The sequence below is a fragment of the Echiichthys vipera genome, assembly GCF_963691815.1.
Source record: "Echiichthys vipera genome assembly, chromosome: 20".
NCBI classification, from domain to species: Eukaryota; Metazoa; Chordata; class Actinopteri; order Perciformes; family Trachinidae; genus Echiichthys; species Echiichthys vipera.
This window is the reverse complement of record NC_139845.1, coordinates 27,409,130-27,481,218: the sequence shown is the minus strand read 5'-3', so window position 1 is coordinate 27,481,218 and position 72,089 is coordinate 27,409,130.

The following is a 72,089-nucleotide window of genomic DNA, read 5'->3' as shown; positions in this document are numbered from 1 at the left end:
TAGAATCGGTCCAAGGACAGAATGGATCATTAACATGTAACAAACTGAGATCTATCTGATAAATATGACTTAAACCAGCTCAGTGCGGTTCCTTTAATGCCAATTAGATGCTCCAGTCTCTGTAGCAGGATGTGATGGTCAATAGTGTCGAAGGCAGCACTAAGATATAGTAAAACAAGCACAGAGACGAGTCCTTTGTCTGAAGCTATTAGAAGGTCGTTAGTAATTTTCACCAGTGCTGTCTCAGTGCTATGATTTGCTCTAAATCCTGACTGGAAATCCTCAAATAACTCATTATTATGTAAAAAGTCACACAACTGATTGGCAACTAATTTTTCGAGGATCTTAGAGAGAAAAGGAAGGTTAGATATAGGTCTTTAGTTGGGTAGTACCTCAGGATCAAGACTGGGCTTTTTAAGAAGAGGTTTAATTACAGCTACTTTAAAAGACTGTGGTACATAACCTGCTGATAATGTTAATCATATCTAATACAGGAGTGCTAATTAAAGGTAACCCTTCTTTAAGTAACCTAGTTGGAATAGAGTCTAGGAGACAAGTAGAAGGTTTTGATGCTGAAATAGTAGAGTTTAATTTGTTAAGGTCGACTGTAGAAAAGCAGTCCAAGAATATATCAGGTCGTACAGTTTGTAAGGTTCCTGGGTTTGATGAAAAATTGGTGCCAAGCGAGTCGATTTTGTCATTAAAGAAGGTCATGAAGTCGTTACTACTGAGGGTTATAGGAATACATGGCTCAATAGAGCTGTGGCTCTCTGTCAGCCTGGCTACAGTGCTGAAAAGAAATCTTGGATTATTCTTATTCTCCTCTATTAAAGATGAGTAATATGCTGCTCTGGCATTACGGAGGTTCTTCCTATAGGTTTTAAGACTTTCTTGCCAAACTAAGTGAGATTCCTCCAGTTTAGTGGAGCGCCATTTACTTTCCAACTTTCGCGATATTTTTTTTAATTCACGGGTTTGTGAGTTATACCACGGAGCTAACTTCCTCTGTTTTATTATCTTCTTTTTTAAAGGAGCAACAGAGTCGCGTGTTGTTCTTAGAGAGCCTGCAACACTGTCAACAAGGTGATCAATTTCAGAGAAACTAACGTTAGTGCAGGAGTCTTGAATATTAGGATAAGGCATTAAAGTAAATGCAGATGGAATCGCTTCCTTAAATTTAGTTATAGCACTATCAGATAAACATTTAGTGCAGACACTTTTACCCAGAGGTGAGTAGTCCTGTAATATGAATTCAAAAGTTATTAAATAATGGTCTGATAAAATAGGATTCTGTGGAAAGACTATTAAGTCATTCATTTCCACACCATAAACCAAAACAAGGTCGAGGGTGTGATTAAAACAGTGAGTAGGTTTATGTACACTCTGACTAAAACCAATCGAATCTAATAGAGAGATAAACGCGATACTGAGACTATTATTATCGCTGTCCATATGAATATCAAAATCACCTACAATGATTACTTTGTCAGATTTAAGGACTAAATTTGACAGAAACTCTGAGAATTCAGACAGAAATTCAGGGTACGGACCAGGAGCACGGTACACTATAACAAATATAATTGGCTGCACAGTTTTCCAGGTTGAATGTGAAAGACTAAGAACAAGACTTCCAAATGAATTATAATTTAGTTTAGATTTAGGGTTTATAAATAGGCCTGAGTCATAAATAGCTGCAACGCCTCCTCCTCGACCACTGCCTCAAGGAATATGAGTATTAATATGACTGGGAGGAGTGGATTCATTTAGGCTAACATATTCTTCGGGACGCAGCCATGTTTCGGTCACACAGAGTAAATCAATATGGTTATCTGATATCAGATCGTTTACTAATACAGCTTTAGATGACAGAGATCTGATGTTTAAAAGTCCACATTTTATTTTCTGATATTGTTGCATTGTCGCAGATTTTGCGTTGATTTGTATCAAGTTTTTCTTTATAGCTCCTCTTCTGTTCATTTTTGATCTGTTTAATTTAAATGATTGTGGGGCAGACAGTGTTTGTATACTAAACTGAGCTGGAAAATGCTCCAAAGGGAGCGTTGAGAGGTGTGTAAGAATGCCATTCTGCTTCCTGGGCACCTGCGATAAGGGCAGCGCAGAGAGGTGTATTAAACTGTGACTCTGCTTCCTGATCCCAACACTGGGTTGTCATGGTTTTAGACCGCTAACAACTGCGTCCAACATAGTTTTTGCATAAGCACACACTGACTCCACATTAATTTTAGTGACCTCCGATTGACGTAATCGGGTGTCATTACCGCCGACGTGAATAACAATCCTACCATATTTACGTTTATCCAGTTTCAAATAGGATTCAATGTCGCCCGCTCTGGCCCCTGGGATGCATTTTACTATGGTCCCTGGTGTCACTAAGTTCACGTTTCTCAAAATGGAGCTGCCAATAACCAGTGTTGTTTCCTCAGCAGGCGTGTCACTGAGTAGAGAAAACTTGTTTGAAACGTGAACGGGCGGATGGTTAACCGTGGGCTTCGATTTAGAACTATGCTTTCCTCTCACAGTCACCCAGGAGGACCCTGGCTGCTCAGGGATTGCCGGGGGAGGGCTAGCAGGAGCTAACGCTACACTATGTGGCTTCGCACCGGCTAAAGTTGTAGGTAGCTGGCTAGCTACTGTAGCATAAGACTGAGCTTCCATGGTGCGGAGCCGTGCCTCTAACTCACTGAGCCTCGCCTCAAGCGCTACAAATACACTACACCTATTACACTTACCATTATCACTAAAGGAGGCAGAGGAGTAGCTAAACATACGACACTCCGAGCAAGAGAGAGCAGGAGAGAGAGCGGGGGAAGCCATCACCAGCCGTGAAGCTAACTGCTAAGCTAAAGTGGCTAACAGCGTGTAATGATTAATTAGCAAGAAAGCGGCTGAAAGAAGGAGAGCTGTGAGTGCTTGGGTAGAACTAGTGGATGTTTAAATGTTAAGCGGTAGTTAGCCGCTGTGGTGAATATTATAGCAAAAACAGTTGAATTTAGTGAGAGCAGCTAACAGTGAAACAACGAGTGACCAACACACAAGCACCGGAAACAACGTAATACGTCACCGTAACACGTCAGCACGTACCAGAGCAGGAGGCGGGGTCCCTCATTATGGATCAAACAGGAGATCCAACAGGAGAAATGCCACTCTGTCTAAGTAGAAAGCAGCTTCAGGCTAACTATTGGGTCAGCTTGATGGGTCAAAGGGATGACCACCCAGTTAAAATAACAATACAGGAAAGCTGGGAGAGAGAAGTGGCAAGACTCCCAAGTTTTGGGTGGACCGGGAAGGCAGTGGCACAGGAAATGTCAATATATGACAAGAACTTTTGTACAGGAGTACTGTGGCCATCAGTACCTTTATGGGAACTGGAGGTACCAAAAATCGACTTAGAGGTAGTCAAGATTAAATCACATAATCCTGAATCAAATTTGGTGCATCACTACCAGTGTCATGTAATAGAACAATATCAAGATCACATATTCATTTTCACTGATGGTTCAAAGGACAAAGGATACAGAAACAGGTGTTACAGGAGCAGCTTTCGTTGTGCAGGGATGGAATGCTCAAGCTTTTAAGAGAACCTCAATTTTCCTAAGCGTGTTCACAGTGGAATTATACGCAATCCTGATGGCAGTGCAATGGACAGAGCAGATCCAGAACCATAAGGTTTTGATATGTAGTGACTCTGTGTCAGCGATCAATAGTGTTGGGAAAGGATCGTCAAAGAGTCGGCAAGACCTAGTATATGACATTCTTCTGGCCATAAGAGATGTGAAAAGGAGAGGGGTAGAAATATCATTTATGTTGGTCCCAGCTCATGTCGGTATTGCAACAAATAAGTTGGCCAAGGAAGCTGCTCTAAAGGAAAACTGTAGATATCAACATACATTTATCAAAGGCAGAGGGTAAAAGTATAGTTTGGCAGGAAACCATTTTAAAATGGCAGCAGCTCTGGGAGCAAGAAAACAAAGGAAGGCACCTATTGGCATTATCTAGTAGGGTAACTGATTCAGTTAACATCTATAAAAGAGCTGGGTTTAGGAAGAGGTTACTATTTCTAGAATGAGAATTGGTCACACGTATCTGAACAGCACTTTGTTTATTCTAGGGAAACACCAGAATGGCTTGTGTTCCTGTCTGGAACCTGAGACAGTACAGCATGTTTTGATGTCTTGCAGAAAACATGATCGCCAAAGACAAGACCTTCTAAGAGAATTGCAAGAAATTGGATTGAATTAAGTTTCTCTTAAAAGTATTTTGGAAGTGGGATCAAGCAGGAGAGGAAAAAGCTGTTTTTTCAGATTCTTAAAACTTAAGACACTGGGCTGTATAGTACAATATAGAGCACTAAGGTGCTAGTCCCATAGGTGGCAGCAATGCAACTTTTGGATGCCGGCTGCCGTAAAACCGCAGAGAAGAAGAAGAAGAAGAAGAAGAAGAAGAAGAAGAAGAAGCAGTACGCCACTGCAGAAGAATGAGGAGGCTTGGCTCGCTCCTGGATTGGTTGGTGAGCTGGTACGCCGGACTGGAATGGACGGGAGATGGCAGAAGGAAGTGACGGATCAGGAAATGAGTTAGGAATGGAGCAAGGTGGCGGGAGAAGTGAAAGTTGGAGTGAAGTGAAAATAGGGAAAGCCAGGCGAAAATGCAAGAAATTGGGGCAGAAAGGAAGGAGCTCAATGTCAGAAGAAACAGATAATGAGCAAGCGAGAGGGAATGAGGAAGAGCATAAGGTAATTATCAGACTGGAGCAAGAAGGTGCTTCGTTCGGTGAGTGGAACCCGGTTCTCCTTACCAAAGGGATAAACAGTCTTGCTTCAAGTGTCAAAAATATTGGCATGTAGCGGCAATATGCAAGGGAAAGCAAAGATGTGGGAGGTGTGCAGGGGATCATGAGTATGGAAAATGTGAAAGAGGAGCTAAACTCAAGTGCTGCAGCTGCGGAGGGGAGCATACCTCTGCATATAGAGGGTGTGAAGTAAGTAAGAGAGCAGAAGAGGTGCAGCGAGTGAAAACATCCCAAGGGATCACATATGCGGAAGCGGTCAGAAAGGTGGGGATGCAGCCAAACAGCAGTAGTGTTAAGATGGCAGACAGGCATGAAGTGAGAGCATGTGAGGGATGCAGCAGGGTTAAAGAGGACACACTGATTGTGGAGAAAAGGCAGTTTATACTGTTCATGTTTGATGTAATTAACTGTACTGCGCAAACAGACAAGAAAACAGAAAAAATCAAAATAATAGTAAAAGCAGCAGAGAAATATCTGGGAGTTGAGACCATTGGTTGGGAGGAAGTGGAGGAAGTGTTGAAAGGAGGCTCACCCAGTTCGCAGACATCGTCACAGACATCGTCACAGACATCGTCACAGACATCGTCACAGACATCATTATGGGGTGGTGGATCATCATGGTCATAAGTATATTGCAGTGGAATGCAAGAAGTCTTGTAGCCAATGGACAAGAGCTTAAGAAGTTTGTCTCAAATCAGCAGGATAAACCTAGTATAATTTGTGTGCAGGAAACATGGCTGAGAGTGCAATGGGATTTCATAATACAAGGATACACTGCTAAAAGGAATGACAGGAAGGTGGGGAAAGGTGGTGGGGTGGCCACCTTTGTCAAACATGGAATAAGTTTCAGTACTGTTCAAGTAGGAAGAGAATGTGAGTCAATAACAATAAAGATTTGGACAGGCAAATATGAGCTAGCAATAATAAATTACTACAATCCATGCAACAGATTAAGTGTAAATATATAATTGAATATGGTGAACGGGGGAGTGCAGGGGAAAGTAGTGTGGTGTGGTGATTTTAATGCACATAGCACTCTATGGGGTAGTGGGAGAACTGATGCAAATGGCTTAATAGTAGAAGAATTTATAGAAGATAAAGGATTAGTATGTGTGAATGACGGGAGGGGCACAAGGTATGACTGTGTACAAAATAAGGAGAGTGTGATTGATTTGACTATGACATCAAATGAAATGGCAAGTATCACTGCTTGGGAGGTGCTATATAAGACATTAATGGGTAGTGACCACTATCCAATCAATGTTAATTTTGGAGTAGAGGTACAACAGGAGGAAGACATGAGATTGCCAAGATGGAAAATTGATAAAGCTAACTGGGAACTCTTTCAAGAATTGAGTAGGAAAAGATTTGAACAAGCATGTAAAGAGGAATGGGCAGAGGTGGATGAGTTTAATACGGTAGTAGTCACAGCTATAATAAAATCGGCAAATGAGTCGATACCAAAAGCATCGGGATACAGAAACAAAAAGAATGTGCCGTGGTGGGATGAAAACTGCAGACAAGCAATTAAAGAACGAAATAGGGCATTTAGGTTGTTAAAGAAACATCATTCTATGGAGTCGCTAATTCAGTATAAAAGGTCACAAGCAGTGGCTAGAAGGACGGTCAGCACAGCTAAGCATGCTTGCTGGAGGCAATATTGTAGTGAGATAGGTCGGGAGGTACAGTTATCAGATGTTTGGGGAATGATCAGGAAAATTAGTGGAATAAGAAGGAATACAAAAATACCAATACTGACAAGTAACAGCAGAACAGCTGTTAGTGGATTAGAAAAGACAATGCTATTGGCTGAAACACTAATCAAAGTTCATAGTTCAGGGAATCTATCAGCAGAGGCTAAACAGCAAAGGAGCGCTATTCTGGCACATAATACATGGGTTAACAAGAAAAAAATAACAACAGAAGAGAATCTGGATCTTCCATTCAGTATGTATGAGCTAAGGAGGGCCATCCCCAGCACCCGGCAGTCAGCGCCAGGGAAAGATGACATCTGATACTGTATGTTGGATAACATGGATAACAGATCACTACAGTTAATACTGAAACTAATTAACAAAGTGTGGGAGTTAGGGGAGATTCCAGCTGCATGGAAACACTCAGTTATAGTGCCAATTTTAAAACCAGGTAAAGATGCATCAGACCCATCAAATTACAGACCAATAGCACTAACAGCTCAACTAGGGAAAACTATGGAAAAGATGGTAACAGAGAGGTTAATGTATTTCATGGAAAATAGAGATCTATTTTCTTCATACCAAAGTGGGTTTCTAAAACGGAGAAATACAATGGACTCAATACTGTGCTTAGGATCAGAAGTCAGGAAAGCACAGACAAATAAAGAGATTGTGGTTGCTGTGTTTTTTGACATAGAGAAAGCATATGACATGTTGTGGAAAGAAGGCCTGCTAATCAAACTGGATAAATTGGGAGTGGGAGGGAAGATGTATAATTGGGTGTTGGGTTTCCTGTTTGGGAGGACAATAGAGTTCAGAGTAGGGAAAGAGTACTCACCAGTATATATGGTTGAAAATGGAACGCCACAGGGGAGCGTATGCAGTCCAATACTCTTTAACTGTATGATTAATGACATTTTTGAGCAGGTGGGGGGAGGAATAAGTAAATCATTATTTGCTGATGATGGGGCATTATGGGTAAGGGGGAGAAATCAGAAATATCTGCAGAAGAAGCTGCAGGCAGCAGTTGATACAGTGGAGCAGTGGGCAAATAGTTGGGGGTTTAAACTATCAGTTGCAAAAACTCAAGTGATATGTTTTGTAAAGCGCCATAAAGAAATATCAATAAAGCTATATGGTGAAACACTGGAGCAAGTTAAAGTCATTCGTTTCTTGGGAGTGCTGTTTGATGAAAAGCTTACCTGGAGGCAGCATATTGAGAAGACAAAAGATAAGTGTAAAAGTGTTAATAATCTCTTGAGATGCTTATCAGGTCGTGATTGGGGAGCATCCATGAAATCGCTACTGAATATATATAAAACCATGATGAGAGCCAGAATAGATTACGGGAGTGTTGCATATATGTCAGCAGCAGAAAGTCACCTTGAGAAGCTGGATGTGGAGCAGGCTAAAGGTCTCAGGATATGTAGGGGAGCATTTAAGACTTCTCCAGTTGCAGCTCTGCAAGTTGAAATGGGGGAAGAACCTCTGAGAATGAGAAGAACCAAGCTCATGCTGGCATAGTGGGTCTATCTGCAGGGTCATAAAAGGTATCATCCAGCAAAGTCCATACTAGAGGACTGCTCAGAGCATGACAAATCAAACTTCAGGAGCTTAGGCTGGGTTGGAAATGCAAAAGCTGAAAGCATTGTTTATGTGACGTGCAGTATATCTTCAATGTTCCTCTACCAGAAATTCCGCCCTTGTTGTTCCAGATGCCTTCAGTAGATTTTAATATTCAGCAGAGGCTCAACAAGAAGACAAGGCAGGGAGATATTGGAGTAATAGTGCAAAAATACATTGAACAGAATTATCCAAATAGAGTGTCAATATTTACAGATGGATCAGAAGAGCCAGAAAATGGGCGCACTGGGGCTGCGGTGTACATTCCAGAGTTTAAAGTGGCAGTTAAGCAGAGAGCAACAGATCATGCATCAGTATACACAGTTGAACTCCTGGCTATCACACTGGCACTGAGATGCTTAGGGGGAGACAACAGGGCCAATGCACTCATTGCATCAGATGGCTGGACAGACCTCAGTAGTATTAGGGCCGTGAAGTCATGTAGGCAAGATCTAATCATGGAGATCCATCAAATGTTATATGACCTTCAAAACAGGGGGAGGACTGTCAGTTTTCTGTGGGTTCCTGCTCATGCAGGGGTTGAGGGCAATGAGGATGCAGATATACTGGCAAAACAAGCACTCAGATTACAAACAGTAAACAATATCCCACTAGGGAAAGCAGAAGGAAAGACAGTCATTAAAACACAAATGCAAAGGGTTTGGCAGGAATATTGGGACATAAATGAGACAGGAAGACACTTTTACGGTATACAAAAACTGGTGGGGAAAGGAGGAATGGTGGGCGGGAGCAGGATTAGGACACACAGGGTTTAACAGCACGCTACACAGAATTGGCAAACATACTACTGGTAAATGTAGACTGTGTGATCATCCTGAAACTGTGCAGCATGTTCTTATAGAATGCAAGGGATATGAGAGAAAGGGGGGGGGGGGGGGTCTAAAATCTACACTTTTTTCTCTGTCATCTAATGTTCCACACTCCAGTCCGGTAGGTGGCGGCAATGCACCTATAAGCTGGATGCCAACCGCCAATCAAATCCAGAAGAAGAAGAAGAAGAAGAAGAAGAAGAAGAAGAAGAATGAGGAGGATTTTATTTTGACATTCGTCCCCGGAAGTGACGTTTGATATTTGCCGATCTAAACACCGTAGCAGTGAGCGGAGAGAAGCCTTTAGTTGAATCCAAATAACGGCAGAAAAACACCGATGATTGTTTGTTCATCAGAGATGGAACGACACCGAGAACAGCTGGAGGTGGTTGTAAAACCGGAGACGAAGCTGCGAGGAGGTTTGTTTTCTTTCTACTGCTCTGCTAATGATACTAAGCTAATGTAAGCTACAGCATTCACACACATGCAGCCTGTTAGTCGCAGCTAGCTCTTGAAGTTTCTCAGAGCATTTGTTTTGATCCTCCTGGATTCATGAAGAGTCTGTACTGTTAATGATTTGATGTGTGTATGCGTTAAAGGACACGTGAAAGCAGCTGTGCATGTTTCCACTTCAAGTCTTTAGGACCTGTGAAAGATCCACTTAAAGTGGACTCGCACTCATGTTACACCACTCATTCACTAAAATGAGAACACGTCCTGCATTCAAATACTGCTAGGTAGATTGATCTATAATAATACATTTTAGAAGTTGCAGGGAAGTGGAGACGAAAGACTTATGTCATTGACTACACAACAGAGTGTGTGTATATGAAAACAGTTAATACAACTCAACATCCGTTGAAAAATAATCTTAAAACCGCTAATCTCCTACATTGCTAAGAGACACACTGACGTTATTATGTTTGTATAATTAAAGAGTATGGTGAATTATGAATTTAAAGCCCGCCACAACATCAATTTCTATTAGTTGATTATTGTGTGAGAAGAAAATAAAGTTTAAGATTGTTTAACAAAACAAACGTACAAAACCACAACAGAAGAGGGCCTACGGGTGCTATTAAAATGATAAAACAAATATAACTGAAAAATAACTCTAACAGAAGAGCTTCAACAAGAAACCAATGCAAACAAAAGATCCATCACTTAACTAAACCCCTTAAAACAAAGCACAATCTGAGCAGCCTCTATCCCTAATGTCTCTACACAAAGGCTGATACCGATACAACCAGGCCTAAAATGATTACATTTAGAAAAATATATAAATTAATTATTAACAGGCCCATGTTTTTTTGTGTGTGTACCCAATCACTCAGTTTGAGCAAATTAGATGTTTTATATATTTATGAAAATATAAAAATATTTCCCCCCCATCTTCCCTGAAATGGTACAGCCTTCAATGTTTGTGACTCTTGTCTTTTCGCACGGGAGTTTGCTCTGTGTAGCTTTTGCTTTTGCCTGAACTTAAAGTAACTATAATTATCCTGCTTTATTAATCTGTGAATGTTGAGACATAAATAAACAAGTAAGAGACAACATGAATCGGACGCTGAAAAAGGAAGACGAGAAAACAGAGAGATGACACCCGTGCATCCCTTGCTGGTAAGTCCCAGTTTAAGTGTTTTGCTAATGTAGCTCGTAGCTTGCTCGTAGCTAACGTCATCTAGCTACGCTAGGTTACCTAGAAGTTGGGTTTGCAATGCATGTGGCATGTTTGCAAAGTTGACAGTCAACTTTAGATGACATCTGTAATCTTTATGACTTAAATTAAGTCAACAAAATTCTAGTTAGCAGTCTGTGCACAGTGCACTGCTTCAATCCAAAGCTTTTCTTCATACGATGACACATGACTTCAAATCAATTTTATTCATAGTGCTAAATCATAACTTATAACATAAATTATCTGAAGCAACTTATAGAGTAGGTAAAGACCACATTCCATGACTTATTTATGAGGAGGGAAGGTCCAAAGGCAAACTTGCACTGCGCAAGCAGGTCAGACAAGGAGAAGTCAGAGCCAGGTTGAGCACCAGAGTGCTACTGATTTCACCATTGCGGACGGTCAAAGGGAGGTGGAGCAGCCGTACCAGCAGCAGGCCCAAAGTCAACAACAGGCGCACAGCCTAGAGCGTGAGTGTCATGAAGAGACACCCAGCAGCAGCAACCCCGCAAGACACGCAAGGGAGAGACCTACCAGACAAGCCAAAGTCAAATGGCCAAAATCCATCGAAAAAGCCATCCGGGAAAGCTTCGACCAGGAGCTGCACACCATCCTTGAGAATTCTCTACGAGGCAGCACAGTCACCAAGCTAAACCTCTTTGGCAGCATTGTCCACGGGGAGGGCAAGGAGTGCTGAAAGTGCTCTGGGACCAGATCAGAAGCAGACTTGCAACCCTGAGAAGGGCAGAGCGGATCCGGAAGCGAAGAGGCAAGAGAGAGAAGGAGCGAGTGAGTTTCTTAACTTAACCTCTTAAGAAGAAGAGTGGGAGGCTGGAAGCCACTGAACAGGAGCTTGAAGAACACATCAAGAACCAACTAACCGACCAAGAAAAGAACATCCCACTTGGGTCGCCAGGGCACGTACCTCGTCCTGCTGCGCCAGCTGTCGAATTTGACACAATGCCACCCAAGTGGTCTGAAGTCAAGCTAGTGGACAAGGTCTGGACAGGGCAAGGTCTGCCTCTGCACCAGGTCCCAATGGAGTGCCCTACAAGGTTTATAAGAACTGCCCCATGGTGCTGAAGCTACTCTGGAAGCTCCCAAAAGAACAAAATTCCTGCAACATCAATCAGTTAAGAGGCATTGCACTTCTAAACGTGGAAGGAAAATATTCTTTTCGGTGGTGGCCAAGCGTTTAACCAACTACCTCCTGAGCAACTGTTACATTGATACCAGTTGCCAGAAGGCAGGCGTTCCAGGGTTCCCAGGTTGTGTGGAACACTCAACCATGATCTGGGAGCAGATTCAGACAGCCCAGCGGGAAAAACAAGACCTCCACGTAGTGTGGCTAGATCTGGAGAATGCCTATGGCTCCGTTCCCCACCAGCTAATCACCTTTGCCCTGGAATTCTTCCACATACCACCCAGTATTGAGAATCTCATTACCAATTACTTCAGCAGCTTTACAGTCTGCTACACAACACAGGCAGCATCAACAGGCTGGCACCATCTAGAGAAAGGCATCGCAATGGGCTGTTCAGTCTCTCCCATCCTCTTCACAGCAGCCTTCGAAATCATCCTTATCGGTGGAAGACAGATGGTCAGAGGAGTAAGAGGACAGTCAGGCTATCGACTGCCAGCTCTGCGGAGCTACATGGATGATGTAACCACCCTTCTTCAAACAGCAGCCTGTACCAACCGGCTATTGAGGAGGTTTGAAGAATTCCTCAATTGGGCCAGGATGAGGATAAAACCCTCCAAGTCCCGGAGTCTGTCCATACGCAAAGGAGCCAGAAATGATCACATCTCTTTCACAGTGAACAGTGAGAAGATCCCAACTCTGGCAGGACAACCTGTCCGAAGCCTTGGGAAACTGTATACAGCTGACTTGTCAGATAAGCATATGTCTAGTAAAGTGATGTCACAACTCACCGAAGGTCTAATGCGGATCGACAAGAGCCATCTTCCGGGGAAATTCAAAATCTGGTGCTATCAATTCACCCTTTATAGGCGGCTAATGTGGCCTCTGAAGATGTGTGAGATCACCACCTCCACTGTCCAGAAGATGGACTCAAAAGCCAACAGCTACATCAGGAAATGGCTGGGCCTACCCCGGAGCCTCTCCAGCGTCGGCCTGTTTGGGAGAAATGCACTTCAACTGCCTTTGAAGTCAATCCTGTTGGGCTACAGACAGGAGAAGGCAAGCTCGTCCTAGAGCTGAGAGACTCGTCGGACCCCTCTGTGCAGAACACCAAAGCCCAAGTCCGAACAGGTCGCAAGTGGAGAGCAGAGCTAGCAGTAGACCAGGCTATCAGCAGGCTGAAACACCAAGAGATTGTCGGCAGGGCACAGTCAGGGAGAACTGGCCTGGGGTGGGGGACTGCCCCAAAGATGTGGTCCAAAGCTACAAGGAAGGAGAGGAAAGACCTAGTGATCTCCGAGGTGGTAAGGACAGAGGAGGAGAGCTATCAAATCAAAGCTCTTAGCCAAAGTCAACAAGGACGCTGGACGGCCTGGGAAGGAGTAATACGCAGGACCGTAGGTTGGGCCGACATGTGGAAGATCCCTCAAGCCAGACTGAGCTTCCTCATAAGGTCCACCTACGACACCCTCCCAAGCCCCAGCAACCTCTGTCTTTGGTATGGCTCAGAGGAGGACAAGGCATGGGGAAAACAAGGGTCCTATGGTCAGCTGCAGGGGGCGGCAGGGAGACGTCCCTGCCGTTGCTCCACCACCGTGAGATGTCCCGGGATTAATGGAGCGAAACATCAACGAAGGGTGGCTCCCGGCTGATGACCCTGCAGCTACCCGCAATGGCACCGTCGGAGGTGCGACAAGCAGAAATGCTTAGCAGGCAGTCACTTGCCTGTGCTACCATCTAGTGACCAAACATTAGACAGGCAGATGAATTTATCAAGATATAGGAATAGTAAGAAATATTATTATTATCATCTGAGGCTATGGAAAGGGCAACATCTGCTGGTAAATTTTTAAAATTTGTTGTGGTTGAGCCAAAATGTGGTATTTTCACTTTTGGTCATTTACAAAAAGCCATCATTGTTTTGTTTAATGTGTATGATTAGAGTACATCTGTATGTAAGGTATCTGTCTATGTTCCAGGAAATTAATATAATATTTTCCTCTAACTCTCCTATCATTGAAATACACAGGCTACTAGATAGCTATGACACAATAAAGTGCTTTACAGATAAACAGAAAACTTAAGCTGATGCATATAATAAGAATTTAAGTTAATCTCTGTATACTCAAAGCGAGAGCTGTGTCCGGATCCTCGGCAGTAAGTCCGATTCATTCCCAGTGGGGGTTGGCCTCCTCCAGGGGTGCGCTTTGTCACCCATCCTGTTTGTGATTTTCATGGACAGGATATCGAGGCGTAGTCATCGTGGGGAGGGGTTGCAGTTCGGTTTGCTGAGGATCTTGTCTCTGCTTTTTGCAGATGATGTGGTCCTGATGGCATTGTCGGTCAGTGACCTTCAGCACTCACTGGATCGCTTCGCAGCTGAGTGTGAAACGGCTGGGAAGAGGATCCGCACCTCTAAATCTGAGGCCATGGCTCTCAGCAGGAAACTGGTGGATTACTTACTCAGGGTAAGGAATAAGTCCTTACCCTAAGTGAAGGAGTTCAAGTACCTGGGGATCTTCTTCACAAGTCAAGGGATGATGGAGTGTGAGTTTGGCTGGAGAATCGGAGCAGTGGTGGTGGTATTGAAGTCACTTTACCGCACTGTTGCTGGATCATGACCGAAAGAACGCGGTCGTGGGTACAAGCGTCCTTCTATTTACATGTCCGAACCGGCGCACATAACGCTACCGCCGTAGGGCTCGTGCTCGTACACGTGCGCACGCTTGTGCTTGTACATGTGCAAACGGCTCCGCTAAAGCCCACCTCTTTCAAGCGGGCCTTGGGCGCTGTCGGCGGTTATGCGCGGAACGGGTGCACTCACACTGCTTAAAGGTACTAGGCTTTAGCTGAAAAACCGGTTATGGCCCGGTACAGAACGACAGTGTGAGTGTGCCCTTAATGGCCTTGGCTATACTCTCAGCAACCGCCTTCAGCACTTGGTCGTGGCGCCAGCGATAGCGCCCCTCTCCAAGGGCATTTGGGCAGCTACTGAGGAGGTGTTCCAGGGATCCCCTTCCTGGACACTGGGGGCAGGATGGTGTCTCTGATTTGCCCCAGACATGGAGGTTGGATGGACTGGGTAGGACATCATAAACAGCTTTGACTAGGAACCTGATGTTAAGGGAGTCTGATCTCCAGATGTTGGGCCAGGTGATCTTCCGTTGCAGAACATTCTCCCATTTAGTCCAAGCTCCCTGTTGTCCTGGATGAGGTGTTGCCGCTGTTTTCCCTGGGCTTTGTCCACCCTGGGTGACGGGAAGTAGCCAATACCTGCGCGTCCTGAGGCTATGGACCCAACCAGTACCTTCTGACTCAGTCGCGACTCTGCCACTTCCAGAGCCTCGTCTGCCCTCCATTTCCGGCCGAATCGCACCTGGATGCCAGCCGATGCCACCTTTTCATCCCTGGATTCCCTGTACTGCAGGGCTTCTCGAGTTCTAGTCACCATGAACTCTTCAGTGAGTCCACTGAATGGAAGCTTCAAGGTGTTGCTACTGCCGTACAGGGCAGCACTGCTCAGACTTCGGGGTAGGCCGAGCCATCTTCGCAAGTAGCTGCTGATCTTTCTCTCCATGGCCTCTACAGTTGTAATGGGTACTGCGTATACTAGCAGAGGCCGCAGGATGGAATGCTGGTAAATCCAGGCCTTGAATCTCCCTGGCAAGCCAGATCTGTCGACGCATCTCAACCAGCCCTCAAGCTCCTTGCTGGTTTTCTGGATGGATGACGAGTCTTTGAGGCTGCAGTCAAAGAGCTCTCCAAGACTCTTGACTGGCTGTTCAGTAATGGACGGGATGGTGGCTCCAGCCAGAGAGAAGCGGTACCTATCCGTCACCTTTCCCTTCTTGAGCAACAGCGATCTTGATTTTACTGGCTTAAAGCTCATCCTTGCCCATGTGATGAGCTTCTCTAGCCCTTGCAGAATCCAACTGCAGCCCAGGACAGATGTGGTTGTGACAGGTCGTCCATGAACGCTCCTATAGGGGGCTGGCGTACTCCAGATTTTGTCAGGGGTCCCCTGCACTCCACCTCTGCTGACTTGACGATCATGTTCATGGCGAGTGCGAACAGGATGACTGAGATTGTGCAGCCTGTTATTATGCCCTTCTCAAGTCGATGCCAGTCCGATGTGCCCGATCCGGCGGTGACTCTTAACCTGAAGTTGCTGTAATAATCCAGGATACAGTCTATGACTTTTTTGGGAACGTGATGTTGCAGCAGGGCAACTTCAACCAGCAATGTAATTTCCATTTTTGGACTTTGACTTTTGCCTCGGGGAAGACCCATGACTAGGTGGAGAGATCTCCACACTGGTCATGGAATGCCTTCGGATCCCCCAGCTAGAGCTGGTTAATGTGGCCCGGGAAAGGGAAGTTTGGGGTCCCCGGCTGGGTGGCTGCCACCGCGACCTGATCTCGGATAAGTGGTTGAAGATGAGTGTATGAGTGTGTTCAGTCACTTGTTATCCTATTATGAACAGTAGTGCAACATCATATTTTTGTCATCAGAAAATCCTAATGTTTTGGTATTTTTATTTAGGTTTTGCTAATCACATTTTTTTTGTTTCAAAAATATTCACAGGCTAAAATATGTTCAAGGGATACCACACCATCGGGAGGAAGATTCTGATGATGAGCAACAATCCATAAGCAGCCCACAACTCCAGCATCCTGAACAACTCCAGCATCCCAAACAACTCCAGCATCCCGAACAACTCCAGCATCCCGCGCAACTCTAGCATCCCGAGCAACCCCAGCATCCCGAGCAACTCCAGCATCCCGAGCAACCCCAGCATCCCGAGCAACCCCAGCATCCCGAGCAACCCCAGCATCCCGAGCAACCCCAGCATCCCGAGCAACCCCAGCATCCCGAACAACCCCAGCAACCATCCACGTGACTAAAGGCTCCAGTTCAGTACAATGCTGTGATAAACCATCCTCAAATTCAGCTACAGACATTTCCTCAAGGGGAAATTCAAGAAATGATTGTATGATGACAAACTGATTTATAAATTACTTCATTTATACATTTGTATAGTTGTATGTTTATGTAATGTCAATTAAAATATTTAATAAATAGCAAAGGCTTGAGTGGAAGTCTGAAGATTTTGTTTGGTGGGGAGCCCTTGTAGGTACTTTGGGTTTAATTGGATCAATAGTGTGATTATCAAATGAAATATTTATACACAATAAACTAACTAAAGCTAACAGCAAGTGTGTGTGTGTGTGTGTGTGTGTGTGTGTGTGTGTGTGTGTGTGTGTGTGTGTGTGTGTGTGTGTGTGTGTGTGTGTGTGTGTGTGTGTGTGTGTGTGTGTGTGTGTGTGTGTGTGTGTGTGTGTGTGTGTGTGTGTGTGTGTGTGTGTGTGTGTGTGTGTGGGGTGTGGGGGTGTGTGTGTGGGGGTGTGTGTGTGTGACAAAGAGAAGAGGTGGGGGCTCGGAGAAGGTGTGAACATTCTCTTTGTTACACAAAGGCCGGAAGCCTGATCTCTCAGTTCTTATGACAAAGTTACAATTGCTTCTAGCCGTTCATAAAGTCCTATAACATGTAGTAATGCCCAGTTGGTGATTAGTTACCAGTCCATGAGATGGGAGATGTTTTGCGTTGCTTGATGCCAGTGGCTGGTTGAAGAGGAAGCTTTGTGGTGAAGAGGTTCTTGTCTTATTTGTGGCTCTTAGGCAGAAGAGGATTTGGATTGCTCTGTGCTGGGCTCAGTTGAGGATAACCGGTTGGTTAACCTTTGTGGTGATCCCACACCATAGGCCAGGTCCAGGGCCTAGGGGACAGCTGGAAGCTGGTCTCCTGGAGTTGAGTGATCCGGGAGAGAGAGAGTGGGAGGAAGATCCGGGAGAAAGATCCAGTAGGAAGAGGGCGAGAGATGGGGGGCTTCACTTTATATAGGCCCGGATGATGTCATCACCTGGGGGTCAATTCAGCCAATGAACAGTTTGGGTGCCTTGGAGAATTCACACCTGGTTGTGACCTGTTGTGGGGGAGAAAGCATGGCAGCAAGGCTTTTCGGCCTAGTATTTGAGGTCTTTGTTTCAGCAGGCTGTGGGCCTACTTTTAATCAAACTGAAAGTTCAGGTTTATCCAGAAAATGAACAATCATCTTTGGATGCCGGTTGCACCTACACCCTCTCCCTGACCATTCTGACTATGCCTAGGGCCCCCAAAATCTTAGCATCGGCCCTGGTTACTACTGTTGAATGAATGAACCGTATACCTTGCCATGTGAGTGAAGGCAGCAGACTTGACATAAACATTTAGCCTTGTTAACAAAAGGTAACACATTAACACAGATATAAATGTACTCAATATTGTTAACAGATAAAGTGTACATTAGCAGCTAAAAGAAATGAATAACACTTCCATGTAAAGTGCACTGCAAACAGATATTTCGAAATGAAATACAAAACCCTAACCGATGTTGCAAACGTAGAATTGAAATGATCTAACTGTATTTCTGTGTATGATATTAATAAAAAAATAAATGACTGGATCAGAATGCTTGATCGGCCTCATTCATCGGATATTAGATCAAGCTAATTAGTCAGTATCGGAGCCGATATGCGATCTGGTTATCGGATCGGAGCATTTTTATTTTAGAGTTTGCAGTTCTACTTCCAACGTATCCAGAAGTTGTTCAAAATAATAACCTGTACACAACATTTGTGCCATCTGCAAATAGCACAAAATATAGCACCTTGGGCCCTTTACAAATATCATAAATTTTTAGAACTAACCTGTTATTCCTTTTTACACTATCCACACAGGCCTTCCGCCATACTCCGTTAGAACATACAAAAAACACACATATATACATTCGAAACTGCATAATCGATAACAGAATAGACATAAATTATACATTTCTGTTGTTACAAATTAAAGTAAATACCTCGTTGGCCGCTTGTCATGAAAGATAATTCATTCTTTAAATTATTCTGCCTTGTGAAACATCTGCTTGCTTTCATTGTTACTGTGAAAACGCACCGCAAGTAAACAAGGTAACAAACATTAGTTCCACCACATAAATTGTGAAATAAGGACCAATACATTTTTAACTTATTGTTCTTTGTCAACTTTACACTTTGTCAACATATTTATGTGTATTTTAACATGAATTAATTATTTATCTACTACATCAAATTATTGAGAAATAATTATGCTGTGAGAGGGAGAGCCTCAGATTTTGTCCGGTTTACTTTATAACCTGAAATGGACAATAATTTTAAATAGGGATGCAAGAGAATGTTCGGGATCCGTGACAAACAAAAGGACATCGTCTGCATACCTCATCAGTTTATTACATTTGTCTTCGATTTGTATGCCTGGGAATGCAGGTTCTCTATGTAGAGCAACCGCTAGCGGTTCAAGTGCGACTGCAAAAGGTAGAGGAGAGAGAGGGTCTCCCTGCCTCATGCGTCTTCCCAGTTCAAATGGGAGGGAGATGATGCCATTTGTAAGCACTGATGCTGTGGAGTGAGTGTATATGAGATTAATCCAAGCTATGACCTTTTTGCTGAAGCTGAAACATTCCAGGGTGGAGAGCAGATAATGCCACTCCACCCTGTCCAACGCCTTTTTGCATCCAGCGAGATAGCAGCCGTGGCAGAGGTGTTATCCTGAGTAGCCCAAATAATATCAATGAGTCTTCTGATATTTTCAGATGAGGAGCGTGAACGTATAAAGCCTACCTGGGCAGGATGGATCAAAGAGGTTATTACCTTGTCCAGACGGCTAGCCAACGTTTTAGATACTATTTTACTGTCACAGGTCAAACTAATAGGTCTAAAATTTTCAAGTCTTAAGGGTCTTTTCCTTCCTTCAATAAAGGGTGATAATAGCCTCAGATAAGCTTTATAAAATTCTTGTGCTTTACTTGAAGGAAGGTGTTTAATAGGTCATTCAAGATGTTCACGCTGGTCCTCCGACAAGACCGGTAGGTTAAGATGTACTGTCTTCTCTGTTCTCCTTCAACTCTGAAGTATACACATTTACATAAAAGTCTCTAAAAGCTGCATTATTCCCTTTATGATCAGTCAGGACACATTCATTGTCCCTCCTAATAGCAGGAATAGTACTCATCGCATCTTTTTGTTGAATGTACCTGGCAAGTAATCTACCAGCCCTGTCACCCTCCTCAAAATATTTCTGCCTTGCCCGAAAGAGAGAGTATGCTGCCCTCTGGGTCATAATTAAACTCATACTTAAGTTTTGTCAGCCTGGTGGGATTTTAAGAGGACTTTTTTTTTTTTGAATTGTGATTCTGCAGTTATCATCTGTTTTTCCAGCTACTGAAGCTTAGCATTGCTTTCCTTCTTCCTGAATGACAACTGTAAAATTATGTGGCCTCTCAAAAATACTTTCAAAGCCTCCCATGCTACCCCTGCTGACGGAGCCATTGGTAGATTGGTCTCTAAATAGAGTTTTATTTGTGATCTAAGAGATTCCTTAAAGGTCTCATCTAATATAGGCTAGAATTGAATCTCCACCTAGTAGACCTAGCTGGCTTGTTAAAGATCAGAATCTGGAGAAATATTTATTTCTCTATTTATTCTTGAAAACGAACTATGTTGTGAAGAGAAGAATGTAAAATTTCTTGATGATGTGTTTTGTAGCCACAAATGTCTACTAGATCAGATGCCTTGGACATGTCTTTGAGCACAGTGTGTGCCCTAGTAGTGTGGGCCGGTAGAGAGCTACGATCTAATATAGGGTCCATTACCTCATTAAAATGTCTTACTAAAAGATCTTACTCTTGACTCTCCCTCCCTTATCTTCCCTGCTTGCTTCTTTGTCTTTCTCTCTGCATTGCTCTCTGACTTAAATCCAATTTGAGCCATGTAATTGGTCAACTGGTCTCTCAATGCAATTGACAATCTTCTTGACGAGAAGCTCAGGTTCGGGGGAACCTGCCTGCCCTGATGGGACGTTTGCAGCTGGTTACACAATTGACTCATGGGAGCAGTGGAGGGTCGTGTGCCTGGCCATTCTTTCCATGGAGGAGATTGAGGATATCTACATATTGACATATGAACCCTGATAACAGGCTTTCTGCTGATTGGCGTAGACACTGCCCTGGTGTATCGAAAAATTCGGAAGTCGGTGACAGCAGTCAAAAGCCCCGGAGCTGCCTGGCATGATTGATGGATGGAATGGAGCTGTTAGCGCTCAGACTGTGGTTCTTTACGGCTGTTTGGATAACACCTTAGATAAAGCTGTGAACACGTTGAAGGTGAATTTACACCGTGCCTTCGGAACCATCTTGGAACGAGCTGATAATGCACAGACGGATGTTATTGAACACCGAATGGGAAAGATCTTGGAGAAGTTAACAGCTTTGCAAAGGCATATGGATCATATTGGTGACCAAGACAGACATTTAGATTTTGAGTCGTGTTCATTAAAATACAATTGCTCGCCCTAACCATAATAATCTAATCTGCATTCTGACCCTATTTCAGCAACTGCCTTGGCCAAGGTTGCTGCTGGAACAACTCCTCCAGGAGAACGCTGTTGGCGGCTCCGCACATCCTCCCCCCTTTGTTCCTTCATGGACACCTGTTGATTGTTGACACTGGCTTGGGCCTAATCAAGGACGTCTCCATGGCAACTTGTTTTTTTGTTGCGCTGGCACTCTGCGGACTGAGACACTGACTGGGTAGCTGGTCGAGGCGGCTCTACAGGCTGATATCACACACGCACCCATGGTTACTTAAATAAATAAATGCAACACAGCCCCCCTCATCAACCACCCGCCCCCCATCCCACCCCTTCACAGCTTTCACCCTCCTGGGCTCCAGGCGTGGTCCGCAAGGGCACTGGTTGCGGCTGCCGGCTGGCTGCCTGTCTGCTTGGGAAAACTCCTCCTACTTGTCCATATAGCCCGCAAAGGATCTGGGATATTGATTGTACGTCCAGATAAAATTGTCCGTTTATCAGGAAAACAGAGAAAAAAAAAAAAATAAATGAAATGAAAATAGGAAAGTGTATGCATGCAAGTGTCTGCGTGCAACTGTGTTCATGCGTGTCTGAGTGAGTGATAGTCCAAATCAAAGGCTCAGCCCTCTCTTGAGGAGAAACAAACAAAACCCCTTTGTTAATCAAGTCATTTAAGCCGCTAGCAGCAATGAACGGGCCCTCACCCGCCGTGTGTCGGGGGAGCCGGCAGGACCCCAGGAGGTGTGGCCTTGCCTTTACGCAACCATGGGATGCTGTGCGAAGGGTGCGGGCTATCTATCGCAACTCTTGCAGCGCTTCCCACGTCCGCTGTGTGGTGCTAGAGAGCGTGTACAAACCCTGCTTTGTGTTGCTCTGCATCAAGCATAGAACACTTTGAAATTTTAATGTAAATCGGATTCATTTTGTCATGTAAGGCTGATTTCCTGTTACTGGTATGTGGCACTCTGGCTGTTGGTCAATACAAAATACCTAAGAGCAGTTTGTTGAAGTATTACACGTGCAAATGTGCAAAAATGGGCATGAAATTCAAAATGTCTGACTTCCAGTTGACTTTATTATATTGCTCCAAGACATTTTTTTTTGTACATCTAGATGAGGTATAAAGGCTTCCGGTTTTCAGAATTGTATATCAATCTTAGGGTAGGGGCTGTGATTTAGGATTAACCAATAGGGCGCTATCACTGTGAGTCAATATTAAGATGTAGGTGTGTTCAGGCAGGACTCATGTATGACAAATTTTGTGAAAATTGGACAATGTATGGTCAGGTTAAAACAACTTTCTCTTGTTTGGCGATTGGGCCGACTTTGGTGCCACATCCATACAGTGCAGTTAGAACGCAAAAGCTGGGGATTGTTTAGTCACTCATGTCTTAAGATGGTACTAAACAATTTTGAAGTCCATGTTAAAACTCTAGGAGGAGTTTGTTAAAATATGCTGGCAAATCCCAAAAATGTAAAAAAAAATGGCCACTGAATTCAAAATGGTCGACTTCCTGTTGAGTTTACAATAGGGCTCCACAAGGCTTCTACAAGGAGTTCTACATGCCTACCGTTTTTCGTAAATGTACGTCATTCGTGGCGTCTGGGCTGATTCTATGGGGCGCTAGGGAGTGAATTTGCCACGCCCATTTAGAAAAAAACAATGAAATAAGTACTTTTTTACCATGCTTTAATTTTGTGTGAAGTTTGGTGACTTTTTGAATATGAAGGTCACAAAAAGAGAAATATTTGATATAAAAAAAAAAACAGCAATTTTAATAGGGCCTTCGCTGGCCCATCTTTCAGTCGGTGCTTAGGCCTTAATTAAAAGGCATTCATTGAACCTCCTGACATAAAAATTAAAAAAAAGATCAGACCACCCACCATTAGTCCATATAGCATGTAAACCTTTAATAATATTATCCACTTATGTTCAGACAAAAAAGAAGAAGAAGAACAAATGTTTGTTTGACTGTCAAAACCGGACCAATTTGTGCATTCCTCTTTACCCTCACACACTCACACACACAGGGCCAGACCAATAGAAAAATAATCAGAAAGGGGTTCAGTTCCTAAGAATTTAAGGCAGTGATACAGTGGCACTGAATAACTTCAATCCACAGCGCAGTAACCTCTAGTTATCCAAGGGAATGAAGCCAGGGCCTTTTTGTGGTCATCAAATCGGCGGGGGCCTTGCACTGATCTCACGATGAGAACTGCCGGGTAGTTGAGAGAGAATCTCATGCATTGTGCATGGAGCATCTTCTTACACTCATTGAACTTTGTGATTCTCATTAACCAACTTGGAATAGCTGGTAAAAACCATTATACGGTGCTCCTTCCAGATAAGTTTATCCATCTTGCATGCAGCCTCCGATATGCAGTTTTGGTCCTGGAATCTGAGAAATCTGGTGACGATGGCTCTTGCTGGCGACAGATGTTCCTGATCTAGACTGTTGCGCGATCCTCCAATTTCCAGTCCCCCAGAGAAGGTTATGTTCAGGATCACCGGTAAAACTTTGATTAGGAATGACATGGTGTCTCTGTCCTCGCTGCCCTCTGGAAACACGATGAACCGTAACTCATTCCTTCGCTCACGATTTTCAATGTCGTCGCATTTCTGACAGAGAGCATCCACCTCTGTAACTGTGGCTGGAGGGTTAGCCTGCTGACTTTCATTAGCTTAGCTTATTAGGAAGGCCAGACGTCTCTCGACTTGAGAAATGCGGCTTGTAATTTCAGCTAGTTTGCTATCTGTAGCACATGTTGTCACCCAAATAGCCCCAGTTTCTTGTCGTGGGCATCTGACTTTTCCAGGATTAGTGCAGTGAGTTTAGTAAACTCTTTGGCTACATTACACGGGATGGGGCTAGCGTCAGGTTCATCGGCGCCAGGCTCGTCATGAGGCTGCGTTTTTTTCATATTAGCTTGACTAGCATTAGCCACTTTGTTAGCCTTCGCTCCACTGCAGCCTGTTCTCGGTAGTGCTTCTGGTAGTGTTTGGCATTGTTTCAATATAACGTCAACTTTTCACACATTGAGTCAAATAAAGTTGGACCTGGAGTTTCAAAGTTACTATCATGAGGGGATAGGCGCAGCTCCTCTTCAAGCAGCCATTCTCATCAACCACGTCAAGTGACTCCCGTTCAGGGTCTCCTTTGTCTATGTGTGTATGTTTCACAATCTGCCAAACATTTTTATTGTGTGACACGTCGGAACTGCAGGCAGGCCAGTTACGCACCTTGATCCTTTCACTACGGAGTCATGTTGTCGTAAACTAAATTTCAAATTCACAATGGCCTCTACAAAGTCTTTGTAATTTTATCCATGGGTCATTCAAGGCTAAACAAAAAAAATTCAACAACACTCTCACTCTGTTTGCTATGGTTGATAAGCTTACAACCCCCCCAAAAGAGATAGTTTCACTCACCTCCACAGAAAAATGAAATGTATTTGCTTGCTTTTTCAATGAAAAAATCAAATCTACAAGGCTTAATGTCCACACAAATCAGCAAAATAATACAATGATGCAATCCCTAAAATCACCTAGGAATAAATCAACTGTAATGTCAGAGTTTAATACACTTGACCAAAAAAAAACAGTAGAAGAAACAGTTCATCTTAAATCATCGACATGTTGTCTTGACACATTGTCATCTGACTTTTTAAAAACTATTGTAAGCTCTGTCCAAACAGATCTGCTGCAAATAATAAATTGCACACTTCCATCAGGCTTGTTTCATGAACCCCTAAAAGTAGCTGCCATCAAGCCACTCTTAATACAGAGAATGTTGGATACTACCATTTTAACCAACTACAGACCCATCTCAAATCCTCCCTTTATAGCCAAGATTGTTGAGAAAGTGGTTTTCAATCAACTCAGTAACTTCTTTAATGCCAGTGGACTTTTTGGCAAATTTCAATCAGTCTTCCAACTTCACCACAGTACAGAAACAGCTCTTATTGTATGGTGAAATTACAACAACTTTGTGCTTTATGGCGAAAGACGTAACTACTCCACACCCACAGCGGTGCAGTGAAAACTCAGTTTTTTCAGTATTGTTTGATGAGCCATGTGTTTAGATGGGTTTTGACATTAGTGGATTGAATTTAATCTGTAGGAGATGTTTTTTAAAATATGCCACGTGCAAAAGTGGAAAAATGTCAGACTTCCTGTTGAGATTAGGATATTGCTCCAAGAGGCTTTTTTGTACGTCTGGAAGAGTTCTATTTGCCAGTTTTCATAAATTTTTTGACAATCTGGGAGTTGGGGCTGATTTCTACGAGGCGCTAGCGAGTCAATTTGCCACGCCCATTTCTGAAAACCATGTCACACGTTTTTCACAACCCCTAAATTATTTCCGAAGTTTGGGGAGTTTTTGAAAATGATAAAGCCTCCAAAAAGCCAATTAATTTGGGAGAAAATAAAAACGAAGAAGAAACGAAGCAATTTCAATAGGGCCTTCGCTGGCCTGGTGCTCTGGCCCTAAATATTAGCTGTGTTCGAAATCATTCCCTCATTCACTCACTCACTATTCCCTATATAGTGTTTATTAAATAGCGTACTATATAGGGAATGACCAAACGAGATTTCGGACACTACACTGGAATTTTGTAACAAATCGTTGCATCAGTAGATGCGCCAAATATAATTGTGATGGAAGTGGGTGCGTCCAGCATCATGTAAACAAACTCATTCAAAGTCTGTTTATGTTTATAAATAAATAGTTGAAAGTGTGGTTTTGTTAACAATGGTTGTGTGTCCTGATTCGCCCACAGTTCATTTATTTCACGAGCGAGTAACAGTAGTAAGCTCATGAGGAACAAGTCAGCTCGTGAGTAACGGTTGTTGGTAGCTGCAGTTAGCTCTCAGATACCTGGCTACCGTTAGCACCTCTTCTTCTTCTTCTCCTCCGGTAAAACACGTCTGCATTGCATTGTGGTATGCGGTAGTACGATGTAGTATACATCTTCTGTACCCTGAGATTAGGTGTGCATTGTGGGTATTTTATAGCGGATTATATAATGAATGAAATTTACCATGGATAATTCAAACACCACTACAAAATGGCATAATATACAGTGCACTACTTCTATGATATGGAACAGTTTCGAACACAGCTAGTGACTTGTTATACCACAGGACAGTTTTCCACATCACTTTGTCCATCTTAAATGAGCTGAAGCCCAGGCGACAGCGGTTCTCGATCTGGTTTACATACCGTTTTCTCTTTGAATGGTAGTGTCAACTGTTATCTGTGGATGCAGGGAAGAACTGTGTCCACAGACAATGGATTTTGAAAATGTTCCTGAGCCCATGCAGTGATGTTCACTACAAAATGGTGTTTTTGATGCAGTGCCATCTGAGAGACTGAAAATCACCAACATACAATATTGATTTTCTCCTTTGTCCCTTGTGTACAAATGTTCTCCTGTGAATCAATAAAGTGTTTCTATTTTTAATTAGCAAAGTATTGCATCGCATTTATGGCTGTTTGTTTGTGTTTTCAGCTTTACCTTCACATGTCCATAAAGTGATTGTTGGTGAAGAATATCAGCAGGAGTGGAGCTCTAGTCTGGACCTGGAGGACCCAGAGCCCCCATACATTAAAGAGGAACAGGATGAACTCAGGATCAGTCAGGAGGAAGAGCAGCTTCAGGGAGTGGAGGAGGCTTATATTATTGAGTTTCCATTCACTCCTGTCCATGTGAAGAGTGAGGATGATGAAGAGAAACATCAGTCCTCACAGCTTCATCAAAGACAAACAGAGCAGATAAAAAAAGAAGCTGATGGAGAGGACTGTGGAGAACAAGAACCAGCGAGGAACTCAGATCCGAATACACATTTACGACAAGCTATCAATGACAAGACTGGAGAATCTTCTGAACCTGATACTGATGACAGTGATGATTGGAAGGAGACCAGAGAACCTCAGTCAGGTTTAAACTCTCTGAATAAAGATGAAGTTCCTGTCAATGATTCGAGAAGTAGTGCTGGTGAGAAATCATTTATCTGCTCCAAGTGTGGGAAAAGATTTCGACAGAAGGGACATCTGAAAACACACATGATGATTCATACAGGAGAGAAACCTTTTAGTTGTTCAGAGTGTGGTAAAAGTTTCATTCAGAGTGGAGATCTGAAGAGACACTTAAGAACTCATACAGGAGGGAAACCCTTCAGTTGTTCACTGTGTGGTAAAAGTTTCATTCAAAGTGGAGATCTGAAGAGACACTCAAGAACTCATACAGGAGAGAAACCCTTTAGTTGCTCAGTGTGTTGTAAAAGTTTCATTGAAAGAAGAGATCTGAAGAGACATTCAAGAACTCATACAAGAGAGAAACCTTTCAGTTGCTCACTGTGTGGTAAAAGTTTCATTCAAAGTGGAGATCTGAAGAGACACTCAAGAACTCATACAGGAGATAAACCCTTTAGTTGCTCAGTGTGTGGTAAAAGTTTCATTCAAAGTGGAGATCTGAAGAGACACTCAAGATCTCATACAGGAGAGAAACCATTTAGCTGCTCAGTGTGTGGTAAAAGTTTCATTGAAAGTGGAAAGCTAAAGAGACACTCAAGATCTCATACAGGAGATAAACAATTCAGCTGCTCAGCATGTGGAGAAATATTTGGCCACAAAGGACATTTGAAGAGACACATGAGAACTCATACAGGAAAGAAACCCTTCAGTTGTTCAGTGTGTGGTAAAAGTTTCATTGAAAGTAGAAACATGCAGACACACATGAGAACTCATACAGGAGAAACCCTTCAGCTACAGTGTTTATGACAAAATGTTCAGCTGTCCTCATGAGCTGAAAAGACATAAATGTGTTGGCCGTCAGTCCTCTCAGCTCATCAAAGTCAAAGTAAGGAGAACAGAAAGGCAGATCTTCCAACCAGCAGCCCAACTGAACAGATGAAAACAGAAGCTGATGGAGAGGACTGGGGGACCAGAACCAACCAGGAACTCTGATCCTGTTCAATAACATTTTAATTGTGTCAAATCTTTACAAAAGTTATTTCTCATTGAGTGTACAGTGGGTACAGAATGTATTCAGACCCCCTTAATTTTGTCACTCTGTTAATTTGCAGCTGTTTGCTAAAATCATTTAAGTTGATTTTTTTCCTCAATGTACACACAGCACCCCATCTTGAAAGAAGAATCTGATGTCACATAGTCCTTCATGGCCTTTTGGCAGGCTTTCATGTGTGGTGCACTGAGTCCCCAAAGCAATTTCAGTCAAGCAACTGGAAGACGTTTCACCTCAAATCCCAGAGAATTCATTAGTTGATGTACACATCTGACCAGGCTGGATCTGTTCCAACTATCTGGTGTGGAGATCAAAGTATTTAACCTTTCACAAGGCCGATGATGTCACTGGAACCCTTTGTGCTCCAGTCCAGTGAAATGACAGTCGTTGGCTGGAAGTAGGTTTCGACTTTGTTAGTGGGTCATAACGACAGTCGTTGGAGTCACAGGAGGCCATTTGTGAACAGTTGTTATTTGAGGTTAGATTGTTAAATCTCCTGGGAAGGGATGAAAGGGCAGCACTGTAAATTGGAGATAAGTGGTATCTCAGACCTCCTCCTCTGTTTAGCGATAGTTTCTCTACTTTTGTATAGATAGCTTTTTCTCCTCTTTCAAACCATCTGTCCTCTCTGTACAGGATGTGGACATTGTTGTCATCAAAGGAGTGGGCTTCTTCCTTGGGATTTAAGTGGATAGCGGAGTCCTGGCCTGAGAAGTTAGCTCTCCTGTGTTGGGCCATGCGTTTATGCAATGGTTGTTTTGTTTCTCCAATGTAGAGATCTTTGCATTCCTCGCTGCATTGGACCGCCACTCGGCCATAAAGCCCCTCACCAAGCTTCCTCTCCCCCAATTGCTCAATTTGGTCCCAAACTTCTTCCATTTCAGGAGGCCACTGGGCTCTTAGGAATCTTAAGTGAAGCAGAAATTATTTTGTATCCTTGGCTTGATCTGTGCCTTGCCACAATTCTGTCTGAGCTCTTCGGGCAGGTCCTTCGACCTCATGATTCTCATTTACTCTGACATGCACTGTGAGCTGTAAGGTCTTATGTAGACCAGTGTGTGCCTTTCCTAATCAAGTCCAATCAATTTAATTAAACACAGCTGGACTCCAATAAAGGTGTAGAACCACCTCAAGGATGATCAGAAGAAATAGAAAGCAAAGGCTCTGAATACTTATTTCACTTTTTGTTTTTTAATGTATCGGCAAAGAAAATCTACTATTCTGTGTTTTTCTGTCAAGATTTTGCCGTGTGAACATTAATGAGGAAAAATCTACTTAAATGAGTTTAGCATATGGCTAGAAATTAACAAAGAGTGAGAAATTTAAGGGGGTCTGAATAGTCACCATACACAATGTATTGGAGCAGCCTGATAACAAGGAGTTGCAATAGTCCAGCCTAGAACTAATAAATGCAGTGTGGATGATTGAGGAGTTTTTATGGATGTAACGATACACTGAACTGATGATTCACAATACTGAGTTTTAATTGAACAGCAATTAGTGAAATTGTCAAAATCTACTTAATGTATTTTCTCTAATCTTTTCATTTTCAAATTTAAAAAATATTATTTCTGAGGTAGGGTATAAATTGCAAAACAGTGCACATTTCCCTTTCTTTCTAAAAGTTAAACTAAACTTTTTCTTTCTTTTTATCAAATAAGAAAAGCAATAATCAAATTAAAAAACAAACAAACTAAGTTTTGGCCTGTGTTCCTGGTTGGTAATGTCCATGTTTTTTTTAATATCAGCATATCTCCATGTTCAGGCAGAAGCTGAGATCTCTGCACAATGGGCCTCATTTATCAAACTTGCGTGGAAACGGGTGTAGCTCTGAGCGCATAATTGGTCGTAGGAAAGGACCCATGTGTGATTTATGAAACATTTGTATCGGACCAATCTCAGCGTACGAATGAGCGGGCCTTGATAAATGCGGCGGTTGAATTTGATCGTCATTAACATGTTACGCCCCTAAATATTCCTGGTTCGGAGGCCTCGCCCACTGAGGTTAAACACGGAGAGGAAGAACGCAGATTAGAAAAGAAACTTTTCCGACACACAGATCGGCATCCTGACATCCGAGATGGAGCAAAATAAAGATGTGCTTTTTGGCAGTGGAATAAAAGGGGCCCATAAAAACACTGTATGGAAAAAAATAACCGAGGGATTTAAACCGAAGCAGCTCTCCACTGTGACCCGAGTGCGCCTGTGCGCACTGTTGGACAGGTGTGCCGTATTCAGCACCCCTGCCTTGAATTGCACCCCCTCGCATTATAGCTGATATTCAAAAGATCCATTTAATTCATTTTATAATTATGGCTGCAGTTTATTTCCACAGAATATGGTGTTGTTTTGTGTTGGCTATTATCCAAGTTTGTGATTTTAAAATCTTTAAAATAGTTTAAAGACTGTAAGTAACCAATGGTCTGACCGTTGTGGGTTACCTGTATATAAACTACTGCTATAGGTCGAAACAGCAGCCTTCTGATCCAGAATATCACCTATAATGCGAGGGGTGCATTTCACGGCCGGGGTGCTGAATACGGCACAACACTGGCGCTACCGGTGGGTCATTAGGTATTCCGTAAGAGAATACCTTTGTCACCTAGAAGAACCATACCAAGATGTTAATCATCTGATAACTCGTTTGATTTAATGCAATTTATCGAGGGTAGCCACTTACCGAGGAGATGAATTTGGCTCTGCAGTGCGTCTTGCTGCAGCCACGCGCCAACACATTAATTCATTCATTCATTCAATGTCGGGGTCGCGGGGGGCTGGAGCCGAGCTGTTTTGATATTTAAAAGAATCGTGTGTGTCCCCCCCTGGCCACCTGGCCACCATGTTTAAAAGTGACAGCTTGGCATCACACATCACCTGTACATTTATCGAGTGGTAGTTTTGGCGATTGAGTCAGTGACATCAAGAGCCCACCCGAAAACTACAGTACGATGGTCATTAAGTGTAATTAAGTGTAATTTGATGGCGCCCTTTATGGTAGACTGACATGCTGTACTTTTTTATTGTGAAAGGTTTACGGTACGCAAGACGTGATGTCACTACACTCCCAGTGAGCGCCAGTTGTTGTGTGCACATTGATCCTCAGTTTATCGTGTTTTGTTAAATAAATATTCCAAGAGGCTAAAAGATAAAATTTGAGTATGATGTACTTATTTTCTTACGCATTTTCCTTACAGTCATGTTGACATCAATAAATTCTGGGATCAAGTGACCAAATGAATGCTCATTCGAGGTTTAATTCCATGTAAGTCATGAACAAAGAAGAGAATAACAATGTTTTTAAAGACATATTTCTGTGAGATTAAGTGAAAGCATTTTCTCAAACAAATTGGTTAACACAATTATTTCTGTAGTTGTTCAGAAGAACCCTTTTATTGTGGCACCCTGACGAACCAGATGCTCAGCTGATGTCCTTAACACAGAGTTCCAGAAGATTCAACCACCAAAAGTGAAAAGCATTGAGGTTGATAACCAGCTGATCACTGAAAAATTCCTGGTTGATGAAGTTCTAAAGTTGAAGGTAATTGTGATGTGAAACAACTTAACTAAATGCATGTCTTTTATGTGACACAAAATAAAATGTATTAATAGAAAAAAAATGCATTTGCTAAACAGGTAAAAGGAAGTTAGGGCTCTCTGCAAAGCGTGTGGTTTGGAACACAAGGGTTCAAAGATGGATCTTGTCATCCGACTACAGCATAACATGTCAAATCGGGCTACCTACAATAAAGTATTTAAGAAGGTGTTTGGAGCCTCTGGTAAGTGCAAGAACATGTGAATCAATTTCTTTGATTATTTAATCGGTCAATAATTGTGTAAATGAACAACAGCTTTATTATTGAGTTATGTGTGTTAGGCATTTTTTTTCAGACTGCAAAGATGAATATTGTGAGTATACAAGAAAAAACTTCTTTTGTCTTGTAGGTGTCCCAGCTGTCATCACTTCTCCATGTGGAGTTGTGTATTCCATAAAATGTAATCTCAGATGAGATGTGTCTATTTTGATCTGCTACTATCATGGAAACACTTCACAAAAAAATCACAAATCACTCGATATATGACTATGCGAGGGGATTGGCACTGCAGCCATCTGGAGGACACGTTTTAACCTTTCCAAAGAAGGTAATGGAGCCAACTGTGGAGCATCAGAGGGCAGCTCAAAGTAAATATGCCTTGGTCGAAGACGACCAAGGTACCAGAATATATATATATAAAAAAACTGCTAACTGGCTCATCAGAGCATTATGCTTTGTCTGATGTCTTTCACCAAAACAACAGCAGGGGCTATAAGGGGCAGGGCGATGCTCTAACTCACAACCCTGCCTGTTACCCAGTCAATAACAGGGTTGTGAGTGATAAGCCAGGGGAGACCAAGAACAACGGGAGCATTAGCGGACGGCATAATGTGAAAAGCTATCGTCTCAGTATGATTACCTGCTAGCGACAGGGTCATGGGAATCATCTCGGCTCCTCACCACTGAGACCATTAACCACCAACGGAGTAACTAGAGGAACAGTCGGGAGCTGACTAGTGCAAACCAACTCCGAGTTGATAATGTTAGTATCTGCCCCTGAGTCGATTAAAGCTTGAAGGGGGAATTATCTGCCGTCACAGCTCAAAACAATGTCCAAATTGATGTGCTTACAGGGAATAGCAGGAACAACGGATCGACTCACCATAACCAAGGTGCGACTGGTGAGCCTGGGAGTTTAACCGACGCGGGCAGGTAGCCAGCTGGTGGTCAGGAGCTCCACAGTAAATACAAAGTCTTTCTCGAAAACGCCGTTGTCGTTCCGTGGGAGTGGGGTACTCTCAGTGGTAGCGGGTGACTCAGCATTCACAGAGGTAGTAAGGAGAGGCCCAACCTGTCCCTCTATGCGAGAAACACAGGCGGACAGCTGGTTCAGACTCCCAAGTATTCCTTGCAGCGTTTGTGAATGCTGACAGAGCAGAATACCCTGAGCGGATACCGCCTGACGAGCGCAAAAGCCCGGAGGTTCGACTTCCTTGTCTTCGGGGTCCATGTTACAGCCACACCGTTATGTCATGAACGGTGCGGAAAATATAACACGACGAATTGGACCCAAATGCAGACAAGGTTACGGTGACGTATTACGTTATTTCCGGTGCTTGTGTGTTGGTCACTCGTTGTTGTTTCACTGTTAGCTGCTCTCGCTAAATTCAACTGTTTTGCTATAATATTCACCACAGCGGCTAACTACCGCTTAACATTTAAACATCCACTAGTTCTACTCAAGCACTCACAGCTCTCCTTCTTTCAGCCGCTTTCTGGCTAATTAATCGTTACACGCTGTTAGCCACTTTAGCTTAGCAGTTAGCTTCACGGCTGGTGATGGCTTCCCCCGCTCTCTCTCCTGCTCTCTCTTGCTCGGAGTGTCGTATGTTTAGCTACTCTTCTGCCTCCTTTAGTGATAATGGTAAATGTAATAAGTGTAGTGTATTTGTAGCGCTGGAGGCGAGGCTCAGTGAGTTAGAGGCACGGCTCAGCACCATGGAAGCTCAGTCTTACGCTACAGTAGCTAGCCAGCCACCTACAACTTTAGCCGGTGCGAAGCCACATAGTGTAGCGTTAGCTCCTGCTAGCCCTCCCCCGGCAATCCCTGAGCAGCCAGGGTCCTCCTGGGTGACTGTGAGAGGAAAGCATAGTTCTAAATCGAAGCCCATGGTTAACCATCCGCACGTTCACGTTTCAAACAAGTTTTCTCCACTCAGTGACACGCCTGCTGAGGAAACAACACTGGTTATTGGCAGCTCCATTTTGAGAAACGTGAACTTAGTGACACCAGGGACAATAGTAAAATGCATCCCAGGGGCCAGAGCGGGCGACATTGAATCCTATTTGAAACTTCTGGCTAGGGATAGACGTAAATATGGTAGGATTGTTATTCACGTCGGCGGTAATGACACCCGATTACGTCAATCGGAGGTCACTAAAATTAATGTGCAGTCGGTGTGTGCTTATGCAAAAACTATGTCGGACTCCGTAATTTTCTCTGGTCCCCTGCCCAACTTGACTTGCGATGACATGTATAGCCGCATGTCATCATTCCGTCGCTGGCTGTCTGGATGGTGCCCGGTAAATAATGTGGGCTTCGTAGATAATTGGCAGTCTTTCTGGGGAAAACCTGGTCTTATTAGGAGAGATGGTATTCATCCTACTTTGGAGGGTGCCGCTCTCATATCTAAGAACCTGGACGCAGTTGTTAGCGGTCTAAAACCATGACAACCCAGTGTTGGGATCAGGAAGCAGAGTCGCAGTTTAATACACCTCTCTGCGCTGCCCTTATCGCAGGTACCCAGGAAGCAGAGTGGCAGTCTTACACACCTCTCTGCGCTCCCTGTGGAGCATTTTCCAGCTCAGTTTAGTATACAAACACTGTCTGCCCCACGATCATTTAAATTAAACAGATCAAAAATGAACAGAAGAGGAGCTATAAATAAAAACTTGATACAAATCAACGCAAAATCTGCGACAATGCAACAATATCAGAAAATAAAATGTGGACTTTTAAACATTAGATCTCTCTCATCTAAAGCTGTATTAGTAAACGATCTGATATCAGACAACCATATTGATTTACTCTGTCTGACCGAAACCTGGCTGCGTCCCGAAGAATATGTTAGCCTAAATGAATCCACTCCTCCCAGTCATATTAATACTCATATTTCTCGAGGCAGTGGTCGAGGAGGAGGCGTTGCAGCTATTTATAATTCAGGCCTATTAATAAACCCTAAACCTAAACTAAATTATAATTCATTTGAAAGTCTTGTTCTTAGTCTTTCACATTCAACCTGGAAAACTGTGCAGTCAATTATACTTGTTATAGTGTACCGTGCTCCCGGTCCCTACTCTGAATTTCTGTCCGAATTCTCAGAGTTTCTGTCAAATTTAGTCCTTAAATCCGACAAAGTAATAATTGTAGGTGATTTTAATATTCATGTGGACAGCGATAATAATAGTCTCAGTATCGCGTTTATCTCTCTATTAGATTCGATTGGTTTTAGTCAGAGTGTACATAAACCTACTCACTGTTTTAATCACACCCTCGACCTTGTTTTGGTTTATGGTGTGGAAATTGATGACTTAATAGTCTTTCCACAGAATCCTATTTTATCAGACCATTATTTAATAACTTTTGAATTCATATTACAGGACTACTCACCACTGGGTAAAAGTGTCTACACCAGATGTTTATCTGATAGTGCTATAACTAAATTTAAGGAAGCGATTCCATCTGCATTTACTTTAATGCCTTATCCTAATATTCAACATTCCTGCACTAACGTTAGTTTCTCTGAAATTGATCACCTTGTTGAAAGTGTTGCAGGCTCTCTAAGAACAACACTTGACTCTGTTGCTCCTTTAAAAAAGAAGATAATAAAACAGAGGAAGTTAGCTCCGTGGTATAACTCACAAACCCGTGAATTAAAACAAATATCGCGAAAGTTGGAAAGTAAATGGCGCTCCACTAAACTGGAGGAATCTCACTTAGTTTGGCAAGAAAGTCTTAAAACCTATAGGAAGGACCTCCGTAATGCCAGAGCAGCCTATTACTCATCTTTAATAGAGGAGAATAAGAACAATCCTAGATTTCTTTTTATAGAGCCACAGCTCTATTGAGCCATGTATTCCTATAACCCTCAGTAGTAACGACTTCATGACCTTCTTTAATGACAAAATTATAACTATTAGAGACAAAATCAACTCGCTTGGCACTATTTGTTCATCAAACCCAGGAACCTAACAAACTGTACGACCTGAAATATTCTTGGACTGCTTTTCTACAGTCGACCTTAACAAATTAACATCTACTATTTCAGCATCAAAACCTTCTACTTGTCTTCTAGACTCTATTCCAACTAGGTTACTTAAAGAAGTGTTACCTTTAATTAGCACTCCTGTATTAGATATGATTAACATGTCTTTGTCAGCAGGTTATGTACCACAGTCTTTTAAAGTAGCTGTAATTAAACCTCTTCTTAAAAAGCCCAGTCTTGATCCTGAGGTACTAGCCAACTATAGACCTATATCTAACCTTCTTTTTCTCTCCAAGATCCTCGAGAAATTAGTTGCCAATCAGTTGTGCGACTTTTTACATAATAATGAGTTATTTGAGGATTTCCAGTCAGGATTTAGAGCAAATCATAGCACTGAGACAGCACTGGTGAAAATTACTAACGACCTTCTAATAGCTTCAGACAAAGGACTTGTCTCTGTACTTGTCTTACTAGATCTTAGTGCTGCCTTCGACACTATTGACCATCACATCCTGCTACACAGACTAGAGCATCTGATCGGCATTAAAGGAACCGCACTGAGCTGGTTTAAGTCATATCTATCAGATAGATCTCAGTTTGTACATGTTAATGACAAATCCTCCATGCACACTAAAGTTAGTCACGGAGTCCCACAGGGTTCTGTCCTTGGACCGATTCTTTTCACCTTATATATGCTTCCCTTAGGAATTATTATAAGGAAGCACTCCATACATTTTTATTGTTATGCTGATGATACACAATTATATTTGTCGATCAAACCAGAAGAAACCCATCAGTTAGATAAACTTCAAATGTGCATTAAGGAAATAAAAAGCTGGATGACCTGCAATTTCCTGATGTTAAACTCAGACAAAACTGAAATTATTGTACTTGGCCCCAAAGGCCTCCGAAACTCAATAGCTAAAGACATTGTTACTCTGGATGATGTTGTGTTGTCCTCCAGCACCACAGTAAGGAATCTGGGTGTTATTTTTGATCAGGATATGTCCTTCGATTCTCACATAAAACTAACGACAAGGACTGCATATTTTCACCTGCGTAATATTGCAAAAATTAGGAACATTGTGTCTCAGAAAGATGCAGAGAAACTTGTTCATGCATTTGTTACTTCTAGGCTGGACTATTGCAATTCCTTATTATCAGGCTGCTCCAATAAGTCTGTTAAGAGTCTCCAGTTGGTCCAAAATGCTGCAGCTCGTGTACTAACTAAAACAAATAGAAGAGAACATATTTCTCCTGTATTAGCTTCTCTGCACTGGCTACCTGTAAAATCTAGAATAGAATTTAAAATCCTTCTCCTTACGTACAAAGCTCTTATTGGTCAGGCTCCGTCGTATCTTAAAGAGCTCATAGTACCGTATCACCCAACTAGATCTCTGCGCTCTGAGAATGCAGGGCTACTCGTCGTTCCTAGAGTCTCCAAAAGTAGAATGGGAGGCAGAGCCTTCAGCTACCAAGCTCCTCTCCTGTGGAACCAACTCCCAAATGTTATTCGGGAGGCAGACACTGTCCCCTTATTTAAGAGTAAACTTAAAACTTTCCTTTTTGACAAAGCTTACAGCTAGGGCTTACGATGAGACTTTATTCTGCTTAATTATGCTGCTATAGGCCTAGTCTGCCGGGGGATAATACTTTTCCTGATACTCTGAGCTTCTCTCCTCTCTGTCTGAATCATTCATGTCCCATCAATGCATGTTACTGATTCAGCTTCTTCCCCGGAGCTGTTTGTGCTTTGTCGTCTCGCAGGTCTCTGCTGATCGTGGTGGTGCTTGCTGCCGTGGTCCTACATGACGCTTCCTGCTGCTATTGTCACTGTTACTCATATATACTATCACTAGTTTAATAAACTATAAAATTTGTAGCTGTATTGTAGCTGCTATTGCCACTACTCATCATTGATCATGTTTGCCACCATAATTATTATCATTTTCATATTCTGTCACCTTAGCTGTGCTTGTTTCTACTATTCTGTTGTATTAACTGCCTTAACATATACGTCATATTCACATTACTATAAATATTATAGTTACTGTTAGGCTTTGCTTGCATCTCTGGAAGTGTGTCTGTCTGTCTCTCCCTGTCCATCTGTGTGTCTTTTCTCTCTTTCTCTCTCCTTTTCTTCCTCCCCAACCGGTCAAGACAGATGGCCGTCCTCCACAGAGCTGGGTCTGTCTGACGTTCCTGCCTGTTATAGGGAAGGTTTTCGTTGCCACTGTACTCTACAGAGGAATTGTTGGGTCTATGTAAATCATAAATAAGTCATTGAGTGTGGTCTTTACCTACTCTGTAAAGTGTCCTGAGATAACTTTTGTTATGATTTGACACTATAAATAAAATTGAATTGAATTGAATTGAAGGACACAGTGAACGGTTTAAACAATATTTAATAACACAGAAAACAAGGGAATCCAAAACCGGGGGAAAGGGACCAGTCAAAACGTGACGAGACAGTCGAGGGTAGACAGGAACAGGCATTGAGCTGCTAATGTGTCCCACATCCGGCTTTTTATGCAGCATGGCAGGTCATCAGTGGAACTGGATACAGCTGGGTGGAACCACGCCTACCAGCCCTAGACATACAAACATCAAGAAGGGAGACACATGCAGGGAACAACAGACAAAGGGAGACAAACACAAACAGAAAGGATGAGGCTGGCAGAAAAGGGATCGATTGATGTGGATATATTCTCTACAAACTGTGTAGTTATCCTATTGGTTCCTAAACCCATATTCATTAGGTATTACTAAGTTAATTACTGAGTTCATTGGTTATCCTATATACAGTATAGGATCACCAATAAACACTTAGCTAAATAAAGACAAAAAAACAATAAACAGTAAGCAATAAACTAGTAGTCAAACATAGTCAAATATATATGAGGTAAAATTCACGGAAAATTAAATCAGATAAGTTAAATGTAGAGGAAATGTATAAGATAAAATATGTATGACTGTACATGACAGAAATAAGCAGTCAGAATAAATTATTGCACTTAAGTGGTGGATAAAGTTATTACACAAAAAAGAAGAAGATAAGTGTCCAGGTATGTATAAGCAGATTAATAATTGCACAGTGAGTGACTCCAACGCTTTCTCTTCTGTCCTCTTTATTTCCTCCTCCCCTGAGTGAGGAGTTGTGGAGGATGATGGCCTGAGGGACAAAGGAGTTTTTGAGTCTGTTGGTCCTACACTTGGGCAAGAGCAGTCTTCCACTGAACAGGCTGGTTGCTGATGACGGTGTACAGGGGGTGGCTGGCCTTGTCCATAATGTCCAGCAGTTTTTCCAGTGTCCTCCTCTCTGTCACCAGCAAGTCCACAAGTTTGTGTTGTGACCTGTGATGGTCCTCACACCTTCCCAGACCTCCCTCATGTTGTTCTCCCCAAGCTTTCCCTCAACCTTTCTCCTGTAGCTGTCCTTAGCTTCCCTCACACAGTGTTTCACCTCCTGCTGTTTGTACCTATACACAAACCTGTAATTCATTCATTTATTCAACAGCCAATCAGAATTTCCACAAGCCAAATTTTTCCCAGTGAAATTAAAATAAATTATGAGTGCCACTGAATACATTTTAATCATTTTATTAACATTGTTGGCATGAAAAACACCAAGTCACGCCATCAAGTACAAAACATACAACAAAATATACACAGTATAGTGTGTGCAAACCTTTAATTTCAAGCTTGGGATCTATCTATCTATCCATCTATCAATCTCTCTATCTTTCTATCTATAATAAATACAACAAAATTACTAGTTCCCACCACAAAATTGTTGATTTTGTTTTTTTCTCGGTACATGCGGCAATCCTGACAAAACATCACAACATATCCGTGATCAAACACAAGTCATCCACGACCATCAGCAATTTTAGTCATTCAGTTTAATCCGAACTTTTAACTTTACTTAAAAATTCCCTCCTCTTTAGTCATTTAGTTTAATCCAAACTTTTGACTTTACTAATGTTAGCTTACTTCCTCCTCTTTAGTCATTTAGTTTATCTGAACTTTTGACTTTACTAATGTTAGCTAATTCCCTCCTCTTTAGTAATTTAGTTTTATATGAACTTTTGACTTTACATTGTTAGCTTACTCCCTCCTCTTAAGTCATTTAGTTTAATCTGAATTTCTGACTTTACTTTACTAACGTTAGCAAACTCCCTCCTCTTAAGTTATTTAGTTTAATCTGAACTTTTTACTTTAATTTACTAACGTTAGCTAACTCCCTCCTCTTTAGTCATTTAGTTTATCTGAACTTTTGACTTTACTTTACTATCGTTAGCTAACTCCCTCCTCTTAAGTCATTTAGTTTAATCTAAATTTTTGACTTTACTAACATGACCTAACTCCCTCGTCTTTAGTCATTTAGTTTAATCCAAACTTTTGACTTTACTAATGTTAGCTTACTTCCTCTTCTTTAGTCATTTAGTTTATCTGAACTTTTGACTTTACTAACGTTAGCTAATTCCCTCCTCTTTAGTCATTTAGTTTAATATGACCTTTTGACTTCACATCGTGAGCTTACTCCCTCCTCTTAAGTCATTTAGTTTAATCTGAATTTCTGACTTTACTTTACTAACGTTAGCTAACTCCCTCCTCTTAAGTCATTGAGTTTTATCTGAATTTTTGACTTTACTTTACTAACGTTAGCTAACCCCCTCCTCTTAAGTAATTTAAATTAATCTACATTTTTGACTTTACTAACATTAGTTAATTCCCTCCTCTTTAGTCATTTAGTTTAATATGAACTTTTGACTTTACTAATGTTAGTTTAATTCCTCCTCTTTATCTCATCTCATCTCATCTCATCTCCATCCGCTTATCCGGGGTTGGCAATATACACAGTATAGTGTGTGCAAACCTTTAATTTCAAGCTTGGGATCTATCTATCTATCTATCTATCCATCTATCAATCTCTCTATCTTTCTATCTATAATAAATACAACAAAATGACTAGTTCCCACCACAAAATTGTTGATTTTGTATTTTTCTCGGTACATGCGGCAATCCTGACAAAACATCACAACATATCCGTGATCAAACACAAGTCATCCACGACCATCAGCAATTTTAGTCATTCAGTTTAATCTGAACTCTTAACTTTACTTAAAAATTCTCTCATCTTTAGTCAGGGAGGGAGAGCATCAATACTAGATGTCTGAACCACCTCAACTGGCTCCTTTCAACGCAAAGGAGCAGCGGCTCTACTCCGAGTTCCTCACGGATGGCTGAACTTCTTACCCTATCTCTAAGGGAGACTCCAGCCACCCTCCTGAGAAAACCCATTTCGGCCGCTTATACCCGCAACCTCGTTCTTTCGGTCATGACCATAGGTGAGGGTAGGAACCAATATTGACCAGTAGATCGAGAGCTTTGCCTTCCGGCTCAGCTCACTTTTCGTCACAACGGTGCTGTAGAGTGACTGCAACACTGCCCCCGCTGCTCTGATTCTCCGGCCAAACTCACGCTCCATCCTCCCTTCACTCGTGAACATGATCCTGAGGTACTTGAACTCCTTCACTTGGGGTAAGGACTCAATCCCTACCCAGAGTAAGCAATCCACCAGTTTCCTGCTGAGAGCCATGGCCTCAGATTTTGAGGTGCAGATCCTCATCCCAGCCGTTTCACACTCGGCTGCGAATCGATCCAGTCAGTGTTGAAGGTCACTGACCGACGATGCCATCAGGACCACATCGTCTGCAAAAAGCAGAGACGAGATCCTCAGCCCACCGATCTGCAACCCCTCCCCACCACGACTACGCCTCCATATCCTGTCCGTGAAAATCACGAACAGGATTGGTGACAAAGCGCACCCCTGGCGCAGGCCAACCCCCACCGGGAACGAATCCGACTTACTGCCAAGGATCCCGACACAGCTCTCACTTTGGGTGTACAGAGATTGGATGGCCCACAGAAGTGACCCCTTCACCCCATACTCCCGCAGCACCTCCCACAGTATCTCCTGAGGGACCCGGTCATATGCCTTCTCCAGATCCACAAAACACATGTAGACTGGATGGGCATACTCCCAAGCCCCCTCAAGGATCCTTGCGAGAGTGAAGAGCTGGTCCGTTGTTACACGTCCAGGACGGAATCCACATTGTTCCGCTTCAATCTGAGGTTCGACTATAGGATGAACCCTCCTTTCCTGCACCTTGGAGTAGATTTTACCAAGGAGGTTGAGTAGTGTGATACTCCTGTAATTGGCACACACCCTCTGGTCCCCCTTTTTAAACAGAGGAACCACCACCCCAGTCTGCCACTTCCTTGGCACTGTCCCAGACTTCCACGCAATGTTGAAGAGACGTGTCAACCAAGACAGCCCCTCCAAACCCAAAGCTTTCAGCATTTCTGGGCGAATCTTATCAATCCCTGGGGCTTTGCCACTGTGGAGTAGTTTGACTACCTCAGTGACTTCCGCCAGGGATATTGACAATGATTCCCCCTCTGCCTCCAGCTCTGCCTCTACAAAAGAGGGCGTGTTAGATGGATTAAGGAGTTCCTCAAAATGCTCCTTCCACCGCCCAACTACCTCATCAGCTGAAGTCACCAGCGTCCCGTCCTTACTGTAAAGAGCTTGGACGGTTCCCCGTTTCCCCCTCCTGAGATGTCCAATGGTTTTCCAGAAGCACCTTGGTGCCGCCCGCAAGTCCTTCTCCCTGACTTCTCCGAACTCCTCCCACACCCTCTGCTTTGCCTCTGAAACAGCAGATGCTGCAGCCCTTTTGGCCTGTCGGTACCATGCAACTGCCTCCGGAGTCTTCTGGGATAACATATCCCGGAAGGCCTCCTTCTTCAGTCAAACAGCATCCCTGACCACTGGTGTCCACCACGGTGTTCGAGGGTTACCGCCCCTTGAGGCACCTAAGACCTTGAGGCCACAGCTCACCAATAGAAGCTTTGAACATTGCCCACTCCGGTTCAATGCCCCCAACCTCCACAGGGATGCCAGAAAAGCTCCGCCTGAGGTGTGAGTTGAAGATCTCTCGGACAGGGGCGTCCTCCAGACTTTCCCAGTTCACCCGCACTACTCGTTTGGGCTTTGCTGGTCTGTCCAGAATCTTCCCCCATCCTCCAAAATATACGGCCTCAGATCAAGTGATACAATCACAAAATCGATCATCGACCTTTGGCCTAGGGTGCTCTGGTACCATGTACACTTATGAGCATCCTTGTGTTCGAACATGGTGTTAGTTATAGACAATCCGTGACTAGCACAGAAGTGTAATAACATGACAACCACTCGGATTTAGATCAGGGAGGCCGTTCCTCCCAATCACGCCTCTCCAGGTGTCTCTATCATTGCCCATGTGGGCGTTGAAGTCTCCCAGCAGAACTATGGAGTCCCCTACTGGAGCCCCATGCAGGACTCCATTCAGGGTCTCCAAGAAGGCCGAATACTCTGAACTGCTGTTCGGTGCATATGCACAAACAACAGTCAGAGTTTTCTCCCCTACCACCCAGAGGCGTAAGGAGGCGACCCTCTCGTCCACCGGGGTGAACTCCAACACTCAGGGTGAGTATCCCCACACCCGCCGGCGAGCCCTCCGTCTGGGCCTTGCTTCAGACGGGGGCCCCAGGCTTCCTCCGGGCAGGGTCTCTCTTTCTCTTCCTCGTTTGTCCATGAGTCTTTGTGAACCATTCTTAGTCCGGCCCCTCGCCTGAGACCACTTTGCCATGGGGGACCCTACCAGGAGCACTATGCTCCAGACAAAACAGCCCTCAGGTTCACAGGAACACACAAAACTCTCCACCACAATAAGGTGATGGTTCCCGGAGAGGTCCTCCTCTTTAGTCATTCAGTTATATCTGAACTTTTGACTTTACTAACGTTAGCTAACTCCCTCCTCTTTAGTCATTTAAATAAAATCAGAATTTTTGACTTTACTTTACTATTGTTAGCTAACTCCCTCCTCTTTAGTCATTTAGTTAGATGTGAACTTTTGACTTTGCAAACGTTAGCTAACTCCCTCCACTCTAGTCATTTAGTGTATCAGAACAAAAGCCAGCAGGCTGAAGATCTAAGAAGTTATAATTCAGGTTTTAACAAAATTACAGTTTTATGCTTAGCCGTTACAGCTATACAGTCTTATAACATGTAGTAATGCCCAGTTGGTGATTAGTTACCAGTCCATGAGATGGGAAAGATAAGTTGCGTTGCTACGATGGCAGTGACAGGTCCTTGTGAAGGAAGCTGGTTGAAGAAAAGACAAAAGAGGAATCAGATCGCTCTTTGTTCTGCTCAGTTGAGATGGTAACCGGTTGGTTAACCTGGCTGATGATCTTACCCCATATAGGCCATGTTCAGGTTCTGGATCCAGGGACCAGCTGCCAGCTGTCCCTGGATCCAGCAGGATAGAGTCGAAGAGAATCCAAGAAACGGAGTCCAAGAAAGACAGTGAGTAAGAGGTGTCCTAAAGTTTTATAGACTCGATGGTGATGTCATTACCAGAGGTCAGGTCAGTTAATGGACTGACAGTTTGGGGGTCCCTTGGAGAGTTCATACCTGGGTGTGAACTGTTGGGGAAGATTTGCATGGCCTTTGTATGTGACTATGCGCTCAGGGACAAAGGCTACCAGGCTTTTGGGATGGAGGTTGCACCTACAGTGCCAATTAATGACTTGGACAGGCAATAGAACTACAATGGAAACAAGCGCTTAGCCTTTGATGTCTTTCATCTTTTTGACAAATGCACAAATAAATAGTACCTCCTGGCGAGGTTTGTGGATATATAAGCTGTTTGCAGACGCAGAATCCATGTCCCAGCCCCCCGTATAGTGTACTGAGACTCAGTTGCCTGCTGGCTGTTTAGCTGTTACCAAATCGTGGTCAGAAGGACAAAACATAATAAGCACTGATGAATTACCTAAATAAGGGTCTAAAAACATGATGCGTGATTGTGTAAAATGCAAGTTTGATTTTGTAAATCGCCTTTTTAATGACTTACCTGCAGGATCGTGCTGACATGTTACGGTGACGTATTATGTAATTTCCAGTGCTTGTGTGTTGGTAACTCGTTGTTTCACTGTTTGCTGCTCTCACAAAATTCAGCTGTAATATACACCACAGCGGCTAACTACCGTTTAACATTTAAACATCCACTAGTTCTACTCAAGCACTCACAGCTCTCCTTCTTTCAGATGGTGCGAAGCCACATAGTGTAGCGTTAGCTTCTGCTAACCCTCCCCCGGCGATCCCTGGGTGACATGTTAGAGGAAAGCATAGTTCTAAATTGAAGCCCATGGTAAACCATCCGCCCGTTCACATTCCAAACAAGTTTTCTCCACTCAGTGACACACCTGCTGAGGAAACAACATTGGTCATTGGCAGCTCCATTCTGAGAAACGTGAACTTAGCGACACCAGGGACCATAGTAAAATGCGTCCCAGGGGCCAGAGCGGGCGACATTCAGTCCTATTTGGAACTGCTGGCTAAGGATGAATGTAAAAATGGTAAGATTGTTATCCACGTCGGCGGTAATGACACCCGATTACTTCAATCGGAGGTCACTAAAATTAATGTGGAGTTTGTGTGTGCATATGCAAATAGTATGTCGGACTCCCTAATTTTCTCTAGTCCCCTGCCCAACTTGACTTGCGATGACATGTATAGCCGCATATCATCATTCCGTCACTGGCTGTCTGGATGGTAACCGGTAAATAATGTGGGTTTCATAGATAATTGGCAGTCTTTCTGGGGAAAACGTGGTCTAATAAGGAGAGATGGTAACCATCCTACTTTGGAGGGTGTCCGCTCTCATATCTAAGAACCTGGAAGCAGTTGTTAGCGGTCTAAAACCATGACAACCCAGTGTTGGGATCAGGAAGCAGAGGTGCAGTTTAATACACCTCACTGCGCTGCGCTTATCACAGATGCCCAGGAAGCGGAGTGGCAGTCTTACAAACCTCTCTGCGCTCCCTGTGGAGCATTTTCCAGCTCAGTACAAACATTGTGTGCCCCACGATCATTTTAATTAACCAGATCAAAAATGAACAGAAGCGGAGCTACACAGAAAAACTTGATACAAATCAACACGAAATCTGCGATAATGCAACAAAATCAAAAAATAAATGTGGACCTTTAAACATCAGATCTCTGTCATCTAAAGCTGTATGAGGAAATTATCTGATATCAGACAACCATATATATACTCCGTCTGACTGAAACCTACCTTGTGTCATTAAGAATATGTTAGCCTAAATGAATCCACTCCTCCCAGTCATATTAATACTTATATTCATCGAGGCAGTGGTCAAGGAGGAGGCGTAGCAACTATTTATGACTCAGGCCTATTTATCAATCCCTAAACTTAAACTAAATTACAATTAATTTGAAAGTCTTGTTCTTTGTCTTTCACATTCAACCTGGAAATCTGTGCAGCCAATTATACTTGTTATACTGTACCGTGCTCCTGGTCCGTACTCTGAATTTCTATCTGAATTCTCAGAGTTTCTGTCAAATTTAGTCCTTAAATCTGATAAAGTAATCATTGTAGGAGATTTTAATATTCATGTGGACGTTGATAATAATAGCCTTAGTATTGCATTTATCTCTCTATTAGATTCGATTGGTTTTAGACAGTGTACATAGACCTACTCACTGTTTTAATCACACCCTCGACCTTGTTTTGGCTTATGGTGTGGAAATCAATGACTTAATAGTCTTTCCACAGAATCCTATTTCATCAGACCATTATTTAATAACTTTTAAATTCATATCAAAGGGCTACTCACCTCTGGGCAAAAGTTTCTGCACTAGATGTTTATCTGATAGTGCTGTAATTCAATTTAAAGAAGCGATTCCATCTGCATTAATGCCTTATCCTAATATTCCAGATTCCTGAACCAAGGTTACGGGTTAATTGGAGGAATCTCTCTTAGTTTGGCAAGAAAGTCTAAAAATATATAGGAAGGCCCTCCGTAATGCAAGAGCAACCTATTACTCATCTTTAATAGAGGAGAATAAGAACAATCCTAGATTTCTTTTCAGCACTGTAGCCAGGCTGAAAGACAGCCACAGCTCTATTGAGCCATGTATTCCTCTAACCCTCTGTAGTGACGACTTCATGACCTTCTTTAATGACGAAATTATAAGTATTAGAGATAAAATCAACTCGCTTGGCACAAATTTTTCTTTAAACCCAGGAACCTTAGAAACAACTGTACGACCTGATATATTCTTGGACTGCTTTTCTACAGTTGACCTTAACAAATTAACCTCTACTATTTCCGCATCAAAACCTTCTACTTGTCTCCTAGACTCTATTCCAACTAGGTTACTTAAAGAAGTGTTACCTTTAATTAGCACTCCTGTATTAGATATGATTAATATGTCTTTATCAACAGGTTACGTGCCCCAGTCTTAGCTGTAATTAATAAATTTTCTTAAAAAGCCCAGTCTTGATCAAAAGGTACTAGCCAACTATAGACCTATATCTAATCTTCCTTTTCTCTCTAAAATCCTTGAGAAATAAGTCGCCAATCAGCTGTGTGACCTTTTACATAATAATGAGTTATTCCAGTCAGGATTTAGAGAAAATCGTAGCACTGAGACAGCACTGGTAAAAATTACTAACAACCTTCTAATAGCTTCAGACAAAGTACTTGTCTCTGTACTTGTTTTACTAGATCTTAGTGCAGCCTTCGACACTGTTGCCCATCGCATCCTGCTACAGAGACTGGAGCATCTAATTGGCATTAAAGGAACCGCATTAAGCTGGTTTAAGTCTTATTCATAAGATAGATCTCAGTTTGTACACGTTTATGACAAATCCTCCACGCACACGAAAGTCAGTCACGGAGTCCCTCAGTCCTTGAGACCGATTCTATTCACCTTTTATATGCTTCCCTTAGGAAATATTATAAGGAAACACTCCATACATTTTCATTGTTATGCTGATAACAGTTATTGCACTTGGCCCCAAAGGCCTCCGAAACTCAATAGCTAAAGATAGTGTTACTCTCTTATGTTGTCCTCCAGCACCAAAGTAAGGAATCTGGGTGTTATTTTTGATCAGGATATGTCCTTCGATTCTCACATAAAATTAACGACAAGTAATGCATATTTTCACCTGCGTAAAATTGCGAAAATTAGGAACATTGTGTCTCAGAAAGATGCAGAAAAACTAGTCCATGCATTTGTTACTTCTAGGCTGGACTATTGCAAATCCTTATTATCAGGCTGCTCCAATAAGTCGGTTAAAAGTCTCCAGCTGGTCCAAAACGTGCAGCTCGTGTACTAACTAAAACAAATGGAAGAGAACATATTTCTCCTGTATTAGCTTCTCTGCACTGGCTACCTGTAAAATCTAGAATAGAATTTAAAATCCCCCTTCTTACCTACAAAGCTCTTATTGGTCAGGCTCCGTCGTATCCTAAAGAGCTCATAGTACCGTATTTCCCAACTAGATCGCTGCGCTCTGAGAATGCAGGGCTACTTGTCGTTTCTAGAGTCTCCAAAAGTAGAATGGGAGGAAGAGCCTTCAGCTACCAAGCTCCTCTCCTGTGGAACCAACTCCCAAGTGTTATTCGGGAGGCAGACACTGTCCACATGTTTAACAGTGAACTTAAAACTTTCCTCTTTGATAAAGCTTACAGCTAGAGCTTACAATCCCTTAACAATGTTGTTACTTTTAAAATGATTTTGTTCTGCTTATTGATGCTGCAATAGGCCTAGTCTGCCGGGGGATAATCCTGTTCCTGATACTCTGAGTTTTTCTCCTCTCTGTTTGTATCATTCATGTCTCATCAATGCATGTTACTAACTCAAGTTCTTCTCCGGAGTTGTTTGTGCTTTGTTGTCTCGTAGATCTCTGCTTATAGTGGTGGTACCTGCTGCCATGGTCCTGCATGACGCTTCCTGCTACTACTATAACTATTAGTCATATATACTATCACTCGTCTAATAAACTATAACATTTGTTGCCATAAAAAACCATCAGTGGTTTCTCTTGCTGTATCGTAGCTGCTATTGCCACTACACATCATTGATCATGTTTGCTACCATAATTATTATCAACTGCCATAACATATAAGTCATATTTATATTACTATAGATATTATTATAGTTACTGTTACTCTTCGGTTGCTTGCATCTCTGGAAGTGTGTCTGTCTCTCTGTCTTCATGTCTGTCCTTGTATCTCTCTGTCCATCTTTCCGTCTTTTCTCTCTTTCTCTCTCCCTTTCTTCCTCCCCAACTGGTCAAGACAGATGGCCGTCCTCCATCGAGCTGGGTCTTTCCGACGTTCCTGCTTGTTATAAGGAAGGTTTTCATTGCCACTGTACTCTACGGGGGATTTGTTTGGTCTATTTAAATCAGAGATAAGTCATAGAGTGTGGTCTTTACCTTACCTGTAAAGTGTCCTGAGATAACTTTTGTTAGGATTTGGCGCTATAAATACAATTGAATTGAATTGAATCATAGATGGTGTTGGACAAATTATCCACTTGACCATTCTTGTCTATCTGCACTAAAATTATTCTGGTGACTTTAATCGTGTTCATACAGTATTTATGAAACATCTGATCCAGCATGTCCACCCTATCTGCATTCTCCAGTCGTCTCTTTTGGATTGCTGGGACGCCCTCAGGAGCTCCTGCAGCTTCAGGTGCAACTTGAACTTTTTAAACTCCTCTGCTCCCAAGAGATCCTTATTAGGTGGTTTCGCCATCTTTTTTACCTGCAAAAATTCATGAACTGTGAATATGGTTAACACTTACGTGTATCAAGCAGAAGAAACTAGCACAGAATCTCTTCTACGGCAGCATCATTGTGGTCAACCTAGAGTAAGCAAGCCAGCAACAGCCGTCGCGATGCAAAGTCTGCCGGCTGACAACAACAGCTGACTACGTAACTAGCAGCATAGTCAGAAGCTAACAGTAGCAGTGAGTGTGCACTCTGCAGGACAACAAAGGCTGAAATTACCATTTTCACAACAATGTTCCCAGTTTGTTCCTTCCACAAACCGATGGACTATTAGCATATGAAGGGACTGGTATGTCAGCTGAACTAGGCCTAGATTTATATTTAGCAGAGCAACAGCTGCTAAGCATTGGGATGATTATCTGTGTCACTGTACAAAGGTACGGTGTGCATGTGTTATTCAGTAGTGGGTGACGCCACATGTGATGTTAGTTCTCTTTCACACAGCGAAGAGACTTACATCAATCATCTTTGTTGTAAGTCTCAACACCTTTACATTTAGACAGACCAGCACCTTTACATTTAGACACACACTTGATATGGTTTAAAGATAGAAACACCATACAGCCTTTACACAGTGGAGAGTCGATTCATATCTCCCTCTGCATGTGTTTACTGTTTTATCTGAGACAAGTTCTGACACTCCCTGCATTTTTCACAGATTACAACCAATGTTGATTCAACATGAGAAACACGAACAATGTTACATGTAAATCTTTTTAGATGTGTAATCATTGTTCTTTCACTCATCAACATAGATGTCAGCCAATCAGCATCAAGAAAAATGCCTAGTGTCCAGTTAAAAAGCACAATGTGATCAACGTGATCCTGATGATCAAATATTTACTGATTTCTCTGGTCAGATTCTCATCTGCTGAACTAACTTTAGGTCGATTTACAGGCACTCTCCTCCTTCATGTGTCGAGGAAAAACTGGGTGAGAAGGAGCTGCTCATTTCTTCCTCGTCAGTGTCTTGTGTTATCTAAGGACGCAACCAGATCAAAACCAGTCTATCCAGAGTCAGGAAAATAACACATCACATGATGTAGTTCTACTAGCTGTCCACTGGATGGTGCTCACTAATTATTTGATGAAATAAAGATCAGCTCAGCACTGAAAGATGTACTGAAGCAGCCATGTGGATCACATTGGTACACTTCTATATTTCGGACATGTGAGGACAGTACCATAATATTGAGGACACTGTGTGTGAAGACAATGTTTATAAGGACATTGTTTTCACAGAGTCCTCACATCAAATATACTTGTAAACATGTCCTCATTGTGTTATGAATGATAATAATAATAATAATAATAATAATAATAATAATAATAAGAGTATCTTCAAACTGTTCCTCTAATGTGCAGCAATGGGTGCTGAATTGTTTTGAACTATCTCAACAGATTCTCCATCAACTGCCATCACACTCTTTGGTGACTGATGTTAAAAAATGAAATCCCTGCTCCTTTCCTCTGTGAGAGTTGATTTAACCCTGCTAATTGTGATGTCCTTTAGTGGAGAATCCTCAAATGTTTCACATCCAAGCTCAGCTTATAGTTCACAGAAGTCATTAGACCATCACTATTAATACAAGGGATGAAATGTCATGAATATAAAAAAATTCATGAATCTGACGTTTTTTCCACCACATTTTAAGTCAATACACAAAACATTGATCTAAAATACTTTTAAATGTAGAGACAAAGTGACTATTTCTTAATACTACATGAATTATTAGTACTGTATACATGTTTAAGGTTTTAGTGTAAGGTGTTTTGATAATTTCATCTGCAATTGAAAGTGAAGGTTTTGAAAAAATCTTTAAATCACCTTTCTCTCTACGGTGCTCCACGACACCATCCCCTGGGAGCTGTCCACCTGTCTGGGGCTATCCGGCTGCTCACCGCTCTCTCCAAAGGTGGCCTCCGAGGCTGAGTGGATCACGATCGGGGCTAAACCTTAGGTCCCGCTGGTCTACTGTTCCACCCTGAGTTATCCAGCACTATCGCCACTCTGGACTGATGTTGTCCGAGGTGCCAAAACAAAATCCCAGCTCCTGGATCAAAGTCATGCCTGGAGCTCAAATTGCTTCAGGCTTCTGTCTGCCATTGCTCCTGCAACGCCTGCAGCGACCGCTGTCACTCCATCGATGGCGAGTGCTAACCGGGCAGCTGCACAGTCCTCCGTGAAACAGAAGGGGAAGTCTTCCTCCCTCCGCACAGGATCATGAAGGAAGCGGCTCACCGGGCAAGCACTCCGGTGGCCCACGCTGCCTTAGGCTGCTGCCGATACCCATCAACCCTGTGAAATACCGTGAACTACACATGTTTATTACAGAGACCTGTGTGAAAGATGGTGAGTCTGTGTGTTTTTCTGAGCTTTTCCCTCCTGACGGTACCCTTTTTCGTTCCCCACTCACAAGTAGTAAAGGGGGTGGGACAGCGTGTGTGTATAAATCAAGTTAACACTGCTAATGGATTCCACGCATCACTCAATCGAGTTTTGAGCTGCAGCTCATTGAGTTGAACTCCTTGTCTACATCTGTGTTACTTGAATTAAACTATTGCCCTCCTCAATACAACAAGAACTTTATTGAGGACTTTAAAAATGTCCTTTTTAACTCCCTCTCAATATATGATTAGTGTCTGATCTTAGGAGATCTGAATATTCATGTTTGTTGTAGCGACAAACTAATGGTGAAGGAGTTTCTCTCACTTATTGACTCCTTTAAACTTACACAGTGCATCTCTGGTCCAACACATGAAAAAGGGCACATATTTGATTTGATGTTGACTTATGGCCTGTCTGTCAGTATAAATGCATCTGTAATGGTGCCTGTATCTCATTTGCCTGTTTTGTTCTCTGCCAAAATAGCCTTCTCTGTTCCTACTCTTATCAGAGATCCTTTATTATTTTGTTTGAGAAGAAGATTCACTCCTACCAAAAGAACCTATTGTTAACCCATGCAATATTGACCCAATAACACCTACACTTGCTCTCTATGATAATTTTGTTAACTTCTTCAATGACAAAATCAATGCTTTGCTATCAGTCTCATCTGTTGCTTCCCCTGACCCCTCTGAGCCCACCTGTGCTCTGCTGCTTTTAACCAGTTTGAGCCGATAGTACTAGAGGAGCTGTCAGATGTTGTTAAAGGGCTTCGCCCCACAAATTGCCCTTCTGACTGTATTCCCTCCCGCCTCTTTAAGTTTTAATTCTATAGGCTCTTTCATTCTAAGGCTAGTCCACGCTTGTTTCACCTCAGGGTGCTTCCCAGCATCTCTTAGGTCGCACTCACACTGTTCTTCCGTACTGTGCCCCAGGACATTTCACGGCTAAAGTCTAGTTCATTTGACCAGTGTGAATGCAACCGTACCGCTCCTAGGAGGTACGTGTTGTACGAGCACGAGCATGAGGCCAACGGCGGTTCTAAACATAGAAAAAAAGGACGGACCATGCGCAGACATTTAAAACAATGGCGGCGAAAGGTTCACGTTGGTCTGATGCGGAGGTGGAGTGTTTACTGCAGTTTTGGTCAGAGGAAAATATTCCAAAACAGTTGGACAAGACGCACAAAAACACCAAGGTTTATGGAAAGATTTGTAAACAAAGCGACTCATCGCGATGACGTCAATCTATGCGTCTGACGTGTTACAGCGTGATGACGTATAGGCAGGCAAGAAGCATTCGTGCGAGGCCCGGGCATTGGGAGTACAAACGGGCCTGGCCCGCGGGGGGAGAGGGAGGTGGGGACAAGTACTCTAAAGCACGGGGCACGGTACGGACAGACAGTGTGAGTGCGTCCTTAAGCATGCTATAGTACAGCCACTCATTAAAAAAAAAAAAACTTTGACCCCACTGTTCTTTCTTACTTTCAACCTATCTCCAAACTGTCAGTCAAGTGCTGGAGAAGGCAATGGCTAACCAGCTGTTATCATTTTTGGCAGAGAATAACATTTTTGAAAAATTTCAATTTGGTTTTTCGTCATGGTTGTGAAACCGCCCTGCTTAAAGTGACCTTTGTGTAACCCTAGACTCAGGATGTGCAGCAGTGCTAATGACCCTGGATTTAAACTGCAGCTTTTGACACTGTTGATCATAAGACCCTGCTGTCACGTTTGGGGTGACATCTGAGTATTACAGGATCAGCCCTTAGGTCGTACTTGACTGACAGGAGCTTTTCGGTGCAGTTTGGCAGATCCTCTTCTGTTGTGGCCCCTCTCACATGTGGAGTACCACAGGGTTCAAGAGGGCTGCCTATATTCTTTTGATCGCCAGGACATCCTTGCTCTTAAAGCCATTCCCTTTATCAAGAGCCTTGGTGCAACTTTTGATTGCAAACTTTTTTGATTGGAAACATATCAATACAGTAGTTAAAGGGTCTTTTCACCAAATTCCAATTTTATCAAAAGTCAAGCCATATTTATGTTTTAATGACTTGGAAAGAGTCGTCCATGCCTTTATATCATGCAGGCTTGATTATTGTAATTCTTTATATGTTGGTCTTGACCAGGGCTCGCTCCGCCGCCTGCAGCTGGTGCAGAACGCGGCTGCTCGCCTTTTAACTGGCACTAAAAAACGTCAACACATCACCTCTGTTCTGGCCTCCCTCCACTGGCTTCCCATTCGCTTTAGGATTGATTTTAAAATGTTAGATTTTAACTTGTCTGGCTCCTCTTTATCTGGCGGAACTCATACAAGTCCGTAATCTAGCCAGAGATCTACGGTCATCCAGACCAAGGGCGATCGTGTCTTTTCTGTGGCTGCTCCCAAACTCTGAAACAGCTTGCCATTACATGTTAGACATGCAGGATCCATGGAGAGGTTTGAGTGGGCTTTAAAAAAATGTTTTTTTCTCGCTGGCCTTCAGATCCACAGGGACATCTAATCCACCCGAGTTTTTGTAAAAAAAAACATTTATGGGACCGATTTAGCCACGACTGATTTGTTACTCATTGAAGTCACGTTTTGGACTTACAGTTGTACTCCATAAGAATTGAGATACCTTGTTTCTAGCTGTCTCTTTGGCAGTACGATGTAATTGCAGGTGAGCCTGTTCTTTCAGAGCCCTCCATCTTGTTACGTTCATGGTCACTATGTGTGTTGACTACTATACTTCTGCCCTTACTACAAGCCTGACTCAAGTTGGAATTTCCAAATTTCCGATTCCGATTAAGGAGTTCGCCTAACAGACCAACCGCTGTCAGCAGCTTCAATAACATGGTGGCTTATTTACATCTAGCAGATGCTTGTCATACTCGCCAAAAAGGCAATAGAAGTGCTATAATTGTTTTAACTCGCTCTTTGATAGACAGGAACTTAAAAGACAATTAAATTTATGAAAAGTACATCTTTAAAGCTTCAGGTTTTCTTTCTTTCTTCTCTTTGCTTTGTGGAACAGGTCCCTGTTCTTGTGCGGCGCAGGTATCTCAAGCTGTTGTTGAGACAGCCCACACCAGACAGGGAGGAGAAGCTCCAATGTCTTCCATTTCTGTTTTGACTAGAGTCAGAATGAACAAAATGTACTCAAAGCACACATATACTTTATCTTATCAGACTCTAGTTGTGCATCATCCACAGACTATCAGACTGTGGTTAGTAAACTAAACTCAGCTTTATTAAATGTCAGGTCTCTTGCTTTCAACACATTATTAATTAATTATTTTATCATCAAGAAAAACACTGATTCCATTGTCAATATCAAGAGCTTTTCAAGCATTTCCAGCACCTTACAGCTGCGGTGAATAACACTTGTATATACAGTACGTACAGTTAATACAGTATACTGATTGATGCACGTGATGATCACATTAAATTCAAAATCATAGTGCAAAAAGAACCCCATTTGTGTAACTTGTTTGTAAATAGAGTTGGAGTTCTTATTTAACTTAAATTTCAAGCAGCTTCAGGCATTTGATTCAAAAATATTCCAAGCACCTTTCAAGCCTTGAACGCCACACTAATTGTTTTCAAGGATTTCCAGCACCTGTAACCCTGAAATATTCATATTGATGAGCCAAAAGATGGCAGCACTAAAGTACTTTTCCCCAGCATGCAACACATTCAACACATAATAACCATATTTGTTTGCTTATTGTTTCCAGAGATCTGCACATTTCAGAGGTTGTGCTGACGAGAAGAAACCAAGTGTATGAAGGCAGAAAAACACCACGCCCCATTATGAAATCTTTAGAGAGACTTAGCTTCTGTACAGAAAAGTAAAGGGAACAAACCTGCTGTGTGTAACAGAAGCTGAGGGTTTAAAACAGCGTCCAGTAGTTTCAGTTGTTGCTCGAGTTCCTCCTCGTACTCTTCTATCGTTCTTTCAAAGAGCCCAAATATCTCTTCAACAGCTGTAGTTAGTTGCTGCTTCACCAACACTCTCTGCATTGAGGACTGAGGTTTCTCTTCATCATCTTGACTCTTCACAGGGACAGAAGTGGATGGGAACTTGGTGATATCATGGTCTTGAAGCTGCTCTCCCTCCTGACTGGTCCAGAAGTCCTGCTGTTCCTCTTTGATGTGTTTAACCTCCTGGTCCAGATTGAAGCTCCACTCCTACTGCTGAGGAGGAACCTATTCTTTAACCACCAACATCTGCTGGACGTCTGCAGGAAACAATGAAACATTATTGACCACTCAAAGTAAACTTAAATCAATAATAATGAGAAAAAGTAACTATTAATGGTGTGCACTCTATAACTGTTAACAGTCTCAAAAATCCCATATCAGCCGGGCCCATATAATATAATATGCAATATACAGTATTTGTAAGCTAATGTGCACAATGATTTGTTTTCAGTGAGAATGTGAAAACAAAAAGGGAAAAAGTAAGAGTGGAGGCTAATCAGGTACAGCAGTAGAAAGGGAGATTTCCGATGACTTTTGATCAGTAGTTAACTGCTGTTCTGCAAAGCCTGTGTTTTAATTTTAAAGTGTATACTTAGTTCAGTAGATCAGCAGGCAACACTTTGCCCACAAATATCAGTTAATGTTGTTTTTTTGGTTTTTTTCGGGCATTTTCTATCTTATATTAGAAAGTATATAAGGACACTGGACTGGACTCAAACCCTGTCGGCTATGACAAGGACTGGGCCTTATATGTGCTAGGAGTGTAACGATGCACGTATTCGTACCGAACCTGGGTGGATACAGAGGTAGGCGGTCCGTAAATGTAGCATACATAGCGTTAATATGGCAAATGTACAGTCTTGTTTTGCGGTGTAGAACTTAAAACTTGAAGTCGCAGTTTCTCACGGACCGTTTAGCCTCTGGCTCGGCTCGCACGTGTGCAGCATGGGTACTGAAGCACTCGTCTGTTTGTATTGTGCCCTTGTCCCCAAAAGCACATTCACCCATTCACTCCAATACATGTGGGGAAGAGGAGCCCACCTCGGAAATTTTTTTGGATACAAAACGAAAGGCTCATAATTATCTTTAGACCCTCTACTAAAAGAATGTAGGTATTCAGAATTTTAGACCCTAACAACATGGACTTATAGGCAGAAGAAGGAGGGTGGGTGGCTAAAAAGAGCCGTAGTGAAAGACCACCAGCAGCTTAGTTCCTGTCTCCGTAAAGGTCCAGAGCAAGTGACATCATCGGCCTTGTGAGAGGTTAAATACTTGGATCTCCACACCAGTTATTTGGACCAGTCCCAGCCTGGTCAGATGCGTACATGAACTGATGAAGCCTCTTGGATGAGAGGTGAAACGTCTTCCTTGACAAGTAACAATGTCCAGTTGCTTTTGACTGAAATTGCTTTGAGGGTAACGAAGACCTGGACAAGTGAGAATATTCACAGGCCCTTGATTCAAATCGTTAATACAGTATATACTATTGTTATTTCGGCTCAAAGTATAAAACAAATACATATAGGGACAACATTTACTCAATTGACTAACTACCGAGCCATAGATACCATGGACAGAAAAAAGAAATACAAAAATATCTTACTCTTAAAGAATAAGAGGCTGCATTCGTTTGAGACGGACTCGCTCGGGCACGAGAAGCGTACATGGCGCCGTCCTTAGGGGAGCCTGCGCCACTGAGCAGCTTTCCATATGAATGAATGGGGCGCCATTTTTGGTCCATAGCCTTGCACAGGATGCCCCGCGAGTACGGCTGTGTGGAACGATGGCCAACGAACAGAGAGCAAACTACATGCTGAACTATATGGAGTAAGACAGCTGTCAAAAAGATGTGTCCATGATTAAAAGATTAGTCCGTGATTCTAACCAATCATATTCGTAAATAAAAAAGTTGTACACAAAGTTCTGCTGTCATACACAAGTGTGAGAAATTGTTCGGGTTAGGATTGTTTTTATGCGAGTATGAATCTAAAGCTGTGAGTACAACTCTAATTTCTATGACTACGAAGTCTCCCCTGTGAACACGAATTCAGTTTGTGCGTTCGAGTAGAAAAAGTGTTGAAATGACGTCACATAGGTCACAGGTAATTGAACCCACAATAATGCGGCGAAGCAGAGGATGGCTGACAACAGTGCACCCACCGACACCACCGGTAACTCAGTGGAAGCATCATCACAGCTAAAGTCAATAACACATCCAACATTTATTTATTTCTATTTAGTTATTCATTTTAATTAAAATTGTACTGTTTTAAAAATATACAGTTTATAGGCGTAAAGACATACTGCTTTAGCTTACAAGCTAACAACGTGATGGCCGGTGATGCCGAGACTGTAGTAATAATAAAAATAATAATAATAATCATCTCATCTCATCTTCAACTGCTTATCCGGGGTCGGGTCACGGGGGCAGCAGTTTTGGAGGGGACCCCAAACTTCCCCTTCCCGGGCCACATTAACCAGCTCTAACTGGGGGATCCCGAGGCGTTCTCAAGCCAGTTTGGAGATATAATCTCTCCACCTAGTCCTGGGTCTTCCCCGAGGCCTCCTCCCAGCTAGACCTGCCTGGTACACCTCCCTAGAGAGGGGCCCAGGGGGCATCCTTACTAGATGCCGAACCACCTCAACTGGCTCCTTTCAACGCAAAGGAGCAGCGGCTCTACTACGAGTTCCTCGCGGATGGCTGAACTTCTCACCCTATCTCTAAGGGAGACTCCAGCCACCCTCCTGAGAAAACCCATTTTGGCCACTTGTACCCGCAACCTCGTTCTTTTGGTCATGACCCAGCTTTCATGTCCATAGGTGATGGTAGGAACAAAGATTGACCGGTAGATCGAGAGCTTTCAATTCAATTTTCAATTCAATTTTATTTATAGTGTCAAATCATAACAAAAGTTATCTCAGGACACTTTACAGAGTAGGTAAAGACCACACTCAATTACTTATTTAGGATTTACATAGAGCCAACAATTCCTCTGTAGAGTACGGTGGCAACGAAAACCTTCCCTATAACAGGCAGGAACGTCGGACAGACCCAGCTCTGTGGAGGACGGCCATCTGTCTTGACCGGTTGGGGAGGAAGAAAAGGAGAGAGAAAGAGAGAAAAGACACACAGATTGACAGAGAGAGACAGACATACATACTTCCAGAGATGCAAGCAAGCAAAGCCTAACAGTAACTATAATAATATCTATAGTAATGTGAATATGGCGTATATGTTAAGACAGTTAATACAACAGAATAGTAGAAACAAGCACAGCTAAGGTGATAGAATATGACAATGATAATAATTATGGTGGCAAACATGATCAATGATGAGTAGTGGCAATAGCAGCTACGATACAGCGAGACATACCACTGGTGGTGTTTACAAATTTTATAGTTTATTAAACTAGTGATAGTATATATGAGTAACAGTGATAATAGCAGCAGGAAGCGTCATGAAGGACCACGGCAGCAGGAACCCACACGATCAGCAGAGACCTGCGAGACGACAAAGCACAAACAACTCCGGGGAAGAAGCTGAATTAGTAACATGCATTGATGAGACATGAATGGTACAGACAGAGAGGAGAGAAGCTCAGAGTATCAGGAAAAGTATTATCCCCCGGCAGACTAGGCCTATAGCAGCATAATTAAGCAGGAGAAAATCTTATCGTAAGTCCTAGCTGTAAGCTTTATCAAAAAGGAAAGTTTTAAGTTTACTCTTAAATATGGGGATAGTGTCTGCCTCCCGAATAACATTTGGGAGTTTGTTCCACAGGAGAGGAGCTTGGTAGCTGAAGGCTCTGCCTCCATTTCTACTTTTGGAGACTCTAGGAACGACGAGTAGCCCTGCATTCTCAGAGCGCAGAGATCTAGTTGGGTGATGTGGTACTATGAGCTCTTTAAGATACGACGGAGCCTGACCAATAGGAGCTTTGTACATTAGGAGAAGGATTTTAAATTCTATTCTAGATTTTACAGGTAGCCAGTGCAGAGAAGCTAATACAGGAGAAATATGTTCTCTTCTATTTGTTTTAGTTAGTACACAAGCTGCAGCATTTTGGACCAAATGGAGACTCTTAACAGACTTATTGGAGCAGCTTGATAATAAGGAGTTGCAATAGTCCAGCCTAGAAGTAACAAATGCATGGACTAGTTTTTCTGCATCTTTCTGAGACACAATGTTCCTAATTTTCGCAATATTACGCAGGTGAAAATATGCAGTCTTTGTCGTTAGTTTTATGTGAGAATCGAAGGACATATCCTGGTGAAAAATAACTCCCAGATTCTTTACTGTGGTGCTGGAGGACAACACAACATCACCCAGAGTAACAATGTCTTAAGCTATTGAGTTTCGGAGGCCTTTGGGGCCAAGTACAATAACTTCAGTTTTGTCTGAGTTTAACATCAGAAAATTGCAGGTCATCCAGCTTTTTATTTCCTTAATGCACATTTGAAGTTTATCCAACTGATCGGTTTCTTCTGGTTTGATCGACAAATATAATTGTGTATCATCAGCATAACAATGAAAATTTATGGAGTGCTTCCTTATAATATTTCCTATGGGAAGCATATATAAGGTGAATAGAATCAGTCCAAGGACAGACCCCATGGAGGATTTGTCATTAACGTGTACACACTGAGATCTATCTGATAAATAGGACTTAAACCAGCTCAGTGCGGTTCCTTTAATGCAGATCAGATGCTCCAGTCTCTGTAGCAGGATGTGATGGTCAATAGTGTCGAAGGCCGCACTAAGATCTAGTAAAAAAAGTACAGAGACAAGTCCTTTCTCTGAAGCTATAAGAAGGTCGTTAGTAATTTTCACCAGTGCTGTCTCAGTGCTATGATTCGCTCTAAATCCTGACTGGAATTTCTCAAATATCTCATTATTATGTAAAAAGTCACACAACTGATTGGCAACTCATTTCTCGAGGATCTTAGAGCGTGATCACACTATCCTTTTGGCCGCGGCCAAAACCGTTTTTTCAGCTAAAGTCTAGTACCTTTAAGTAGTGTGAGCGCACCCGCTCCACGCTCAACTGGGGCCAGCTGGGCCGCCACGGCCCGCTTGAAATAGGTGGGCTTTAGCGGAGCCGTTTGCACATGTACGAGCACGAGCGTGCGCACGTGCACGAGCACGAGCCCTACGGCAGTAGCGTTATGTCCGCCTGTTCGGACATTTAAATAGAAGGACGGACCATGCGCGGACATTTAACAACAACAACAATGGTGGTGAAAGGTTCACGTTGTGTTTACTGCAGATTTGGTCGGATGAAAATATTCAAAAACAGTCGACAAGACGCACAAAAACTCCGAGGTCTACGGAAAGATTTGTAAACAAAGCCACACACACGCGATCAATGCGTGTGACGTGTTACGGCTTGAAGGCGTATGGACAGCAAGAAGCATAGGCCGAGGCCCAGGTAGTGTGAGTACAAACGGGGCTGGGGCGCGGGGGGGAGAGGGAGGGGGGACAAGTACCCTAAAGTCCGGGTCGTGGTCCGGGAGGACAGTGTGATCACGCCCTTAGAGAGAAAAGGAAGGTTAGACATAGGTCTATAGTTGGCTAGTACCTCAGGATCAAGACTGGGCTTTTTAAGAAGAGGTTTAATTACAGCTACTTTAAAAGACTGTGGTACATAACCTGCTGATAAAGACATGTTAATCATATATAATACAGGAGTGCTAATTAAAAGGTAACACTTCTTTAAGTAACCTAGTTGGGATAGAGTCTAGGAGACAAGTAGAAGGTTTTGATGCTGAAATAGTAGAGGTTAATTTGTTAAGGTCCACTGTAGAAAAGCAGTCCAAGAATATATCAGGTCGTACAGTTTCTATGTTTCCTGGGTTTGATGGAAAATTGGTGTCAAGCGAGTTGATTTTGTCTCTAATAGTTATAATTTTGTCATTAAAGAAGGTCATGAAGTCGTTACTACTGAGGGTTATAGGAATACATGGCTCAATAGAGCTGTGGCTCTCTGTAAGCCTGGCTACAGTGCTGAAAAGAAATCTAGGATTGTTCTTATTCTCCTCTATTAAAGATGAGTAATAGGCTGCTCTTGCATTACAGAGGGCCTTCCTGTATATTTTAAGACTTTCTTGCCAAACTAAGTGAGATTCCTCCAGTTTAGTGGAGCGCCATTTACTTTCCAACTTTCGCGATATTTGCTTTAATTCACGGGTTTGTGAGTTATACCACGGAGCTAACTTCCTCTGTTTTATTATCTTCTTTTTTAAAGGAGCAACAGAGTTGAGTGTTGTTCGTAGAGAGCCTGCAACACTGTCAACAAGGTGATCAATTTCAGAGAAACTAACGTTAGTGCAGGAATGTTGAATATTAGGATAAGGCATTAAATTAAATGCAGATGGAATCGCTTCCTTAAATTTAGTTATAGCACTATCAGATAAACATCTAGTGTAGACACTTTTACCCAGAGGTGAGTAGTCCTGTAATATGAATTCAAAAGTTATTAAATAATGGTCTGATAAAATAGGATTCTGTGGAAAGACTATTAAGTCATTCATTTCCACACCATAAGCCAAAACAAGGTCGAGGGTGTGATTAAAACAGTGAGTAGGTTTTTTGACACTCTGACTAAAACCAATCGAATCTAATAGAGAGATAAACGCAATGCTAAGACTTTTATTATCGCTGTCCACATGAATATTAAAATCTCCTACAATGATTACTTTGTCAGATTTAAGGACTAAATTTGACAGAAACTCTGAGAATTCGAACAGAAATTCAGAGTACGGACCAGGAGCACGGTAAACTATGACAAATATAATTGGCTGCAGTTTTCCAGGTTGAATGTGAAAGACTAAGAACAAGACTTTCAAATGAATTATAATTTAGTTTAGGTTTAGGGTTTATTAATAGGCCTGAGTCATAAAAAGCTGCAACACCTCCTCCTCGACCACTGCCTCGAGGAATATGAGTATTAATATGACTGGGAGGAGCGGATTCGTTTAGGCTAACATATACTTCAGGACACAGCCATGTTTCGGTCAGACAGAGTAATTCAATATGGTTATCTGATATCAGATCGTTTACTAATACAGCTTTAGATGACAGAGATCTGATGTTTAAAAGGCCACATTTTATTTTCTGATATTGTTGCATAGTCGCAGATTTTGCGTTGATTTGTATCAAGTTTTTCTGTATAGCTCCTCTTCTGTTCATTTTTGATCTGTTTAATTTATACTAAACTGAGCTGGAAAATGCTCCACAGGGAGCGCAGAGAGGTGTGTTAAACTGCGACTCTGCTTCCTGATCCTAACACTGGGTTGTCGTGGTTTTAGACCGCTAACAACTGCGTCCAGGTTCTTAGATATGAGAGCGGCACCCTCCAAAGTAGGATGAATACCATCTCTCTTAACAAGACCAGGTTTTCCCCAGAAAGACTGCCAATTATCTACGAAGCCCGCATTATTTACCGGGCACCATCCAGACAGCCAGCGACGGAATGATGACATGCAGCTATAAATGTCATCGCAAGTCAAGTTGGGAAGGGGACCAGAGAAAATTACGGAGTCCGACATAGTTTTTGCATAAGAACACACCGTCTCCACATTAATTTTAGTGACCTCCGATTGACGTAATCGGGTGTCATTACCGCCGATGTGAATAACAATCTTACCATATTTACGTTTATCCTTAGCCAGCAGATTCAAATAGGACTCAATGTCGCCCGCTCTGGCCCCTGGGACGCATTTTACTATGGTCCCTGGTGTCACTAAGTTCACGTTTCTCAAAATGGAGCTGCCAATAAACAGTGTTGTTTCCTCAGCAGGTGTGTCACTGAGTGGAGAAAACTTGTTTGAAACGTGAACGGGCAGATGGTTAACCATGGGCTTCGATTTAGAGCGATGCTTTCCTCTCACAGTCACCCAGGAGGACCCTGGCTGCTCAGGGATTGCCGGGGGAGGGCTAGCAGGAGCTAACGCTACACTATGTGGCTTCGCACCGGCTAAAGTTATAGGTGGCCGGCTAGCTACTGTAGCTTAAGACTAAGCTTCCATGTTGCGGAGCCGTGCCTCTAACTCACTGAGCCTCGCCTCCAGCGCTACAAATACACTACACTCATTACACTTACCATTATCACTAAAGGAGGCAGTGGAGTAGCTAAACATACGACACTCCGTGCAAGAGAGAGCAGGAAAGAGAGCGGGGGAAGCAATCACCAGCCGTGAGGCCAACTGCTAAGCTAAAGTGGCTAACACAGTGTAACGTTTAACACAATGGAATTAGCGAGTGTGCTGGAAGCGGCTGAAAGAAGGAGAGCTGTGAGTGCTTGAGTAGAACTAGTTGATGATTAAATGTTAAGCGGTAGTTAACCGCTGTGGTGAATATTATAGCAAAAACAGCTGAATTTAGTGAGAGCAGCTAACAGTGAACCAACAACGAGTGACCAACACACAAGCACCGGAAATTACGTAATACGTCACCGTAACACGTCAGCACGTCAACAACAATGTCTGTTCTCAATGTCTGCCACTCGTGTGTGAGTGTGCTGTCACAATACATCGTACTTCCCCAATGTCCTTTCCAGAACTTTACATCTGACTCACTTGAATGTTTCTTGTAAAAATATTAAATCAACCTCACTCTTTTTACAGAACGGAAAATTGGCTTCTTTTTTTTAAATAATTCATGTATACCTCTGATATTCAATGGCATAACTGTTAGCGAATCAAACTTGAATGAGGAAGTGATAGACAGCCAAAAAAAGTTGTGACTACAGAAAAATGTAGTGCTAGTACCTTAAAAAGTTAGTTTAAATTGAATTAATCAATAACTATCAAACATGTTGGATAAAACCCAGAATATTGCTGTTCAAACAGAATATATTTTCCTTCTGTTGGTTTTTAACTGTAAATTATAAAAACTAAGTATGATGCCTATACTTTGCTGCTCAAAATTAGTATTGCTTTAACAGTTAAGCAGCATGTCAGTGCAAATTATTAGCAAACAGTGAAATTATATCAGGAAAAAAGTTGAATTATATTTAGAACCATTCATCTCTCATACCTCTTGGAACAGATATAATTAGAGAGGTGTGAAATGAACTCAGACAATGTTACTGCTGGTGTTTTTAACAATGGCTTTTCTCTACAGGGTGCCTCCATGACCACTTTGGAGACTTGCAGCCCTTGGCATTAGCTAACTCGCGTTCAAGCATTTAACGTCTCGTTTTTTCCCTTTGTTTCCACGGAACATTAGTCTTGGTACCACAAAATTAATGCGTTAATGTCACTCTTTAATTATTAAAACATTAAAATATTCTGTCTGCCTATTCATTGGGCGGCAGTAGCTCAGTCCATAGGTGACTTGGCTGGGAACCGAAGGGTCACTGGTTCAAGTCCCTGTGTGGACCAAGTATGGAGTGTGGACTGGTGGCTGGAGAGGTGCCAGTTCATCTCCTGGGCACTGCCGAAAGTGCTGTTGAGCAAGGCACCGAACCCCCAACTGCTCAGGGCGCTGGTCACTGGCAGCCCCCTCGCTCTAACATCTCTCCTCGATTGCATGTATAGGTCACAAAACCTCACTTGTGGCTCAAAAAGCCGTGACTGTAGCCTACAGTTGTAGTCAGTCTATTCTTCTTCTTCTGGATTTGATTGGCGGCTGGCATCCAGTTTATAGGTGCATTGCCGCCACCTACCGGACTGGAGTGTGGAACATTAGATGGCAGAGAAAATAAAAAATTAAAAAATAAATAAAAATAATAATAATAAAAAATAAATCAATACATTTAAAAAAAAAACAACTTAAACCCTATCCATTAAGCCTGTTTCCCTCAAGTATTTACACATACCTCCTAATGCTTTCTGATCTTTGCAACATGTTCTCTACCGTAAAGCTCACTTTTTCCCTTTGCAGTGCAGATTTTAGATCTCTCCTCTCTCTCTCATATCCCTTGCATTCCATAAGAACATACTGCACAGTTTCAGGATGATCACACAGTCTACATTTACCAGTAGGATGTTTAGCAATTCTGTGTAGCGTGCTGTTAAGCCCTGTGTGTCCTAATCTGAGGCGGGTAATGCCCGTCTCCTCCTTCCTGCTCCCGCCCACCATTCCTACTTTTCCCACCAGTTTTTGTATACCGTAAAAGTGTCTTCCTGTCTCATTTATGTCCCAATATTCCTGCCAAACCCTTTGCATTTGTGTTTTAATGACTGTCTTTCCTTCTGCTTTCCCTAGTGGGATATTGTTTACTGTTTGTAATCTGAGTACTTGTTTTGCCAGTATATCTGCATCCTCATTGCCCTCAACCCCTGCATGAGCAGGAACCCACAGAAAGCTGACAGTCCTCCCCCTGTTTTGAAGGTCATATAACATTTGATGGATCTCCATGATTAGATCTTGCCTACATGACTTCATGGTCCTAATACTACTAAGGGCTGCCCAGCTATCTGATGCAATGAGAGCATTGGCCCTGTTGTCTACCCCTAACCATCTCAGTGCGAGTGTGATAGCCAGGAGTTCAACTGTATATACTGATGCATGATCTGTTGCTCTCTGCTTAACTGCCACTTTAAATTCTGGAATGTACACCGCAGCCCCAGTGCGCCCATTTTCTGGCTCTTTTGATCCATCTGTAAATATTGACATTCTATTTGGATTATTCTGTTCAATGTATTTTTGCACTATTACTCCAATATCTCCCTGCCTTGGCTTCTTGTTGAGCTTCTGCTGAATATTAAAATCTACTGAAGGCATCTGGAACAACCAGGGCGGAATTTCCGGTAGAGGAACATTGGAAATATACTGCACGTCACATAGACCAATGCTTTCAGCTTTTGCATTTCCAACCCAGCCTAAGCTCCTGAAGTTCGATTTTTTATGCTCTGAGCAGTCCTCTAGTATGGACTTTGCTGGATGATACCTTTTATGACCCTGCAGATAGACCCAGTATGCCAGCATGAGCTTAGTTCTTCTTATTCTCAGAGCTTCTTCCCCCATTTCAACTTGCAGAGCTGCAACTGGAGAGGTCTTGAATGCCCCACTACATATCCTGAGACCTTTAGCCTGCTCCACATCCAGCTTCTTAAGGTGACTTTCTGCTGCTGACATATATGCAACACTCCCATAATCTATTCTGGCTCTCATCATGGTTTTATATATATTCAAAGGCGACTTCCTGGATGCTCCCCAATCACGACCTGATAAGCATCTCAAGAGGTTATTAACACTTTTACACTTATCTTTTGTCTTCTCAATATGCTGCCTCCAGGTAAGCTTTTCATCAAACAGCACTCCCAAGAAACGAATGACTTTAACTTGCTCCAGTGTTTCACCATATAGCTTTATTGATATTTCTTTATGGCGCTTTGCAAAACATATCACTTGAGTTTTTGCAACTGATAATTTAAACCCCCACCTATTTGACCACTGCTCCACTGTATCAACTGCTGCCTGCAGCTTCTTCTGCAGATACTTCTGATTTCTCCCCCTTACCCATAATGCCCCATCATCAGCAAATAATGATTTACTTATTCCTCCCCCCACCTGCTCAAAAATGTCATTAATCATACAGTTAAAGAGTATTGGACTGCATACGCTCCCCTGTGGCGTTCCATTTTCAACCATATATACTGGTGAGTACTCTTTCCCTACTCTGAACTCTATTGTCCTCCCAAACAGGAAACCCAACACCCAATTATACATCTTCCCTCCCACTCCCAATTTATCCAGTTTGATTAGCAGACCTTCTTTCCACAACATGTCATATGCTTTCTCTATGTCAAAAAACACAGCAACCACTATCTCTTTATTTGTCTGTGCGTTCCTGGCTTCTGATCCTAAGCACAGTATTGAGTCCATTGTATTTCTTCCTTTACGAAACCCACTTTGGTATGAAGAAAATAGATCTCCATTTTCCATGAAATACATTAACCTCTCTGTTGCCATCTTTTCCATAGTTTTCCCTAGTTGAGATGTAGTGCTATTGGTCTGTAATTTGATGGGTCTGATGCATCTTTACCTGGTTTTAAAATTGGCACTATAACTGAGTGCTTCCATGCAGCTGGAATCTCCCCTAACTCCCACACTTTGTTAATTAGTTTCAGTATTAACTGTAGTGATCTGTTATCCATGTTATCCAACATACAGTAGCAGATGTCATCTTTCCCTGGCGCTGGCTGCCGGGTGCTGGGGATGGCCCTCCTTAGCTCATACATACTGAATGGAAGATCCAGATTCTCTTCTGTTGTTTTTTTTTTTCTTGTTAACCCATGTATTATGTGCCAGAATAGTGCTCCTATGCTGTTTAGTCTCTGCTGATAGATTCCCTGAACTATGAACTTTGATTAGTGTTTCAGCCAATAGCCTTGCCTTTTCTAATCCACTAACAGCTGTTCTGCTGTTACTTGTCAGTATTGGTATTTTTGTATTCCTTCTTATTCCACTCATTTTCCTGATCATTCCCCAAACATCTGATAGCTGTACCTCCCGACCAATCTCACTACAATATTGCCTCCAGCAAGCACGCTTAGCTGTTCTGACCGTCCTTCTAGCCACTGCTTGTGACCTTTTATACTGAATTAGCGACTCCATAGAATGATGTTTCTTTAACAGCCTAAATGCCCTATTTCGTTCTTTAATTGCTTGTCTGCATTTTTCATCCCACCACGGCACATTCTTTTTGTTTCTGTATCCCAATGCTTTTGGTATCGACTCATTTGCTGATTTTATTATAGCTGTGACTACTACCGTATTAAACTCATCCACCTCTGCCCATTCCTCTTTATATGCTTGTTCAAATCTTTTCCTACTCAGTTCTTGAAAGAGTTCCCAGTTAGCTTTATCAATTTTCCATCTTGGCAATCTCATGTCTTCCTCACGTTGTATCTCTACTCCAATCTTAACATTGATTGGATAGTGGTCACTACCCGTTAATGTCTTATTTAGCACCTCCCAAGCAGTGATACTTGCCATTTCATTTGATGTCATAGTCAAATCAATCACACTCTCCTTATTTTGTACACAGTCATACCTTGTGCCCCTCCCGTCATTCATACCTACTAATCCTTTATCTTCTATAAATTCTTCTACTATTAAGCCATTTGCATCAGTTCTCCCACTACCCCATAGAGTGCTATGTGCATTAAAATCACCACAACACACTACTTTCCCCTGCACTTCCCCCATCACCATATTCAGTCTATTTACACTTAATCTTTTGCATGGATTGTAGTAATTTATTATTGCTAGCTCATATTTGCCTGTCCAAATCTTTATTGTTATGGACTCACATTCTCATTCCATTTTTGACAAATGTGGCCACCCCACCACCTTTCCCCACCTTCCTGTCATTCCTTATAGCAGTGTATCCTTGTATTATGAAATCCCATTGCACTCTCAGCCATGTTTCCTGCACACAAATTATACTGGGTTTATCCTGCTGATCTGAGACAAACTTCTTAAGCTCTTGTCCATTGGCTACAAGACTTCTTGCATGCCACTGCAATATACATATGACCATGATGATCCACCACCCCATAATGATGTCTGTGACGATGTCTGCGAACTGGGTGAGCCTCCTTTCAACACTTCCTCCACTTCCTCCCAACCAATGGCCTCAACTCCCAAATATTTCTCTGCTGCTTTTCCTACTATTTTGATTTTTTCTGTTTTCTTGTCTGTTTGCGCAGTACAGTTAATTACATCAACCATGAACAGTATAAACTGCCTTTTCTCCACAATCAGTGTGTCCTCTTTCACTCTGCTGCATCCCTCACATGCTCTCACTTCATGCCTGTCTGCCATCTTAACACTACTGCTGTTTGGCTGCATCCCCACCTTTCTGACCGCTTCCGCATATGTGATCCCTTGGGATGTTTTCACTCGCTGCATCTCTTCTGCTCTCTTACTTACTTCACACCCTCTATATGCGGAGGTATGCTCCCCTCCGCAGTTGCAGCACTTGAGTTTAGCTCCTCTTTCACATTTTCCATACTCATGATCCCCTGCACACCTCCCACATCTTTGCTTTCCCTTGCATACTGCCGCTACATGCCCATATTTTTGACACTTGAAGCACCTACGCGGCGGGGGAATATAGAGCCTCACATCATAACTCATGTAGCCAATAAACACTTTATCAGGGATTCGATTTTTATCAAATGTAAGCAGCACCGACAGACTGTCACATTTGTGGCCCTCTCGAGTAGTTTGCAGGCGTCTGACTTCCCTCACTCTTGCACCTTTTACGTTCTCTTTTATTTGTTCAGTGGACACTCTAAGGGGAATCCCAAAAATCACTCCTTGAGTGAGACCCCCACCAGTAGCTATCGTTGCTTTAACTTTCTTCCCCTCGATCTTATTCAGTCTAACCGCTTTCCCCAGTTGTGTGCTGTCCCTGCAAAAAATCAGTAGTGCTCCACTGCGCAGAACTTTGGCACTCTTTAGCTCTCCCACAAGACTGTTTATCCCCTTGGTAAGGAGAACCGGGTTCCACTCACCGAACGAAGCACCTTCTTGCTCCAGTCTGATAATTACCTTATGCTCTTCCTCATTCCCTCTCGCTTGCTCATTATCTGTTTCTTCTGACATTGAGCTCCTTCCTTTCTGCCCCAATTTCTTGCGTTTTCGCCTGGCTTTCCCCATTTTCACTTCACTCCAACTTTCACTTCTCCCGCCACCTTGCTCCATTCCTAACTCATTTCCTGATCCGTCACTTACCTCTGCCATCTCCTGTCCATTCCAGTCCGGCGTACCAGCTCACCAACCAATCCCTGCACCCCGTCTCTAGTCAGTCTATTGTTTTATCCGTCTGTACTTCTTCTGAGCTCTTGTTGCAGCCACGAGCTGTTTGTCTTTCAGTCCCACAGAGTAAAACTCTGAGCAAGACATTTCATAATTTAGAGTGACAATGAGCTCTCCTTTAATTAATTATTATTCATTATTGTTATTCATCTATGAATTAGTTTGATTTATTATTTATACACTTAATGTATTTATCTAGCAATTGTGCTTTCTTATTACACAGAAAATATGATTGTTATATATTTCTCCATACAATTCAGACATTCATTGTACTTTCCCATATTAACCTTAACCACAGTGTTAGAATCATTGTTTGCATACCATATCTGCCTTTTGGCATCCCTTAGGGACAAGGATTGGTGTCCCTTATGTTTCTTGTGTGTCCACCGCCCACCTCTGGAAGCCTGTTGCTTTAGGTCAGTTAGTCCAAGCCTGCCGGCACACAGCGTAATGCGCTTCATAGATGTTATCGTGCACTTGTTCCGCCCATGTTTTTAATTTTAACCATTCCTCTAGGTATTTTTGCATTATTTTCTGTTTTTTTTTTTCTCAGAGGAGTAGTTGCATTGCTGCTAGAAGATGTACTGCCCGAGAACTGTAAAGTACCGTCGGCATCAATGCCCTTCATGCCGCTTTGTGGTCTTCCGGTATCTTCTCCGCAAGCAACAGTACCTCGACCAATGAGATGAGCGGGATTCTGGTTCGTCATACTAGTGTGTGAGCTTATTGGTCACAGAGCATGACAGGCTGAGAATAAGTTTACCATACCTTTTCTTATGAGGCGCCATTTATTCATTCATTCTATTGACATTTGGCATACTATTTTTGATTCTCACGGTAATACGGGACAAAGTGCGTCCCTTTTCAGCTCAATACGGGATGCATACTTTTGTTTCTGAATACGGGACGATTCCGTTTTAGAAGGGACGGTTGGCAACCCTACTTGTGGCTAACTTCAGAAACAAAGGTGAACAGCACAGAGTTCATCCAGACACACAGAGGCTGAGATGGATTTGTATTCATCCAAGAGGCTTCGTCAGTTCATGTACGCATCTGACCAGGTTTGGACTCTGGTCAGACATCTTTCCAAGATGCTGAGAAGACAAGCAGAGAAAAACATATACATATGTAGAATGAAAGAAGCAGCTCTTTCCGTTCTTGTGTTGCCTTTATTAAGTCCTTCAGTTTGGGAAAC